This window comes from Tinamus guttatus, unplaced genomic scaffold, assembly GCF_059628265.1.
Source record: "Tinamus guttatus ecotype Peru unplaced genomic scaffold, ASM5962826v1 Tinamus_guttatus_pri_ptg000138l, whole genome shotgun sequence".
Classification (NCBI taxonomy): Eukaryota; Metazoa; Chordata; class Aves; order Tinamiformes; family Tinamidae; genus Tinamus; species Tinamus guttatus.
In genome coordinates, this window is record NW_028288672.1 from 2,756,141 (window position 1) to 2,828,229 (window position 72,089).

Consider the following 72,089-nt stretch of genomic DNA (forward strand, 5'->3'; position numbering starts at 1 on the left):
ACCTACTTTGATCCTATTTTACTCAAATAATACTTAGTAAATAATTCTTGAATCCATATAGAGTGTGCGTACCCTGTTTTGTTCATCACAAATTTTGAATGTGACAAGACATCTAGAGTAAGAAATTGAGCAAAATGGGAATATATGTGGCTGGCAGATATGACACAGGACCCCTAGAAAACCCGCATCCTCCTAGAGCACCAGCTGGAAGCCAGGAAAAATACCTAAAGGCATCTCAGATCATCCTCGAACCTGTCTGTGGGAAAAGGAATGGGGTTCCAGGCGTCTGTTTTAGCATGACCTGAATAGTAACCTCTCTAGGCTCCATTAATTAACTGTCCATAGATGCAGTGAGAGCTCAGATATCCAGCTCACATGTAAGCGGCTTGTAGACTTCTACTTCTTCATATGATCACCCGGAGCATATTGCAACCGTGCCACTTGCATTGACAGAACTGTGAAACACAAAAACCAATACAGCAGTTAGTGACTTCCCCTGATGAGCTCCTAAGGAAGCAGCAGGCACAGATCTGAGCTAGAGCTGGCAAAGGAGAAAAACTCCTTAGTTCCATTTGTCTCTCTTCTCCAGAGATTTGTACAAAAGTGTCTATACCACAAAATTTTAACAGGATTAAATGAGGCTGCAGACTTTTCTCTGGCCCTATATACAGGAGTCTGTTTTGTAATAGCTGAATAATTAATTAGTGCTACTCTGCAATTAACCAAATAATTTCAGATATTACAGTAAAATTAATGGGCTTATTTTACATTTTATTTTATGGCAAATCAGTTAAAATTCTGTTTCTCTGAGTATTAAAATAAAGAAAGATATGTAGGAAAAATGAAGTAATATCAAAAAAGCAACTCCTTCCTAGAATAACTCAGTTTGGCAATTGAATCAGAAGATTTATTTTGATTTGAAAATGTTAATATTCATTTTATACATAAATTTTATTTTATTTTTTTACCAACGTAAATTATTCATAGCATCCATTTTAGGCACTTTCAAGATACGTTTTGGATACATTTCAAGGTTGAAATGTATGTTGGTATGACTAAAAAGTAGACTCCTATGACTCAACTAGTCACCCTCAGCTTGCTATGCAGTCAGAAGATACAAATCTCTTTGGAGATAACTGTACTTCATTGTAAGGTAGGCAGCCTAAAGTAGGCACATGAATCACAGGCACCAATTTGGTTATCTAAATAGCTCTCAGATAATAAAATACAATAATAATACAGTTTGGAAGGGACCTCCAGGTGACTCCATTGCAACCTCCTGCTCAAATCAGGTCAGACCAGGTTGCTCAGAGCTTTGTCCAGTTGGGGTTTGAAAAATTCCAAGTTTAGAGACTGCACCGTCCTTGTGGACAACATGTTCCATTGCCTCACTGTCCTCATGGGGAAAAGTTTCTTCTTATACTCAGACTGAACGTCTCTTTGTTTCAGCTAATGTCTGTTGCCTCTTGCTGGCTCTGTGTCCTCAACTACCTCCTAGGCACTGTGCTTTGGTCACACCAAAACCATCTCCCTTCTCCAGGGCGAACAAATGCAGCTTCCGCAGCATCTCCTTACAAGGCAAGTGCTCCACAAACAACCACAGCAGTGGCCACATTCCAACTGATCATTAGATATCTAGTGCTTTGGAAATAAACACCTATAGGTATCCATAGTGAGATGGCAAACATGACACAACCTGCATCCTTCATAGCAGCAACTGAAGGTTAGGCAGGTATATTAGGTTATCTCAGATGACATCACACACCCATGAACGGAAAATTTTGTAGGAAAAGATATATTTGAGTCCTATATCTCCCTTGACTTAAGTGGAAGTCTAGGCTCTCAACTTTCAGATAGACACATGTAGATGCTTAAAGGCAGTTGACTTTTAACCTGTGGATGGACTCAAACAAATTTTAAAAATCGTAAGATATTGCAACTGCTGTTGCTACTATTGGGCTATTAGGTAGACTATTGAGCATAAAAGTATCAACAGGAATTTTCAGACATTTGATACTGCTTTATATCTACAGATTTCCGTGGATGTTTCATATTCGTTAATGTAGATTTACAACAGTTGTTTGTTAAAGATATTTAAAAAATAAGGTAGCAGAGTCATAGTACACATAAGTCTGAGACAGAGATAGAGTTAGAATTTAGATTGCTTTGGTCTTACTTCTGAACCTTAAAACACCGGAGTATATTCCTTCACAAATCTAGTTGCATAATAAACCTATTAAAAAATAAGTTTGTACATATTGCAGGTAGAATTACTTAAGTCTTAACCTACAGTTTAGACCTGCAAAGTTGATTCTGAGTTTCAAGAAAATTCCAAGTCTAAATTCTAAATGTCACATTTTCACTGACTTTTGATCTCACTCCTCCATTAGCCTCACAATTTTTAACGGGATCAGCTACCTGAAGCATTTTCATTGCTTTTTGTTACATAATGAAATTCATCTAACATGCCCCAAACTGGTCTTAACTCATAAGAAAAAGAGCAGTACAAGGCTAGCATTATCAATGCGGTCTTCTTTCAGTCTGAATATTACCAGAAATGGACAGCTACAAAAGAACTTGCTTTTTTCCCTATGCATTTTTGTTTCAACTAGAAATCATCTTTTGAGGAAGTTGAGGCAGCTTTCAATTCCATTTAATTATCATTTTGAATAATTAATATCTTTACCTAATATCTGGCAATGTTAGCAATGTTAAGAGCTATTCTTAGTTCTTAATTCAGCTCATCCTAGTACAAATAAATATGTGAGTTTAATCTTCCTTCTTAATTGGAGAGTTTGGAACTTCCATCTACAATCTCTAACTGTATATGTCTATTATTGCATCTGAAAACAGATAATACATATCTATATAACTTCATTTAAATACCACATTGATATCTTTGAACATTTTAGGTACATAGAAAGACATGGAATTTATGACATAATATACATGAATTTTTCTGTAACTAGGACTAAAAAGAAACTGGGTGAAGTTTACTTGAAAATAAAACCTTTCAGTTCTAATATGTGAATATTTAGTATATAATGTACATATATTTAAATCCCTTCTTAAAACAGAGGAATTTGTTATATGGTCTTAAGCATGTATGAAGCTTCTAATCTGTAATATCTAAATCCTTAGCCTTTAAAATCATTTTGTTCCTTATAATGCAATTGTATCACAGTAGATCAGTAAATCTAGGAATGCCTTCTTCTTCTAGACATATTCTGGGTACCCAGAATATGCATGGATTTTCAAGGATTTAAACACCTGCTCATCTTCCTGTTTATGCTATCTCAGATTTCAAAGCAATCAGGATGTGTTTGAGGCATGCAACTGGTTCAAGTCAACTAACATCCACCTGTGGGTCTATAAATTATGCTGTTCAAACTTTGGTCATATTCCAAAGCAAAACTTGAAACAAGTTCATACTTTTTTTAAAAAAGAATAAATTCAATTTAACTGAAATGACAACCTGTATTGTAACCTGTAACATGTAGCAAGCACTGCTGAGATTGTCTTCCTTTCTTATATATATCCACTCAATGGTGACTAATGCCTTTTAGCTGGTATCAAGGCTCCAACACACATTGCAGAGCGCTGTGGCACTGCTATGCCATGATGGTTGGCTGGGTGCTGGCAGGACATGTCAGATGTTTATAAAGGTCTGACGTCCCCTGTGTCAGAGCTCCCTATTTTAAGCACTCAAGAAATCAAGATTTCTTGCCATTTTTATCTCAACTCTCATTTTCTTGCAATAATAAAGTTTCTTCTAAATGTTACAGGCTCCTAACAATGTACCTTAAATTTTCCAATATCTATTCTAATATTTAAGCTCATTTTTACAAGTCGTGGCTGGAAATGCAATATACATGTGTGTGTACAAACACATGAAATATCTACACAAGGAGTATGAGAGTATATATTCACTTGTGGTAGATTATGGAAACAATTTCTTTTAAATTAGATTTATATCTGAGGAACAGATTTGGGGTTAATGACATTTCATTTTCATGGTTTCAGCCCAAAATATCAGGTGAATTACAGAACATTCTTCATGGAGTGTGTTATCTTTTTAACTTCTTGCTATTTGCAAAGCATAGAATAGCTTTTGATTGAACACTGCATTAAAGCATTCAAGCAAAAAAATGTCAAGCCAAATATTAAAAATAGCATTTTGTTTCTCCAAATGAATAAAGACATGTTATCAGCAATCTGCTATAGCAGAACCTTACTGACAGTAGTTCATGCTACAGTGAAATTAAAAATATATTTCTAAATTTTGTTTATTCTATAATTGCTCATATTATATAATAATCACCATAAAATTCAGGAGCAAAAAAAAAAAGCCAAAGTTTAGAATTCATAACTCCTTAATTAAAAAATTTTGTGTGCAAAAGATGTTATAATGAAATATTTATCAGACAGTTATAAGCAAGAATAGTTTTTGCCTGAATAAAGCTTCAGCAATCTCTTTAGAACCAAGTTAGGCTAAATGGAGGTCACATTTCACATATGTCATATTAGAAAGTTAAAGTTACAGTGCTTCTTCTCTGTATTATGAATTTTGGTATTTATGTCTTTAATTTCCATCCAATGTTTCAAAATCTTGTTTTTGCTTCAATCTTGAAATTATTAGCCTTTTTAAGCATCTGCTGAGGAGTTGTGTTTTTTCCCCTCTTGAAATTAAGCCATTAAAGGAGTCTGAAAATGGAGACACACAAAATCAAACCCCTGATCTATAACTGTGTTATCTCCTACTCACATTGAGAAACAGGTCATCTAAATCACATTATTTTCATTTAACCCAGTCTGGTGTAGAGGCCTCATACAAATGAAACAAAGGCTCACTGCATTTTCTCCTTTCCTAATTCATTAACAGATTTTTAGAGTGCTGAGGACATCATCAAATTTGATACAGCTGCATTTCAGATACATTTGAAATTTCTAAGTCTGAATTTTGAGCTGGTTAAAGGTAATTAAGTAAAACTGAGAGAGAAAAAAAAAAAGAATGCTTAATAAGGTCTAAAAGGTGCGGGGAAGGGTATCCAAATCTCTTCCTACTAGCCCAAATCTGCATGAGCATTACTAATCATTTCATAACCTAAGTCAAGTTGTAGTAACTGACAGATAAAGAGCAAAAGAAATGCAGGCGCTAGGATATACTACAAAAAGCAAGAGTGATTTGGGAAGGTCTCTAAAGTTTTTAGAAGCAGCAATCCAACAGAAATTCCTGAGCTGTATCTGCCTGGATCCCTTCAAGTTGGTTCTTAAAGTCTACACAGGGTTCCAGTAAACAGACACAAATTTCTATCCACAACTTGTTTTAAACAGTCAAGGTAAAAAATGAATTTGGAGAATGAGGAGAAAGTCATATTAGAAAATGCCATGTTAGTACAACATCCTAAAATAAGATACACATAGAGCTTCGTATATACCAATTATAATGAAGATGGACAAAACAAAATTTATGGTTTTGCATCTGCAAGAATCCTGAATGCCATGCAAGCTCACAAGAACCTTAATCATAATAAATTCTATGGAATTTATGCTCTATCCAATATAGAATATTCTTCTGTATCTCTAGGGACAATCTGCCTTATTCCCTTTCAGTTTTAGATGTGGTCACCTTGATATGGAGATAAATCATATGTTCCATGATCTCTGCAGGGCTTTGGGAAGATAAAGACACATCTACTGCAGCCTGTAGCACAGAGACTTCCAAATTAATCTTCACAAAAGGGAGAACTTTTTTCCTATAAGTTGTGAATAGCTTTCAAGCAGAAGTAGGAACTGAGCTCTGGTCTTAAACCTATCTCAGCTTAATTCAGCTTCAGAGTACATGTTTTTAAATTGCCAAGAAGACAAGTCTGTCCAGGAAAATCACTTCTTTATTCACTAGCTGACTACTACATGTGTATTCCGGTAGTGAATTGTGTTATGAATAGTTTAGGGTTAAAAGTATGGGTTAACAATCTTTCAAGATTGTAACCAGTGAAAAGAAAATAAGGACATTACTATGAGATAAAATAGTAGGAAAACATAATATCTTTTGTACAAAGATTAAACTGACAACCATTAGCGTTATTATCTGTGCCAACCAGGAAATGACTATCATTTTAGATACTGTTTGACAGCTCTGATTTGTTCCTGGAGAACTCTACCATTCTCACCAATTAACACAGCAGATCCATAACCAGCCTCAGACATGCCACATCTATTCACATGGGATTATCTATAAGCCATTTATTCCACATGTCTGTCCATCCAAAGTAGCTGTATTTTCTGCAAGAATACAATCTCTCAACATTATTCTAAAACCAGTCACCAAATATTAAAGCCATTCCCCTCTGCTGAAAACCTTGCAGAAAAGAGGACAACATAATTTATTTATCAAATTTATCTTTTACCAGTTGTAAACATATTTTTGTACAGTAGTCTCAAAACTGTAAGGGGAACCATTTCCCCTCTCTATCTCTTCTACTGTCTCTCTGACTTCCTCACCTCCAGCATATAGCACTATAAGAGCAATACCAAAGGAATTTGTGGACAGCAACAGAAAAACTATAAGAAAATTAGAATCGCTACAACTAACAGCTCTTATTGTATTTATAGCTTCTTTCATCCTTAAGGAGTCTATGGTTAAATCTGTTAAATTATTTCACCTAGCAAAACCTGCTGTGACATGGTTCTTGGCAGAGATTTAAGAAGGCTCAGAGATAGGATCCAACTCTTTATAAAACTGAAATTGGAGAATGTGATATTCCATCTGCTTGAAATTTCATGAGGAATTAGATAGAAAGATCTTATTTACCTTCATCAGAACTTGGCTAGGTCACTCACACAACCATCAGATATTCAGTGCCTACCATATATTTATGTTGCACATTAACCACAAATAGCATTGGCAATGGTTCTGTGCATCTTACCCCTTAAAAATAACTTCAGAGGAAAAGTGGCAACCTGTGACACTACCTGTGCAGCAGATTCTTCATGGCGGTTCTTATAGAGCCTTTTAGCCAAAATTTGATTACCTCACCACAGAGATTTATCGTCCTGCCTTGAAACAATGTTCCTCTCTTGAAGAGTCATAATTTGGCAAAAGGAGTGTCTGGAGCAATTGCACATATCCCCATGGGCCCATGGGATCTGCTGCACAGCCATCCACCTGGCAGTTCTGCTAGTCCCTCTGTTCACTGCATTTGATGAGCAGTTTGGAGACCTAGGGAAATGGCTGGGCTTTAATGTTATCAAAATACATGTGACTGATTGACAGATTACAGTTCTGTTTCAGCCCTGACAAATCAGTATTTCAGATTTTTCCTGCGCCTGGCCAAAGTAGAGAGTGGAGCAAAGAGGACATGCTGCTTACAAATTAGATGTGTGTATCGTGTATTTGTCATTTGTGGTAGCCAAACTGAAAAACTGTGGTGTTCAGAGTTGTCAGGTTGGGTAGCATGGAAGAGGCAAGGCCACCAGAGCTCACTATGCAAATGCCAGCGAGACTAAGTGTGTACAGGTACACACACACACACACACACTACATATATACGTGCACTGGCCACACAGATCAGCACAGACAGAAAACACAGCACTCACACTAACACAGTCAGGGCCAATATTCCCCTCTCTGTCTGCTTCTGTGTGCTTATACAGATATATTGGGGATCCCTCCAGAAGCCATCTGCAGACACTCAGTCGATGCAGTAGTTGTCCTTGAATCACAGATCTCCCCAGTCACAAGCACTTGGACATACACGTCCCCACGCCCTCTCTAGGTGCTGATACTCAGACATACACACACACATACATTATGGATCTCACCAATAGCTGGCCTCAGACATCTAGTCTGCTCAGTAGCTGCCCCCCAGGTCTCGCAGTCATCTCTGTCTGTCTCTCGCTCTTTCACATGCATACACACACAAATGGGTCTCTCCCATAGCTAGTCCAGATTTATGACCTTACTAATAGCCAACCCCCAGGTCTCATGGCCTCTTCAGGAGCTGGCTTGGACCTTCTGGTATCCCTGTCAACTCTTAGACCTGCTGGTCCCTCCAGCACCTATTCCAGACTTAAGGCCACCCTATAACTTGCCTCCCAACCCTATCCATCAGGTCACCTGGCTTGGTGCTCAGTAGCGATTACACACTGACACACACCTGGGCAATACACACATGCTCTGCTCTTACCAGGTGCCAGCACACAAGCCCCTGGACTCGTGGTCCTGTGCCAGCGGTGACACCTTGGCCTCCACATACACATGGACACAGAATAGGGGGTCACTCACTCAGATAGTTAGAAATGGAGTTCAGTAAGAAGACAGGACAAACTGTAGTCATCAAATTCAGGGCATGACCAGAGCAACGTACTGACCACCCACCCGTTTACATGCCACCAGCTGCTTTTCTGTTATTGAGCAACCTGTGTTACTTTTAGTAAATTCAAATGTCATTTTGAAACAGAGAGCACCTACATTAAGAAATCTTTGACACTAGAAAGCTAAATACAATCTAGTGTAATTTTCACATATCTAGCCTCTATGGATCCAAAACTGAAAAACAACAAAGATATTCACAGAGGCCAAGGCGAGGTCAGTGAGGTCTCACCATACATTATTATATAGCCCATGAATTATCTGGCATTTTCTACATATCGCATCATCATTACAAGTCCATTATTTCATTTCTTTCTCACACATTACAGGCACTATACCTACACCAATGGAGACTATATTTTGAGGCAGAAAGCCATTTGGCTCACTTATCAATGGTGTTTGCTGCTAAAATAATTATAAAGACTCCTGACTAAATCAAAATGCCACTCTAATCAAAAGGGTGCATCAGTATATCCTATGAGCAGCTTTATTGACTTAAGTGGAACTATTGAGGCACATGAATCAGACTCGTTTAAGAAAACCTAAATATGTTGCATCTGTATGTTCATTAGCGTTTGATTTACTTTATATTTTATTGATTTATTCTAGCATTTGATAGCACTGGTTCCTCCAAAACTGAAGTATGCTCCTAGTTCATAGATTTTCTTAAGAGTGTTTAAAGCAATCTTTGGCTAATGAATTCCTGTGATCCTAACAGGCATTGCTGAGAGGTGGAAATCACTCTGCAGGCTGAAATAGATTTGCCATTGCATTGGGTACTCACGTATACCTTCCTACATGTCTTCCACAAGCCCTGAACTGCCTCAAAGGGTAGAAATCATTAAAGGCTATGGCTGCCTCAACCTTTCAGCCACTCGCAGGATTTCAAAGAAGGCAGAGAAGTGAGGAGTGCATGTAAATATGCAAGTCCATATCGCAGAATGAATGAAAAACCTGTGTTTCCCTATCAGCACCTGCTGCATTTCTCCACTCATAGTTACCCTGGGAGCAGCAATCTCATAAAGGAAGAGAGTGAGGGCCCTGTGCCAAAAAATAAAGCTTGTAAAGCTGTTTTACCTAATGGAGCATCCAAACTTGAGGCTAAATCAAAGGCGTAACGGTTTGCAAAGTGTGAATGGAACATCAATCGTCAGCTTTTTGGATTCCAAACAATTGGAGCGTGTCAAAGTCGTGCAGGCAATGCTGCTTGAAACCTAGTATGCTGAGATTTCACACCTTCAGATAATATCTAAGAGCTAGCATATACACTGCATAACCCAGTCCTCCTGGGTAGCATGCAAAAATGCAAGCTGTACTTTTCAGAAGATAGTAGAAAGGCTTGTGAAAATGTCTTTCTAAATTTTGATCCAGAACTCTGGTAACATTGAATGTATAAATCTCATATGTATGATCTACATGTGGTTTAGGGAGAAACAAATCTATTACTTCTTGGACTAAGAGGCATGGAGTAAAATTTATATCTTTTTCCACACAGAATGGAATTAAACTTTGGAACTCTGTCACGAGATAGCTGAACGTACAAGGAAGTTCAAAAAAGGAATAAGAAACTAAAAACAGCTATTTCAGCTCCTATTAAAGACAATGCTGCAGAGGCAACTGCAGCACATCAACACCTTGCATTGCCATTGCAAATGTGCCACTGCAGAGGAAGATCTCTACCTATTAGGTTCTTATACAGGGATTGCTGAACATAAAACCATTAAAAAAATTACAGAAATCAAACAGAATATCTTAAAAGTACTTTGATTTTAGGTAAATCTACTGAAAAAAAAATTAAAAGCCTTCAGAAAGAACAAGCAGGAAAAATCAGCAAACAACAACAAAAAAAGATGTTGTAGTAAATGACATATGTACAGCTAGGACTTTTTACAAATCTAATAAAAGGCATTCCTGACTGGACACTGCTTTGCCAATTGAAATACGAAATGGCAATTTAGCTGCGATATGTACTGTTTTTGAAGATAATTATATTTTGGAACTGGGGCATTTAAAAGTGGCATAGTAATCCTTTCTGCTTACAGAAATAATTTCCCATTTCTTCTTGCAATGTTTTTTCCATTTGATTTCTTTCTAGGAGTATTTTTTATACTAAATAAAATAGATTTTAACAGTTTTCTCACTGACACAGTTAATTTAAACTTCACCTCTATACCAACATCCTATGGTGCCGATGACCTTTAAAGGACTATTTTTAAAAAACATGGAATAATCTAATTTTTAGTAATTTCAGTGAAAGTAAGTGCTTGAATGAATCCAAGATCTTTTCCTCCTGACTTATGACAAAAAAAAAGAAAGAAAAGCAGACTTTCCCTGTTTTTGTGCATGCGTATTGAAAATAGCACATCAAAGATAAGTTTATAATAGTGCTTTTATTGGTTTATAATACCTGTATCATTTTAGTACATGAAAACACAGGAGCCTTCCCATGTGATCCAATACTAGAAACAAAAGTTTATAACAATCACAGTTCATAAGAAAGAATATACGAAGGTTCTCTGCTGACGACCATTCTTTATAGTAAAATGATAGGGTCCACAATCATTTGAATTTGCAACCTGAAGCCCAAGGATACCAGGGGAGAATTGTGCTACAGGCAATCTGTGAGTTTAAAGTAAAATGAAGTTTCTTTAGTAAAACTCTGCCACTTTACATTTTTCCAAAACTTCATGTAAACTTAAAAAGGGCAAAGTTTCTCGATTAAAGATGTTGGTGTGGTTGGATTTGGTGCTTAGGTAAAGAAAGTTTATTTGACAGAAGAGGAAAGAAGAATTTCAAATACTTTGAACTATTTCTGTGAAATATTTCTTCCTTAAAATTACTATATTCATAAATGATAAAATTTTGTAATCATTAATATTACTTTCAAACACAAAGTCTTGGGTCAGGGTCAGCTAGTCTAAGCAGGTGTAGCATTGGCTCATCAGTTGGTTATAAATAGAATTAGAATATTGAGATAAATGGAAGATATGTCATAATGGTAAGAAAATTTCCATGGTTGCCTAATCACTGACTTAGAGAGATAATTTAAACATCCTCAAACATCCCCAAATGCAGAAGACCTCCATGAACTAGTATGGTTCTATTCATTCCATCACTGCAATACTTTACTAGAAATCAGTGAAAAAGCAGTAAGAGAATTTCTCCAAGCTAAGCAAGGCAGAACAATTTAATTTATCACAGCAGACTGGAAAGAGTGGTAGAAAAATTCCATAAAGTGCTCTTTTGATCAAATTCTCTATTTATGTTTGCTATATTTATTATCCTACTCTGACATAATAATACATACCCAGGCTGCTTTGTTATGACACTGCTGACCACTATGCTAATAACTGATAGCAAACAATCTGTTCACTCTCATATTGATTCTGAGCAAGTATAATTTAGGGATATAAATCATGTTGCAGTGCTCTGAATGTATAAAACCCAGGCAGTTTACAGTTTAGCTAAGTCACAGCTGATTGACTTAGTTAGTTACAAAATGCAAGGGTGTATCAGGTAGCACTGTCGGTGCATTAGTGCATCTTTTTCTAAGGGAAAGATTCCGAAGCACTGTATCAGTAGAAATAAGGTATATTGCCAAAAGTTGCATCACAAACTCTTCTTTCACAGGAAAAAGGTATTGAAAGCATAGGATGCTTGTGGTTGTCCCCGTGTTGTCCCCTTCGAAAAGCATAGACAGAGCAACTTTCTGCAAACAACCTTCATTGAAAGATTACAGTCATTCATCATCATCAAAAAAAAAAAGTCAGTTTAGGAGAACTATTATTTGAAACTGTTTAAGCTAACCCAGTTCATTTTGCTTGGAAAAGGTTAGGGAGTGCTTACACCAGCAGACTGCAGGCCACTATAAGAGGGCAAGCATCTCTGCCAGCAAAACAAGGAGTTGAGGACAACAACCTTTTCCAGCAGAAAGCCACACTGTATGTCCATAGCACAGGGCTACAGAAACCTTTCTTGCTCTAGGAAAGAAAATCCTCAGTGAGGACTCATTCTGAGCAGTCAGGAGGGAAAAAGAAAAAAAAAAAAACAAATACCACCAATGCTACTGATAAGCAGTGGTCATAATTCATCCTAGCATCAAAAAGGCAGATGGTTCATCTAACAAGAAAAATCAATAGCATTTGTCATACTTAACACTGACATTTTTCAAACTTCTCTGTATTTGCAGGGCAAAGGCCAACTAAGCTATGCATATTTCATCTACTGGAACACATGATGACCTTCCCATTGTGCCCTTTTCCAACCCTGACCTTTTAAGACTACAGTGAAGAGGTAACCATTATGAAAGAAGGAAAAGTTATTCACGTGAGCCAAAAACACATTTTTGTTCTGATTTGTTACATAATTCTTGCCTTTAAAGAATAATAAAAAAAGGCTCAATTTCCATCACCTAAAAAGTAGTTTTATGATTTTTTATGACTTTGCAAATATGTTTACCTAGGCTATATATCTTCAGAGGACTGAAGATATATTCCTGAAAAGTACGGGTATTCCTTAGTGGCAACCCTGGTCACATCAAGTCTGCAAGACTCCATCTGGGAAAACAATATGAGGTGAAGGAGATTCCTAGGTAACTCTTGCTGAGCCAGATATGATATGGTATGAACAATACAAAGTGATTTCCATGCAACACTGATTTTTGCAGTGGTCGAAACAGTATAGGGCTTTGCTAACAAAATAATAGTCTTAAAAAAAAAAAAAGAAAAAAAGAAAAAGAAAAAGAGTCTCAGTTCCCCTTTTAATTTTGTTTCCATTAGCACCTTCCTATGATGAGTTGGGAATGCTTAGTTTCATTTCAGACACAGCATCACAGCAAAGTTGCATCACAGCTGATTTCAGAGATGCAGTTTTTGGCAGCTAGGGACTTCTGGTAGGTGCACATTACTGCATTCTCTCATTAATATCGGAGTGATCTGAAACACTCAACATCCAAAGGCTCAGGTATTGAGCTGCCTCTGAAAAAGGCAAAGATGAAATCTTTTGACCTTTGCCATTTCTTCATTTAAAGTTCACTCAAAACCTTTATTTGCTGAGAAAGTCTCATCTACCACTAAAACTGTAGCATGAAGGCAGAGCATGGCATAAGCAACTGTTGAGTTTTAGATAACCATAGAAATTAAATAATAGATTCAATAAAGAGATACCCACAGAAAATGAGCTACCTCACTATCGATGCTTACTGAAGGCCTTAGTCAATAACCAATTTAGCACACTTATTTTAAGCACACCTTAGCCAGCTAGTTCACATTTTGGTGATTTAAAAAGACAAAGCATAGCACTGAATTGTGATAGGCAGGTAAGAGAAGCATTTTTAAATGCTTTCTGGAAATGAACATTTTACTAGTTGGTACTGGTGTAAGTCATTTTGTCTTACTGATTGGATTCACAATAGATCAAAATTACCTCAATTTATTTTTTGCTATACGGCATATTCTGAAAATGAAGTCATATACGTTATTCTCTAAAAATAAATATTGTCAAATTTATGTCATTCTATTATGAAGGTGATTATTCCTATAATAATTACTGAGACAAAAAAGTAATTGACCATGACTTAAGGTCATTTATAATGCATTCCCTTTGCAAAACATGCATAAATCTGACTCCTTAATGTCACTTGTCTGCTGCCCATTCTCTTCATTTGCCACCACAAAGCAATTTTAAAATAAAGTATTGACCCTGGAAAGTTCATGTAACAATCTATTCACAATGATTTTCCTATTACAAACAAGAACTCACACAAGTGAATATCATTATAGACAACATGAGCTAGTTAATCCAGCCTTAGATTACTCAGGACTGCATATAATAAGAAATGACTCTATCTTTCTGTATGTGGATATCTTGGATTACCAATTTATTCAGTGTTTTACAGTGCACAGTAATAATAAAGTGCATTAGGCATGATTCATTTCTAAGACTGTCATCTACATTTTAATAGGTCTCAAAATTACAAAGAAAAATGACAAAGACTTATGATAGTTAATACCAATTTCAATCTATACACTGAGTTTTAAACAAAATTTCAGACAATTGACTATGAGTAAAAAGGGTTGTAATAATAAACTATCCTTATTTCTGAAAAGAATCCAAACAAAGAAAGACTGGTGCCATGAGATACAGAAATGGTAAAACTGATACAAAGCTATTTTCAATTCACAAAAAAAAAAATGACAGCTAAAACTGATGAAGAACATAAAGCATGCTTCTCCATATAAAATCAAGAAGTTCTTTCTTTGCTTGCTGGAATATCCAAATAAGAAAATATTCTGGGCTTTAGCTAGAACAGCTCGCAGAAATTAAAGGAGCGAATATCTCACCTAATGCCAATAAAAAGGCCTGGGAGAGACTGACTTCTCTGGAGAGCACTTTGCCCCTTCTAGGTCAGGTGTCTCAGGCCAGTGAGATCACCCTGCGGTCCTACCCAGCTCCACCTCCCCTGGCTACGGCAGCCAAGGCAGCAAGCCGAGATGAGACAGCGAATGCTCAGAGAGCACCTGAGGAGAAACCAATCTCCCCGCAAAGGTTTATCTGCATTGCAGATGAAGCTCTATTTGAATGCAAGGAGACAAACCTGCTCCAAGTTTCACCTCACTTGAAAAAGCTAATAGCAATGAGGAGTTGCCAGCATGGACTTCTCTGCAAGAGATACCCTTGCTGATTGCTGGCCAACATTCAAGGCAGGGTACTACAGGACCACTATGCTGGTGAGATTAAAGCTGGAGCAGGGCTTTTTACCTGTCATATAATTATATCTCTGTTTGTTGCAAAGATTTGCCTGAAGCATACAGATGACCTTTTCACCTCAGATTAGCACACGCAAAAAATGTCTTTGCAGACACAAGTAACATGATGGCTGCTTTCTACCTTTCAGACATGAGAAATGTCAACCTATAGGAAATTCTGTATTTAGTTTCACCCCATACAGAGATGGAAAATATCAGAATTAATTAACATTCCCCATTAGCTAGGTGGGATAAGAAAACTCTATACAACATCATCTGGAATAGCTCTAATAGGGAAATAAAATCATTTTATTGCCATAGCCCTGCTTATAATTAGCATAAGGTATAAAATCAGGGGAGCAAAACTGTGTATGTTACTACAACAGCTGAAGTAAATGCATATTTAAACGTAGCTCTTGAAACAATGCAGCTACAATACATCTACCCTTAGCATATATTGTTGCATTTTGGTAGTGTTCCTGTAGATATCACTGGAAGAGGTAAGAAGACAATAACTAAGAGCTACCCAGAGGAATGTGCACCTGGGATCTAGACAAAATTCTTTGCTACATGTTTTTCCTCTGTCCTCAAGATTTAAGAATCATGCTTTCTTGCAGCTTAATGGTTAGAAGTAAACAATCTTGTTTCATGGAAGTGAAGCAGCCCATTTGTATTCACTTATTTTCTATTCTCCTTATTTAAAATCATCCTGAGTTATTCTCTGCTGATTTTTTCTATTCAGTCAGATTTTTTCTCTGTCTAATCTCTGACTGCCGTGTATGTAGGTTAAAGCAATTAAAGTCCTTTGTTAAGCAAGCCAGCTTGAAACAAGGGAAGCCATCTCCCTGTTACATAGCCCCAAGCAAAAATGAGCCATTCAGGCTGAAAAATTTCCTGGAGAGAGACCTAAAAAGCAGAGATGAAGACTCTGATTATGTATGTAACACGCAAAAAGTAACCTTCCCCAAAAAAACAAGAAATGACAGAGAATCATTTCCTACAGTGAGCTTAGGAAAGGAGAGAAATAAAGTACCATGATTCAAAGCCGGGTGTTAGGATTGAGATTCTGAACAAAGCTAATTGCTTTCTGTTGCTTCTGCCTTCACAGAAACAGAACAGAAATAAAACTCTGGGTGTGCTCTTTGTTTAGCAACAGGATTGCGCCAAGAAAGCTGGACTCACCAGATGTGTCTACATCATGCACTGCAAAGAGGGCAGGCTTGGAGGTTGAATCCTTGTGGCTCCAGCTTCTTATGTCTAAATTGTACTTCTGCCAAAAAGCAGTTTATTACAACTGTCGATTCTAAACGCACACCATGCATGGGCAGAGCTATGCTCTAGAGGACCGTACATCCACATCAGAAGTGGGGTGCCATAGGTGGTGCCCTGCTACATGACTTCAGCATGGGTTCCACCAGAAGAGAAACCAGGGTGTGAATATCCTCCAGAAAACACAAAGCATAGACACTCTGATGCTCTAAAACACTGATACATACCCACACTAACTATGAACATTACTTGTGAGTATGAAATTGCCAAGAGGGTATATATCCATCATTTTCATGCCAACCACTTCTAAACTCTGTTCTTCTGCTGAATTGATGCAGGTTAGATAGCTGGCAGAAGCCTCACCCCACCAACTTCATGCCATCAAGCAGTTTCCTGCAAAAGAATTTTTTTTTCTGCTGCAAGTCCCTGCCAGGATTCTGCTTTTTAACACGAACTTGACAAGTGCAAATGGTTGGAAATACAGTGTGGAATTTAGCTGCCTGATTTCAAGAAGCAATTTTTCCTTTTTTCTAAGCTAATTCTTACAATGAACAACAAGTGAAATTGGAAATTAAATTATGGCAACAGGGATGAGAAAGACCCCTGTGACCCCTGTGTTTAGCTGACTAGTCTGAGTAAAGACTGAAGGTCATGAAAGCACCGTGCTGGTCAGATGCCAGGGTGCCAGGATGGAAAGGATGCTTTCATTCAAGAAAATAATCATTTAGAAAGTTAATACAACTATAGCTTCCTGAAAAAGTCAGTGTTGCCCTAATTCTCCTCCTTTTGCATCCTTCTAGAGTCTCCCTCCACTCTGTAACCTTGTATGCAAGCAGTTTAACAGGTTGCAGCAAGGTCATCCAGTTGTGTATGACAGCTGGCCACAGAATAGTAGGAGAACTACAATACGAAAGATTTAAAACCTTTCTCTAAGCAACTTATCCCTATCCGCCACAGCAGACATTAGCTGCAACAGGTTTGTTCTTAAAATACTATTGCAGTTTAGCTCTCTTGTTTTGAGATAGAGTGCCTATAGGAATTGTTCCAGGAGAACGTCTTCCTTCAAAGAAGAAATCAAAGAGGTGAGACAAAACTTAAAGTTTTCAATGAAATTTTCAATAGTCATGAGATGCAAGGCTGCTTGTCTATGAAGGAGGTATGAACTTCTAATCCCTCAAACCAAAAAAAAAAAAAAAAAAAAAAGCTCAAATTCCTTTCTTGGCCTCTTTCAAACAAGACAACAGTCAAAAGTGTGTTGGGTTTCATTTTTTCTCTTTCCTTCATTCAAAGCATTATTATAATGCTGGGAGAAGTGGTTAGCATACCAGATGGTTGTCCCATCATTCAGAGGGACCTTGACAGGATGGAGAAATGGGCAAGGAGGAGTCTCATGAAGTTCAACAAAGGGAAATGCTCATGTGAAGGGAAAGTTCTTCACATAAGGAAGAATAACTTCATGCACCATTATATGCCTGGGGCTTTAAAATGGTTGTAACTGCAGAGGAGGGGAAAGAAGATGGAGCCAGACTCTTCTCTGTGGTACACAGTGATGGGATGAGAGGCAGTGTACACAGTTTGAAGTAAAGGAAATTCCACATAACACATGGAAAAAAAAAAAAAACTTATTTTACTGTGGGATTGCTCAAGAATATTGTGGAGGTTTTTGTGGATATTCAAAACTTGGCTGTAGAAGGTGCTGTAGGTGACCCTGCTTTGAACAGGGGGGTTGGACTAAATGATATCCAGAAGTCTTGTCTGTTCCCTGGTGATTGTAAGTATCTATGGTTATGTTATATATACCTGTGTCCTCACCTTCTTCTCTCTGTGATATATTTGTGCTATTCCTTCTATTACCAGGCAGTTTCTTAAATAAAAACAAATTAAAAAAGCCTCTAGTATATAATTCAAATTATTCATTATGCTTACACATACCTTTCAGTGTCCATCTGTTTCACTTAGAGGTCCCCATTGTTTCAAATGCCTTTTCCATAATTAGCCTTTATAAATTACTAAAAGCCAATGGCTTTTTAGAATTAGCTTAAAACAAAGCTGGTGAAAACTGCACTGTTTTCTAAGGTACTTTTTCTAGTACCTTGACCTTCTATCTTTCTTTATTTAAAGCTTAAAACCAAAATTAGGCAGTAACTACTTCAAATAGCCTTTAGTAATTCTGTAATGCATTTTATAGTTCTAAAAGCTTTTTTCAATAATGCAATTACTCTTTTATCCAATTACTGAAGGCAGAATAACCGGGTAGGCACTTTCAGAGTACAATTCTCACACCAGGGATAGATTCAGCTTCTTAAAAGAACTGTTTTCTTTAAAAATGCAGCTGCTGCAGCAGGGATACTACTTCAGTTCTAAGCTATCCTTGGAGCAGGGCCTAGGATCTATTTCTTTCCTACCCCAGAGGACTATGCTGACAACTAGATTCAGAACCAGGTGCTGTTTTCCACACGCACTCACTTTTCTCTCTTCTCCCCTCCCAGATTCCTTACCCTCTTTTTTTTCCAATAGTTACCTAACTGCAAGAAGAGAGATGGAAACTGCCAGCCCCTACCACAAGTTGTATCCTGCTCTTTACAGTTCATTCCTGAAAGACATGAGAGAAGCGTTTGAACCTTTGAGAGTAAAAAGATCAAGTCTGTGTTTCTTACTTTCTCCTTGGGATTCTGAGGGCAAAGCTCTTGCACGAAAAGTTCTACTACATAGGTCATTGGTGATTTTGCTATAAAACTAAAAAGACTGGATTTTGAACTGCATGATTTTTGAAAGAAATCCTCATTTCCCTGATCAAGATTTATGTCCTGAATAACTACATGGAAAGCAATCACTCCGGGACTTCCTTATAGTTTAGGGAGCAATTCATCCCACCTATTCTAGACTTGTTTCATTAACTACTTTAGCATGAGATGAAGTACTCCCTAAATGTCACTAACCATAACAGCTATGTCTCTACTGACTCTAACAGGAGTCTGAGGTGACTCATTAAGATTTTGATGCCTACATTTGATTAAACTAATCCCACCCCCTTTTATGAATAAAGCCACAGCTGGAGGCACCTGCTTCAACAACGCTAAAGCGCCAGGACACACCTTTAGTCAGCATTGGACATTGACTTACAGGCAAGTGCTTCTTTGTTCAATTTAAATGGGTCTCATCACAACAGGGGTTGGTTCAGATCCTGCTCTGCAGTACCTGACTCTTTCCACACACCATAGGATGAGCCCAAGAGTCTAACACATTTATAGATCCTAGTTTAAAGAGCAGAAGGCTACAAGTTAAATCATGAGGTGCACAGCTTCTAGTTACTCAAATCTGTTTGTTGTTTTTTCAGTCCTACTCCTAATGAACTGCAGTGGAGCAACACAGCTTTTCAGAAATGATAACTTAGAAAAACAGAAATTCTCTCTCGCGTAGCTCTATTATATGCAAAGGTTATATATTATTTCATGATTCCAGTGAGTGCAGATTTGTGCTATGGCAATACAAAATGCCTCAGCGCACATTTCTCTACAAAATTATGGATGTATTGAGAGGCCAGAGAGACCAAGTACTATAAAAGCTACTTTGATCTCTACTGATAGAATATTCACTTCCCCGCTCTACATACCATACGGAAGTGCAAAATAACTAAAGTTACAGTAACGGCACTTAACACTAAAATGAAAAGTGAATTTACAAAAAAAAAAATACAAATTGCATAGCAATGCTGCTACTCCAGACTGCCATATATTATTCTGGAAAAATACATATCCTTTTTGAATGCTATAATTTTGTCATGGAATCAAGGAAGTTCCAAAATTAATCCATCTCTTCGCAAAGAGATGAAGAAGATTAATTTGATGCCTTTTCCAAATTCTGTTCCATAATGTTAATATTTCTAATCTCTTCATAAAAAAAGCAGATGTGTACTGGGCTGGTACTCAATACCCTTCAGAGGGAGAACTCAAGAAATATGTTCTTAGAAGTGAATTTATTACTCTTATGTTTCTTCCAAAGATCAAGACTTTGTATGTGTATCTTGACAGACGAAACAGATGGACGGCTCCACAGAGCAATCATTTTCCAGAGAAATGTTCCTGGCTTTCCAGTTTACTCCCCACTTTCAAAGTAATATTCAGAGATTTAGATAAGTGAATGCCATACAAATAAATTTCTGAACGGTAATACAGATTTTGGAGGGCAAGCATAAGCAGTCGAATTAACTTTAAAATGTCTTCCCAAGTTGAGCAAGGATTAGAATTTGTATTTAATAAGTACAGTTTCATGCTCTGTTTTTTGAGTAAAAAATAGGGCAAACATTATGTTGCTGATTATATTGTACATACAGGCTGCATAATACACTGAGATCCGATGTTTATCGTTTACATGCATTGGCTTGCCTAATTACTCTGCTACATTGATCCAGATGATTCTCCCTGCATCTGTACACAAAGAAGTAGAAAATATGTTTCAATGTTCAGCTAAACTAAAAGCACCAAACGCATATTTTCTTTATTATTCCTATAGCACATACATTGATGGAAAATATTTTAGAGATTTGCATCTAAGAAAAATATCCTTTTTTTTTTTCCAAAATCGTAAGCACTCTTAAAAAGCATGCATCTGAAAATGGGACTAATATTTAAATTCATCTTCAGCTTGAATTGTGTATGATTTTTCTGTAGTAAAATAAAAGCTCTAGCTCTCTGATAGCTAATAAAAACATTCTACTCTGCCAAGTCCCAAAATGCCATTTGTATGAGAGCTTCTATACACAAAACCATACATATAAGCATTCATAAAATGCATTAAAGTTTCGGCCCCCAAATCTATTCTGAACAATGAATGGTATGAGACAATTAATTGTTAATAGCCTGATTTATAGCTAATTATAGTTAGATGCAACTTAAGTGACATATTAACCCTCCGGGAGCAGTTTACATTTTTTTTTTATAGTAAGACATACACAATTTGTTAAAATGATGCGAATTGCTTTGAAAATCAACACACGCAATCTCTGAAAGATTCAATTCAATAATAAAAATGAACAATATATGTTTCCTATGTATATGTCTGTTTTTTCATCATAAAGCAAAGAAGAAACCGTCCGCTAGTCAATCATCTCAGTAAAAAATTGAGTGAAGGGTAAATACCATAAACTAAACTTGGTAAACTTGTACCAAAAGGAGGAAAGCTTCATGAACAAAATTTCAACATTGCATACATTTGTATATTCACATAACTCATTAACAATCTGGGGCCAAAAGGGTGCTTTAGAAATGAACAGAAAATTGCTGTGACTATTTCCAAGATATGTAGTATATGTTAAGCAACATGTTTTTCACACAGCATGTGGAAAGCACAGCCCAAGGAATGAAGCACAAGCCAAACTTTACCACGCTCATCTTCATACGAGTGTACCAGCAACTCAGTGTGTCAAGGAAGATGTGTCCCAGCCCATCTGGGCTCGCACAGAGAAAGACAGACTGACAGATGGCTCACAGATGTTAAAAATGTGCGCGGAAATGACAGAGGAGGGTAAAGCGCTCATATTTATTCTCCCACCCAGTTTAGGGTGTAAGGAATTAGAAGCTCTTCCTCCTGTTTGTACTGTACCATCCTGCAATCCCTAAGAGTAGGGGTTTCTCTTGTTTCAAGTACACGCCTCACGTCTACACTCAGTCCAAAGCCAGGACACCATAGCGGTATCCATAAGAATCTGGAAAGTACTTGTTCTCCCTGAGGAAAACTACTAATTTACACCCAGGTCCAACCTTGACCCTCCCTCACAACCTAAATTTTATCCTCTCTGCCTCTCCAGAACCCAGATGCAGGAGGAAAATGAAGCCAAGATAGGCAGTCCCTCTTGAGTGACTTCTTACTGCAATGCCCTAGGTTGAAATGGTTCGTGCCATTTTGATAGGAAAAATCAAAGGCTTAAGTCCACTCTCATCTTCCCTCCATTTGCCAGGGGTGGCCTCTACACAAGCCCACACCTTTCATCTTGATCAAGATACTTCAGCTGGGTGAGCTGGTTCTGAGTGCTTCCCACCATGCAGCAGCCTATGAACGCGGTCATGGCACACAAATAAACTCAATTGCAAACTCCTGTTTGGGTCTGTTCTGCAAAACAAGAAGCAAATATAGGCAGGTTTCACATGAACACAAAATATTTAATATGCACCCATAAAATCTTAAGTGAAAGGAAATGATCCATCAGCCAGAAACACAGGCTGTGCCACACCGTATATATTTGTTGAGAAAGAAATTAAATAAAACAAATCAAGCTTTTTGAAACAAAAGATTTGAGGGGAGCGAAGGGGGATTTGTCAGGCACCTTTACACTTTAATTTTTGCCTGGTCCCAGTGTGCTGCACTGAGAATGCATAGGTATGGGAGAATTGTACTGCTGCATTCCCTTCCCCCTCCCTTTCCTTTTCATTTTGGTGATAAAATTCTAAAGCTAATAAAATCAGACAGATTATAGCAGCATTGATGAATGGCCATGTCTGGATTTCCTGTCTGGAGACTGGAGCAGGCAGTGTCTGAGAAAGAAGACAAGGCAGTCAGTGCATAGAGAGAAAGGAATATCCAGCAGATGGATTATGTCTGGCTGCTCCCATTATTAATACTGATCTGTATCAGGCAGTGATGAATACATAGAAGCACTCAGAAATACTAATGGTTTCACCCTTTAAGTACTAATTTCTACCCTTCTATCCTATTTAACATTAAAAATGCTCTCTGATCTTGTCATTGATGGAAATGGTTATAATGAAGAGGCAGGACTCTGGGGAAGAAAGAATATACTAGATTTAATGAAAAATATTAAAATCGGCTTTAGAGATAGAGAAGTTGTAAATTGCAATCACAGAATATCCAAGCAAACTCCTCATAAACAATCTCCATTCTTATTTCAAAGTAATTTAGAATATTTCAGTTATCAAGAGTCTGGATTAAATACAATCTGGGATATTAAAAAAAAGAAAAAACAGGATATGTTAGGTTTCATATGGACAATAATATAATCAATTAAACAACATTCACCGTGCACTGAAGTCAGGGTTAGTGTTATAAAACCTCTAAAATTCCATCTCCCCAGGTCTTTAACTCTTTAAGAAGTCTCCCTGAAGAATTGAGATACTGTATATGTCTAACTGCTAAACAGTAGAAGCTTTCTGAATACTAAAACATCTACCGGTGAATTCTTACACTATATATTTTACTAACAGGTCTTTTTTTAAGTCTATATTGTTTAATGATACCTAAGTGTCAGCCAGAGCTAAAATAGACGTAAGGACCTAGAGCATCCCTTTCACTTCGAAGTACCAAAAAGATTAAAATTATTTTGTTCATTAACATGAAAAAGCTCTCCCTAAACTCAGAAATATTCCATATAAGCACTAAGTAAAACTACAGACAGACATAGCTTGCCAGGCTGGAGAGAACAGCCAAAAGAGAATACCAGGCACTCGTACTGACCAACAGCATTTACCCAGTGCGAAACAAGGAAGGTCGTTTGAGTTGCGGAGTTCCAGTGCCGACTCTCAAAACTTGTCGTTCTTGTGTTTCTTGCTTGTCTGCTCTACCAGGATATATTTGGCCCAAACACCGAAATAGTGTTTGGCCAAATGCCCTCTGGTGCCTCCCATAGGGACAAGATCACACAACCACACGTGGCTCCCAGGTCAATTCCCCTGCCCACCAGCTAGTGAGGCCTGATGTTCGCTAGGAATCCCACACCCGTTCGCATCCCTCGCTCGCTCCAGTTGTTGGCACTGCAGACACACGGGCCTTGTGATCTGCAATTGCTCTGGCTCAGCCATCCACACGTTCACACACATACAGGATAGCGAGGCTCTCGGGGAAGAGAGCCTACTGCAGCCCCAAAATACAGATGCGCAATCCCAGTTTTTTCTAAAGTGTTACATGTCATTCTCTGAATAAAGAGATAACATGAATTTTCCTTCATTCCGTCTGCTACTCACCACTCACACACTTCAGTCTTGCTCACCTCAAACTGCAATCACAGTAGGAAAGTCTGGTTCCAACCCTAAAAAACAAGGACAAGAAATGAATAATTTTTTGGTTATTTTCATTACTGTGCAAGTAACTTTGTGTAAAAAAAATTGGTGCCTGCCTCTACTACTCTCTGCTTTTTCTGCAAAGTACAGGTACGTCCTTGTTTTTAGATGCGTGGTTGCAAGCTTTTGTAAAGTGCTTTGACATTTTGAAGTAAAGATCGAAGTTTGTGAACATCATCTTCATACATATAGATATTCACAGTTAAATCATGTATATGTTTTCTTTTTCCCCTATGAATAGTTTTATACTATTTTTGTTACCAAAAATTCAGTTTAAAGTCAAGTCTTTATAATTTCATATATGAATTCTTGAAGTTTAGAAACCGATTTTATAAAGTTTCTCTCCTTCTCTATTACCCACATAAATACTATTTTTTAATTATTCTTTAAGGGAAAAAAAGTGAGTATTGTACAAGCTTTCAGAAAATATTCGGGATACACAGAGCTCTGCAGTTTCCTCAAGAAATTAAACACTGCAAGGCTTTCTGTCATGTGAACAGTTTTATTCATGGAGTATATTCTATGCAATTATTGGAGAAAAAGCCTTTATTAATGCTGAGCAGTAATTAATGAATTGTTTTTGAGTTAAAGTGTTATTCCATATAAGATTCCAGACAATTATTAAAGCACGAACTTCTTATGTAATCTTTCCATGAGATTTATCTAAAATTGTTTTTTAAATATTGACACGAATGAAATAAAAAGGTGAACACTGTTAATTCCAGGGAAAAAAATAACCATAAAGACTGGGGGAGGAAGGTCCAACCTCTGTTTTACTGCCTTTTCAATAATGTCACAGTGTCATTGCATGCAAAGGTTTTATCTTCAGCATTTCAGATTTTAAAAGCATTACACTTCATGTATCAATAAATATAGCACCACCATATAAGAGAATTGTGGGTTGCTTTATAGGTTTGAGAATGGAATTAAGTTATTTCAGTTCATGTGAATAACTTGGGAAAGGAGATTATATTTTTTAAAACATAACACAAGCCATTAGCTAGCACAAGTATTTTAAAAACAGCTCTACAGATGTGAGTGGAATTTGTTTTAATAACCTTGAAAAGTCCATGATTTATGATCTCTGTCAAAAGGCATTATGCCTTTTTACAGTTCCTATTCAGATCAGTATATTTCTAATCTCATAATGTGGTATGGAAATTAACTGCCTGAATTTCTCCATTTTGTATTTCTATTTGCAGTCCAATATGTTCTTTTAAGAACACTAAGTTCGCTATGTCTCTCTGCATTAAGTCAACAGTAAAGCAAAATGTGCTTCTCTAAAGTCTCTATAGTATTCTTCTATATCCAGTTGTTATTGTAATATTGAGTATTACATAGGCTCTTGAGAAAAAGGTCTGTAAACAGTTATTTCAGATATGTATGCTATTAAAACCAGTAACTATTCTAAATATTCAGCAAGGTTACAGCACAAGCTACATGAACTTCAGAAGGGTTCAAGAATTTTGGTTATAAACCAATAGCAAATTCTTAAGGCTACTATCTTAAATATGATCTTAATATATCATTAATACCCTCTTGTAGAGAAAACCGGACTTGAAGTTCCAGTTCTTCTTAGGTGAAGAGAAAACCTCCCATTAGCTCTGCACAAAGCTACAACCAGCAGAATCGCTAAGCCCAACAGCTCAGGGAGGTCTGATACGCAAACAGGCCCAGAGTCAGCAAGCCCAATACACCCACCCATAACTATCAGGGAAGAACCAATCTAATCAGGGGAAGGAGTTTTACAAAGGCTTTCTGGGGCTCCCTCAGACTGCTCATTTTTTCATGGTTATTTGACAGCTTATCTGTCTCCAGCTTTCACACGGATAGACTTGCAGGCACTTGGTTTCTGAATCCGGAGCTTCTTTCAGTCTTAGCTTCATTTCTCTGCACCAAGGGAAGATTTGGAGAGCTATTCCATTGCAAATACCTTCTGCATGATCCAGTTTCCCTGGGCTGTTCAAAGGCTGTTTCACTTGCACAAGCAGATCCCATCCGTGTTCTGTCTGCAGGACCCTGACATTTGTTTCCCTGCTGTCAGGTAGCTCATCAGTTTAGTGGTTGCTGCAGGTTTTGACTGCAGCCAGTCTCATATGTCCAGAGCATGATAAAAGGAACAAGCCCATCAAAGGCAAGGGAAGAAAGCAAGTATTTTTAAATGATATGTCCTGAAATTTTCTTTGAACTTCTGCAAGCTGTTTTGGATTTTTTTTTTTTCTTTTTTTAGATCTCAAACAGGAATGCTTTGTCCAAGGCTGGAATGCCTCTGTGATATTCATCTCCGGAAGGCAACCACCCGTGCAGTATGTCAGGCACCCTGGTTTGGCTTTGACAAGGTTAAAGAGGGGCAGGAATCCAACTAGAATGAAAGCTGAAATCAGACTTGGCTGAAGTTGCCTGCTGTGAAGAATTCTATGGGTAGAGAAGGACCATGCTCCCAAGATGACAAACACAGAACAGCATCAGCTAAATGCAAGAGCTGGGCTGGGCGACAGAGCTGCTGCCATCTTAACAGTGGCAAATCCAATTACTTCTATGGAGCTCTCCATAGGATTTAAGATAATAGAAGCAAGTGTATTCTTTTAGTACCCTTTTACAGAGTGCAGTTTAAGACAGTTCTTCATCCTAAGTAATTTGGATCTTCACTGCAGTCAGCGATGTACTTGAATCTTTTCTGAATAATCTTCCACTGTGTAAACCCTATTCTCCAGTAAAACACTTTCCATCCTCACTTCTTTTCTCAACCTCATGAACCTCTTCCTCCACCTTGAAACTCAGTGAAACTTGAGGATACCTATTTAATTAACAATGCTGATCTTAAATGTATCAAGAGCAACAAAAGGGCAGATAAGAATCAAGATAAAAGCACCAGGAGGGCCCTTAAAGCAATATTTGCACCTTGGATTCAGCCTCTTCTCATCCGTGCTGTTATCCACAGAAGCCAGCAGCCTTCCACTGCCTGGGATTTCCAGCATTGCAAACTTGTACCTCACAGAAGTGACATAATAAATCAAATAAAATATAAGCATAGTTTTCAGGGCAACTTCCTAAGTGATTATAAGTCAGGAAATGATAACACAGGACCTTGTGAGGATAGTCAAAGAAGCAAGTGGAGAGTTGCAAGGGAAGTGATAGATAAATTAGCTGGATTTCTGCATCATTAGAATTTTCTCCATCATCTCAGTAAAATGACATATTCTATCTATCATAATCCACAGAGATCCAGAATGCACGGATAGTGAAAACACGAGGGAAAACATTGATTTATCAAGAGGTCAAATCAATTGGCCATGAGAATGCAAGATTTCCTGCCTTTTGTCATCCACAAAGGAGAAGCTGTAATTATGGGAGTGCAATATGCTTCCCACCCCACCCCATATGAGGTTAGAGGACTTTTTAGTTTTCTATGATCCATGCAAAGACATAAGGGCTCCTATGCTATGGGGCACTCTTGTCCCTAAAGATAAAGGACAATAAGGCAGAGGTAAGTCAGAAAGAAAATTCTCCGATTATAGCTTGTTGCTGAGCTATATGTGGAAAACTCCTGCAAAGAGAATAAAGCTAAAGCAGCAAGGGACAAGTGGTCCCAGCTGCAGAACCTGCTGGTCTCTGACTGGGGGATTTTTTTCACTGAAAGACAACTTGCAAGGGAAACGGATTGCACCACTGCGGCACAAGGAGGAGAGAGCACAATGGAAATGAAATGAAATGGAAATGAAAAACACTTTTCAAAATAAATACATTTGCTGTAGATGCAAAAGGGAAAAAAAAAAAAAAGAGAGAGAGAGAGAAATTTAATCATACAATGAAAGTGATCCATGCTATTCCTCCTCCCCCCCCAGTACAAGGTTTCTAATTAATAAGGTCAAAGCTGGAAAAATGAGCTATATAAAATCTTAAGAATGATATAAGAATTATAACAAACAATGTTTCCACCATTCCTTCTTTCCTTGCACAGCTTTGAGGAAATACAGAACATGCACATAAACAGCTGTGCTTACAAGCTGTTACATTTCCTTTGTGCTGCCTCTATTCACTGGGTCCTTGCTTACAAGATAGAATTGGACAGGTTTATTCTGTTAGAATTTTATAGGCAAAATAAATTTCAAGTCTTGCCTGCACTGTAAGTCCTGTCTTGAAAATGCAATCTGCATTAACGGGATTTTTTAGGGAGGAACATCTAAATCAATAAGGTGAACCCAAAACATTCCAGGTTTTGCACATTCATTTTTGGATAAGTAATTGGAGAGCATGGCAAAGCTTTCCTTGAATGCCAGCCTCTTTTATCTTCAAACAGATCCACAAATGGATTATTTATAGATGTGAAAGCAGCCCTCTGAGTAAAGCATAAAGGGCAGAGCTTACAAAAGATTGATTTCCACAGCTCGTTACTGCCATAAACCTATAACCCAAACAGATGCACAGGGGAGAATTCTCTTCGTTAGGTCAGCTGTTTATTTCTGGCACGTGCTTACAAATCTCTGAGGAGCAATAAAAGGACATCTATATACTACACTTTGAAAGGGCCAGGGAAGAACTCTTGTTGTGGAACTTTCCTCCACTGCTCACCTCCATTTCATGAGTCACTGATTAACTCAAAAAAGACATCCATTTCCACGTGTGGACTGGGCATAGGCCATATGTGTTCTTGTATGTGAGAACACCACTACAAGCCTTATATGCAATGTCTCCTGCATATAGTAAGCAAATGTTCTTTTCAAAATCATCAGAATCAATTTGAATATGGATGTTATTACTCAGTTCAATTCATGAACAAAACACAGAAAAGGATTTTCCCCTCTTAACTTCCATGACCTTTTCATATATAGCATAAAATAGCCTTAAACCTAAAATACTGTAGGCTTGGACATCATTTCTTTGTTTGTCTAAAAACATTATACAAATGTTTTTATGAAAATATGACAGTGAATAGAGAGGCTAAGATCAACTGAACGACAGTCAGAAATGCCGGGTTCACTTCTAATAATATTGGTAGTTAAAGATCCTTATGATTGTACTAATTCAAGTCTACATTTTTACATTTTTAAGTATTTCTCATCTTTCCATTTTAAAGAGCTATCTACCCACTTTTGAGAAGACCAGTATCCATGCTAGTAATCAAATTGATTTAGCTTTTTAAACACATTCAGTTCTTCCTTTTGCCTGTTTGTCTCTTAGAAGTCAACAAAGCCAAAAGTAGTCAACACCAAACTAAGCTCATAACATAAATCTACAGAATCAAAACTAATATCATTAAGTGTTCAGACACTTTGTTCTGGTGAGGAAAAAAAAAAAAAGGTATTTCAATTCCTTTTTTGAAATGAATCCTTGGTCCTTGGCAGACTGCTTTGTTCTTCCATTTGTAACAGTTTTCTCCTGTCTGTTCAATTCAGGCATAGGTCACGGAATGTATAAGGTATATATTTTATTCATTGTACCCTAAATATAGGAAGAAATCAATACTGCACTCTCCTGGGTAAAGAAGCAGTGCCTAATTGGCACAAGGGATCTTCTCTCACTCTCCTGCGGAACCATAATTCTGCAATTCTACAAACATCTCCATCATATCCCCACTCAGTAACATAAGCAGATGTGTAAAGCCAGTAGATATTTTTCTATCCCAACTCTGAATACAAATCATAGCTGTTAATTTAGCAATTAGCCTTCTGAGACAAGAAAAAAAAAAGCATCTGTAACGGCTGCTGGTTTTGTGGCCAGAACTCTGCAGCTCACATTCCTATGGAGAGCATCAATATCAGCAGGCTCTTTTACTTCACGCAGGGACCAATTCCTAGTTAGAAGTGTTTTTGAAACAGAAATAGCCCCAGCACTTTTCTAAAAATAATGACCAAGGCCTTAGTGGATTTGGGGCCATATTTCCTGTGTTAGAATAGTTTCTCATCATTACTTCCATTTTCTAAATATAAACAGTTTGCAGTTTGGGGATGGAGGAGTAAAAAGAGGAAAAATGAAAAGAGACTGTAGTGTCATGCTGATGTTTCCCTATGTTAGAGCTATGAATTTAACTCTCATATCTTAATCTAGCAAGCAACCATCTGGCAGCTGTGGACAGTCACAGCCACATTCTTGGCCTAAAAAGTCATGGCAGGTGCTACAATTAAGCAAGGTACCTTCAGTAGTGATGCTTAATGTTAATCCATTTAGGTGGCTTTGAACACAGATATTTCTGGTTTATTTGAATAAATGTACTCAGTGTTAAGAAAAGTATTACCATGTTGACTTCCATGGACAGGAACCTTAATACTCATTAATAATTTCATAGTAGGTGAAATTAACTCCTGGTCCTCCCTAAAATTCAGCAAACAGTTAACTTGTACTAATGTACCAAGGTATTTGTGGCCTAGATATTTATAGGCTGGCTAATATTTCCTACCCTCCTCTTCTACCTCATCTGCATCTGAACATAAAGCTGATAAAGTCATCTCAGAAAGATAAAAGGAAAAAAATTACCCCGAGAAAAAGCAAAAAAATTACTCAGGGCTAAATTATAACCAAGTTTGGAAATTCAAGGTCCAAGCCAATGATTTGTAGGAAATCTGGAAACGTATCACATTAAATGAATGAACAGTGAGGCATTGTTCACAAGATTTACAACAATATTTTTTATAAACACAGTGTTTAAGAAGTAACTTCAAATTTTAAGAATTCTTTGAGTTAAACTGAATTGATCAGAAACCCTTTGACTTGCTTTAAAAAAATATTACATTGTATTATCGCTACACTACTTCAAAATTAGAGGCAAATCTGTTGTTAATTCTGAACACTCAAATTAATCCAATGGAAACCTTTTCAAGATTACTATAAGCATAAAACTATGGTAAGTCAAATCACTCACAGTCTTCCTAACTAAGCTCTTGGACAAAGATACAGTGAATTTTAATTGCATGCAGAAAATGTCTGAATTCCAAGCACAGGTATAACATGCTGTGCCAGCTATTTCAGACCTGCTTTTTTGTCCCTTGCATTTCACTTTGATCACCCTGTTAAGAATAAGCTCATATGCACAAAGGGAATCATTTTTCTTTTAAATTATTAATTAAAAGATTAATGCACACCTTCAGATCTCCCATAAGAGCAATGTTCCAATATCTGTACAGCTTTTAATGAGGTGAGCAAGTGAGATATAAAAAATTTTATTTTCAGAGATCATATTTTCATTGTCAATAAGAAAATTGAGACTCCAGTGAAGCACAACCTTCAAAAACAGCCCCATAATGTCACACGGACTAAGCTTAGACATGGCCATAGCCCATTACAGAAAGGTAGAGAAATGGCTACAAACCGTAACTGTCCTGCTGGACATCCCGTGACTCGGAATACCCAGAATAACTGGGTATTTATTGGCTATTCAGATCAGGAAGAGGCTGCTATACTGCTGCCACTGCACATGAGCCCCATCTTCTACCATGGGCACTGTGATTCTGTGGGGAAAATTAAAGCAATCTGCACTGTTTTCTTTGAACTGATATGCAAAATTTCTTCTAATTTCTTTCTCAAGAAGTATTAGGGAAACCTTCCAGGCCAAAAATCTCAACTCATGGCATGGGTAGCTCCAGATGCCCACCTTCAAAATGCCTAAGCAGCTCAGCTCTGCCAAGCCTGCTATGACAACTGAAGCTGTGCATTTTTTTTTCTTTTTCTTTTATTTCTGGTTTCTCTCTTGACACACATACTCACTTAACATCTCTGGTGCCATCTGCTATCAGGTTGCCTGTATAGATGTATCTATGCATCCCCATAGTATTACCTGGCTTGAGCTCAGAGGTTAGGAAAACTGACAGGAACAGAAAGGCAAAACAGATGTGAGCCAAAAGACAGAGACATTAATTATTGTGTTAGAGCTCTTATTCTAAGTTCGTGACCAAGTACTTTTCTTCTCATTTCTCTACGCAAAATGTTTTTTTGTATTTTATAAGACAACTTTTAATTTGCAACAAAAATGAAGAGGTTATTGAAGGCTCATTTTTTTCTTTATATTTTACAATTATAGGAGGAAATATAATTCAGTTTTGGGTCAATCTTCTGCAGAAATCCACGGAGTATTAAATAGCCTTAGTTTCAATATGCAATATTTTTAAATTGCATAAGCAACTGATGTGGACAAAGGGCCTTTTTATTCGTTCTCGAATGTGTGCTTTTTAAGTGTTTTATTTCTAGTTGCAGGACCTCTAAAATAAAGGCTTTATGTAAGAAATTATATAAAACAGCAGATAGTTTAATTCACCACAGGAAAGGAAGGCAAAGAGAAATAAATATGATAATAGAATGATTTAAAACAGCATGATCTCCTGATTGCAGTCTAAATATTAATGTCTCTGTGTTTACTGTCCTAGTGCATGGTGAGAAGGGGAGGAATCGAGCTGACAGACTGCAGCACTCCCAGGGCTCGGCGCCTGGGGAAGAGGACCCTTATTCATGAGCACAGGGCAGGATTTGATTTGCCCATCTCTGCCATGCAGAAAGGGGGAGGACTTAGTTAATGAAAAATTATCAGTTATCTGATAATGTGCATGGCTCTTTGCCATAGACTGAAAAATACTTTCATAGTGTTAAGTCACTCTTATTGTTTTGAAAGGCCAAAGTGCCGCTTTTAAACTTAATCCATAAGAGACAGAAAAATAAAAAGAAAAGCTGTTTTAGCAGGGAGGTTTTGGGCCGAATTTATATTTCTGTTTGATTTAAGCCACAGAGACTCCCTTCTTTAGGTTGCATGAGATTCCTATTTTGCCATTATAGCAGTCTGGTAAACTACTAATTAGAGCTATTAGCCTTAAATGTCCTTGGAATTTTGTACATTCAGCCCACACCCACCCCGCATTGTGCTTTGATCTTTGATGCAAATAGGAGAATCATCCTAACCTCCTCCCTTGAGGAACATAGTCCTGTCACTTTAGCTTTATGGTTGATGCTGCCTGGGGATAATATGGTATTGCTCTCAGATGCAATAAAGGAAGAGATCATGTTTTGTCAAGAAAAAGAATTAGGCTCTCAGTCCCTAAAAAAATCTTGGTTTCCAAATGTCTTATTTAATATTTCAAATATTTTATTTTGCACTTTGCTCTAGGAGGAAAGTGATTTGAGTAATTTTATTGTCTGCAGGTAAAAGGCAATGCTTCATTCTGCCACTGAGTGCCTTTAAGAACAGCTGTATGGATGACTTAGTTTGAAAAGACCCCTCAGAGAACATTTTGTAAGACAACAATTGTAAATTAAAGGACAATTATAATTTATATTGAGTCCTTCTGGTCTTTTATGGCCTGACACTTTATTAGAACTACTATTAGCAACTCCCTGCAGAGCGTCTTTTTGTAATCAACATGACAACTCATATCATCAGTGGTAAACATTGTTTGAAATGTAGCATAATAATTCTCTAACAGAGACACTGTCAATTTTAAAATTACAGCCTGAGCTTGTAACTATCAAAGCCAATGGAAAAGCTCATCAGCTTCAGAGGGCTTCTGATCAGGATGAGAAACAAGTAAATGAGTAAAGAAATGCTTCAAGTTGCAGTTTTATACTCATATGAAAATCAAACCACTGCTTGTGGGTTTGTGGTTCTGAGGTCAGATCCTGCTTTCCAGTGCTGATGATACTGCCTTTCCACTGAATCCTTTACGCAGCCTCAGCAGCCCCAGGAAACCACCTTCTCTTGGAGCAACGTCTAAAGCAGCATCCACACTTAGCTTCCCACCCACTTTCCTGTGATGGCTCTTGCCTTCCTGGGCTCCTACAGCCAGGTGGTCCTGGCACTCTTGAAGTGGATTCTGCATTCCTTGTGGATTCCCTTTGACAAAATCCACTAATTGAAACCTCCAAGTGCTGTGATCACTGGTCTCACTGATAAGAGATGGTTAGTATGGCTTTTCTATACAAGCTGCATTCTCAGTGTGTAACACATGCTTAACAAAGGACTTATGCACAGTTTGCACACTCCTCTGCTTGCCTCTGAGATTACACAGAGTTTGGTGGGGGTTTAATATTTGAGTAGTGATGTGCAAACAAATGCACAGTCCTCAGGGCAATCTTAGATTTTAGGCACTTGAGGGTCTAAGACCCTGTGCGCCTGCTCTCCTCTCACTCCCTATTGCATATTAGCGCTGTCCCTCTTTCTCTACACGTGCCTCTGTTTCTGTCATACAAGTGTGAAAGCAATTAGTCCAAATATATTGTACATTTGATTTTTAATGCAAATGCATGCGACTACCAAGACATTATCAATTCTTCTTTCTTTAACTAAATAGCTAGATCACAAGCATCTACAAAAATGTCAATTCCTCCCCAGTGAACTGAAGAAATTAGTTTCATAGCTCAGTAAAACACATTGAAGTGTGTATTCAAAGTCAAAAAGAAAAAAACAAAAAGGACCACTGCTCTGAAATCTGTAGAGGATTTTCTTTTTTTCTTCTTTTGGAAGTCAATGCTCAGTGCTTGCTGTTCAAAATTATCTTGTTCCTTGCAAGCAAGGATTTGCAATAAATGAAATTATATTTTCCCAGAAGGTAGTGATTCAGGTCTAATGATGGCAATTGTATGTATTTTTATTTAGAGAATAATTTGAATGGTGGGACTGCTTTTTTTAATACAGAAATGTAATGCACACAATGAAATGACAGTATTTTCCTATATGGTGTTAAAAAAAAGAATTTACTGAAAATCTTTTATCCATTTTCTCTCACAATTACATAATTCTTATACTAATCCTGTTGCCTACATCTTCACATTTTCAAGAGGTGTGAATTTGACAGATCAGATGTCAATTCAGAAAAAGTACACTAAAACTGCAAAAGGTTGGATCCCATTCTGGCTACATGGATTAAAAAGCTGACACATATTTGGAACATGCCAGTTCAAGACTGAAGATGACAACAAAGGAACGTATGAAGACTTGCAAGCTGTGATTGATGGCTGAAATACTCTTCTAAACTAATACTTAAATTGGGAGCTTGCAAAATGGAGCAAACCAGAAAATGATGCATTTTATCTGATATGCTGCCTTCCACAGCCCTTCAGCGTGCCCTGAAAGTTCAGAGAGAAATACTTTGTAGTGTTTTTATAGCAAATATATAAAATATCTTTTTAACCCCATCTGCAGACCAGCTCATATCACAAATCATAAAAAAAACACAATCTCCATTTTTATAGTTGATTATATATTCTCATTTAACCTGTCATGAGCGGACTTTATGAATCTGGCAGTTTTAGTATCTCTGCAACCATGGCCCAGCTACCCGCGGCTCAGAGATCGCTACATTTCAAAGGCAAGGTGACACGACAGGTTGGGCAATCTGCAAAGCAAAGCAAAGAGAACAAAATGACTAGTTTTGTTATTTTTATTACTTTTAAAATACCCTTTTTCCACTGATAAAGAATCTCTGTTTCATCTTTTAAATTCCACACCTTTTCTCTAATTTCATAGCCCTAAAAGTATGAGGAAATAAATGGACATGAAAAATATATCTGTTTGGTCCTACTTGTGCAAGAGCTGATCAAAAAAGTAATATGTATTTTTTTTGTATGTGTTTCTGTGCTAATGCAACATAACTTTAATACAATCGGTGTGAAAGTTACCTGTTTTCCAGGGGAATAGTTATTATTTAAAAAGTTGGAGCAACAAATTCTTTTTACAAGGCAGAAGCTGTGAAATTCTCAAACTCACAAGTCGTATTCCCATCACTCATGAGAAATAGAAAATGAGCATGAACCAGTGATGAAATACACTTCCAAAATGGATAGAAAATTTGATAGCCACTTTTATGTAGTTTGGTAAGATCTATTTTAATATTCCATTTTTATTATCTAAGGTAAGATATCTTATTAGGGGAGTAAAAAAGCAGCTACACTGCAATGAAGTGCAATGTAGATGCATCCAGCTTTACATGCAGTTTTGAATATTAGCCCAAGTGTAGCCATAGCCTTGGGGAGAAACAGGTAAACTATTTCTTTCTCTGCAGAGCACATCAGCCTTCAGTGAATTAAAAAAAAAATGCAAAGTGAAGCTGCTATCAAAAAGTGTAGCCGTGTTCTTTACCTGTCCTAACAGGATATTCCCCCTCCTCTTTGCATCGATACTTGTATCCATGGAACCATTCGGCTTCTTGATCCAGCTACCTAATGCTCTTGGTATGTGTGTACACACTATGGCCAGTTTTCAGGTAGATCAGCAATTTGATTCAAACAGTCACCAGACTTCAAAGGCAAAAGGGACGTGGAGCTTCTAAAGGGGGTCCAGTGTAGAGCCACGAAGATGATTAAGGGACTGGAGCATCTATCTTATGAGGAAAGACTAAGCAAGCTGGGCCTGTTTAGCCTAGGGAAGAGAAGACTGAGAGGAGATCTGATCAACGTATATTAGTACCTGAGGGTAGAATGTAGGTAGGACGAGTCCAAACTCTTCTCAGTGGTGGCCAGTGATTGGATGAGGGGTGATGGTTACAAGTTGAAACACAGGAAGTTCCACCTCCATATGAGGAAGAACTTCTTTTGTATGAGGGTGACAGAGCCCTGGAACAGGCTGCCCAGAGAGGTTGTGGAGTCTCCTTCTTTGGAGATCATCAAAACCCCCCTGGATGCCACCCTGTGCCACGTGCTCTGGGTGTGCCTGCTGGAGCAGGCGGGTTGGACTAGGTGATGGCTAGAGGTCCCTTCCAAAATTAACCATTCTGTGATTCTGTGAAGGCAAATCCAATACAGAAGAGAGGTGAAAATACATAATCAGGGACAGAGGGAATCCCTTTGGGCAGCATCATGTTTAAGCATCAGATTAAACTCATGATACTACAGGGTAGCCACAGACACACCGGATGCCACAAAGGAAATTCCAGGGAGCAGCGTTCTGTCTGCTGGAAAACCCCCCTAGTTTTAGAAGCCGAGCTATCGCCTACAGAAAATCATTCAAGAGGGAGCATCCCAGTCTAGCCAAGATCATCACCGCAAGCCTGTACTTTGAGCACTGGGAAATGAAAGGGTTTCCTCCGCTTGCAAATTCTTTCTTCTACAAGGGGATAGACTTAAATCAGCTCTTCAGCAATATTACATTCACCACTATCACAGTTTCTATCTATTCTCTATCAACCATAATTTCAGTAAAACCACTATATGTAAGACAAAGACTTTTACAGCTCCTTAACTAAAGTCATCTCCTGCAATCTAATTCTTTCAAGACTGTTTTTTTCATTCTGTAAGTGACATTTACTGCATAATACTTCATAACCCCTGAGAATTGGATTCCTCGCTCCTAGAATCAAATAAAATATGTGCACAGCCTGTCAGCAGGTCACATGTATCCTGCCAACCTATATCTAATAGATTTTTCACTTTTCATCAGTGGATTTCAAGACAGTATGTAGTCTGCCAAATTTACTAAAAAGCTTGCTACAGTATCGCACTTTCAAAATGTGCAATCTGTCAAAGCCACAGCTCAAAATGTCTGCTACGATGAGAGTCTTTGAAAAGTCTGCTATGGTGCTGGCATTCATTCAGAAAATAATAAGTATATCAATAGAGGAGGGGAAAGGAAAAAAGTTATGGGGGAGGTGACAAGGAGAAGGGGAGAGGAAAAAAGAGGAAACCTAATAGCAATTTGTTAGAATCTGAAGAAACTACAGGAATTCTTTAAGTAATCATGATCCAATTTCATACAAATTTCTTCAGGATGGCAGCCTCTTAATAGTCAGACAGTCTATGGGCACTATATTTAATAACGCTGATGAAAAGTTAATTTATCATAGATTTGATCACAGCTGTGCATAGCAAATCTCAATATTGATTCAACCACTGAATGCATTCAGCAAACATTAAAACACAGCAAAATGATTTGCATTGCTATTGAATGTTACAAGAAGATAACATTTTTATATCCCTTCTTTTTGGAGATAATCGTAAGAGGTGATTCCAGGAGATGCTATTACTGAAGCCAAACTCCAGCCTAAAAATAGACAATACCACTAGCAACGAAATAGTGAAGGATTGTGGAAAGACAAATTCCCTTGCCGGAACTGTTTTCCTTTATCCTGTATTTTAGGACATAAATAGTCACATTGAAAGAATATAAAAAGATGTAAAAGGCTGTGAGGTAAGACAATTTAGAAAGCCAGAAAACACTTGTGTAGTTAAAGCATTTTTATGTACCCTCTAGAATAACTGACAGCGCAGGCAAGATGTGCTTACTAAGCTAGTGAACAGGCTGCAGCAGAATTTTGAATCCGAAGCATCCAAGAAGCGCTTCACTCCACTTTATGTATCTCCAAAAAACAGTAAATTATAGAAGCTCCCTTGAATATAACAGGCAAACACACTCTCAAAACCACAGCATTAAAATGGATGAATTTGATCATTCAAGAAGCAAGCAAAGAAACAGTTAAGAATGTTGAACAAAAGAAAAAGCTTGTGAGCAACCTGTGCAAAGTCAGCTATAAACCAGAAAACCACTGAGCTGATTGAAACCAAGCAAACAAGAATGCAAAGGGCATAAGATAACAGAAATAAACAGGGTTCAAAAACTTGTATTGCCAAATTTAGGGTCTTTTTTTTCTATTAAAATGTTAAACATTAAATTATAATCCAATAAATAAATTATTAAATTATAATCCAATAAATTATAATCCAATAAAGTATTAAATTATAATCCAATAAAGTATGTATTTATTGTTTCTTTTAAGATCCCTAGGTCTTCTTTGGGGATCTCACTGAAAGGAAAATCTCTAGAAATATCCAGCTCTTAGTTCTCACTAACTCACACTTCAGCCTTACCCGAGATACAGCAAACAGTCTTTACCAATTCTTCAAAGACATCTTTTCTGAATTCATGATTACGTTTCAATGACTGCTAATTTAAGAACAAAAGTACTTAAGTTCCCATATTTTATGCAAAAGGACAAAAATTGTTTGAATTACCGAGATTATTTTTGCATTTCATTCTCATGTCTCCAAAAGTACTGCAAGAAGACCTAGGTGACTTGGGCAAGGAAGCCATATTCCTCAGTTGTCTTCAAAAGAGAAGGTTCATAAGTGGCCTCCTATTTTTTAAGACTAAAAAAAATACTATGAAGATTACATTTTTTACGATCTAATCGTTTGAAACATCTTTCTGTAATTATTCCCTCTTTCTTCTCTCTTGTCTCCCTTTCAATGTCTTGAGTGGGAGGGTTCACATCCTTTACTTTTGTTCTCATAAGCAAATCCTGTTGGGAAACAACCCAGTAGAGACAGTGTACCTGCCCGGGTACTTCGTAATTTAGCTGTACTGCCATAAATTGAGATTCTGTTCCGTAGGCTTCAGAATAATGCTTCCTTTCCAAATATAAATCTGGCAACTTAAAGTAGATATACTGGAGAATTATTCCCATAGTCTGTAAATCAAACACAATTAGAATATATTAAAAAATAGATAATATCAGTATAGTAAGCATCATGGAACAACACCACAGCTCCTGCAATCACCCTTATTTTCCAGTAGAGACTTCCTGAAAGGTCTGTTTCCCTCCCTCTTCTCCCTGCACAGGAAATTAGGGTGGGCTCCAGTTCTTTTACATGCGTCAGTTTTGTCTCAGCAATCTTGGAAATCCTATTTAAATATTTACAGGTTCTGCTTTGTGGAATCTTCGGAAAGCACCTCTGAATTTTGTTAAAAGGTGCCTCAGCATAAACACTGCAAATTGTTTCAGTACATGGAGAGAGGGAGAGCAAATTCATTAGCTTTACCAGGTTTAGAATTCCATTTCTCCCTCTCTGTAGGAGATCATCAAGAAGAGCAGCCTTGAAGACCCAGTCTGCGTCCTGCTTCCAGGCTGACAAATTGCTTTGTGTTGCCGTTCAGTAACCGGCTGCCTCCTGCATCTGAATGTAGCAACCTTGGCCTTGAATGTTCTTCCTGCAAGTGTCAGAAGTTACAACAGTTCACTTGCGAGCAGAACTGCAAAGACTGCCCACTTACTTACCCAAAAAAGCTTGCCTTACTGCCCATGAAATTATGAAAGACATATGTAAGACATAAGCAATACGTACACTTACCTTATTACCTACCAATGTAGACAGAAACCAGTCTTAACAACCACTCCGACTGCATAACTCTTTCCACCAGGTCTGCTTTTAGATGGGACTAGCTTCCAGCAGTTTCATCGTCTGTATTTTTCCATTTCTTATTTCTACAAACATTTTCATGTGCAAAATTTGAGCACAAGCTGACAAGATTTTTTTTTAAGTAGGAGGTAGTAAAAATGTGCAATTTTCTCCATTTCTTCCTCTTTTATATAAATAAATATGGATGTGGAGCAGTCTTATCTTTCTCTTTGCAATTATTCCTCTGCTATGTGGCTGAAGTCTGAAACAGGAAATAGGGATAAATTTCTCTAAAGAGAAATGACCTTCAGGAAAAACATCTCCATTTTCCTTAGCCAAGTTTCTATTCCAGGAAATTATAAGTTTTTTTCTGCAAAATAAAGGTTTTGCCTGGAATGCTTTTTAAGATCTCACAAAATTCCATACTTATGTGAGCTCTGTGTTACACTACTGTGTTCTTACACTGTGAAATGTGTTCACCAGAGTTACACAACTTAGCTAAAGAGAGGATTGTTGATGCATCATAAGATGCCTATAGGCCTACAGATGTTCTTTGCAAAACAATCTCTCTCTGTTGTACCTTTAAAACTGGGGAGGAGAAGGGGTGATTTGATAATTAACTTGGAGAGTGGATGATGAAAAGAGAAAATAAAAATAAGAAAAAAAAATAAAGAATGAGGGTGTATTCTTTGGAAGACAAAGCCCACACTAAGTCCCAAGAGATTCTGGGCTTGCCAGAATACTGCAGACTGGCTCTGTTCTTTTCCTGCATCTCAGATGAGGAATCCTATCCAAATTAGCTTTTGACAGCAAGCAAGAGTAGGAAGGGAAATATACCTAGGACACTTCTAATTATGAAATCACTTCTCTAAAGTGATCTTTTGTTCTCACTGCTAACTAACCCCCTACTTTCAACAAAACTATGTGGTTGCATGTCCTGGAAAGAGAGAAATGTAGCTGAGCTGGCCCAGCTCCATAATAAGCAGTTAACAGAGGGAGGATTGTATCTGGGTCCCAGTCTGGGAGGGACAGAGGTGCTTTTGTTTTATTGCAGCAAAATCCTGCAGGAAGGTTAAATAGCAGACGGAGAATACAACGGGCAAAGAAGTGATAATACTGCATAGGCTACAACCTGTGCAACACACACAGGCACAGAGGAATGATTTATTCATAATGAGATGGAGATAACTTGACTCTTTGGTCAGGGCCCATGAACATACTAATTGTCTTCATGTTGGCTAAGGATTCAAACAGAAAGTGGTTACAAAATGTGATATGATGAGGAAAAAAAGTACTGAAATGTTCAAATATTTGTGGAAATTCTTTTACAATACTTACTCTGCTCTCATGGAAAACTCACTTCAGAACTTATCAGAAGTTGTATTTCAGTGCATATGGTAACTGTAGGTAAAATAGAATGGAGCACACTAGAAATTTTCAATAATCTCCAATTCAACCACTGCATCGAAAAGACTTTCAAAAATTCAACCTATAATTTCACAAGCCTAAACATATAGTTATGCTAACAACTGCAACAACTCCAAAAAGACTGAATGAAGCATCTAACAGAAGTGTGGGCTCATATAACCTAGCAAGATGTTTGCTTAAAAAAAGCTCTTTAAATTGATTACATGTACAGCAAGAAATGACCTTGTTGTACATGTTCACACAGCAGACTAGAAGACATTCTAAGTTACTATTATGGCCTATTAAGTGACAATTGGTGACTATTATGGTGACAATTGGTGACTATTAGGTGACAATTAGGTGACTATTATGGCCTATTAGGTGACAAACCACTGATGAAATTTAGTTAATTATCTATATCTGACAGTTATTTAGTTAATTATCTATATCTGACAAATGATTAACCTGTTGTTTCAGCCCAAACTGTGCAGTAGGTGGCAATGGGATAAGCATGGCTATAGAGAAAGCCCATTTCTAATTAACAGTTTTATTTCTTCAAAGCAGACAAGTTTCTCAGAAGAGCATCAGGGAGACCGTGAGATGCATGGCAATAGCCATAAGGATCCAGGCTCTCCTCCCTGGACTGTCCAAGTATGGAGCGGGACTATCAAGCTGTAAATCCAGCACATTCTGCCACAGTTGTGCTTTCCCAAAAACATTGCGAGGTGTCATTTTCACTGAAAGGTCTCAGACAAACACAAGCAGAATCCTGGTTGCTGATTATGTACCTACAAAATTAAGATGTTACATAAATGTGCCTTTAATGTTAACTATTCAGCAGTGGTTATTAGAGAGATCTAAAGAGGTTTTGTTCAGTTTTATGGAAAATGTTGGAAGAAAAACTGTGCATGGCACATCCACACACACATAATGTAATCATTATGTACGTAATCTTACAGTATGCATTGTCAGGTCTCAAACGATAACATCGTTATTACAAAACTGACAGGTACATTTGAGAGTGGAGCAAGTCAGCATTCAGCACCTTTTTTAATCTAGTTGGTTATGTCCCTTGTTAAACATAGGCTGAGATGTTCTTGTTGCTTCTGCAATATCATGCACAAAATATATAGGAACAGTGATTGAATGACTTTATAATGGATCTTTTGAGGAAGGATAAGGGAATTTGTACTGCCCAAATAAGGGGGTTCAAAGGGTTATGCAAAAATTTTAAAGGCATCATTTGATCTGGTGCATTTACCAGGTACCTGGTGTATTATATTTATTATTGCATTGTATTACATTGCCTTTTCACTTGGCCTGAATGTATTCCCTAACAGAAGAAATAGTGTAACATAACCTCAAAGGACAAAATAATGGCATATGTAGCAGCTTAGCGAATTTACTACCTTGATGAGCATATGGTCAGTTTAGCCTTAGTTACGCCACTATTCATTAAGATAGCTAGAAAATACTAGGTACTAAAAGATTCAGAAACCAAAATGATCTGGAGCTTTCCAAAGACAGAATTCCCAGCCAGAGAACAGCACAACAAATACACTAGCGTTATTAATAGATACATGTATTTACCTTGTATGGGCAAATATAAATCAATATTAATTACATGCAATAGCCTTAATAGATGAAGTTATCATTTTATTTATTGAATAAAATGATCCCCGGTTCCCGCAGCGGCCCCTGCTTCCCTGTCCATGCCAGGCCCAGCGGTCGCAGCGGCCGTGCCCCCCACAGAGCCATAGGGCGGCAGTGCCATAGGGCCGCCCTCCGGCTCGGGAAGCCTCTCCCGGCCCCCCACGGGCGCTACGAGGAGCCCGGGCCACCGCGCGCACTGCTAGCACTACCAGCCACATCTGCAATATTTTCCCTTGAGGGAACTTTTAACATTAGGAGTGCCAGGAATTTCATTAAAACGCAACATTGACTTAACAGTTCGAATCTCTGGCAGTTTTCCCTGGGAAAAAAAAAAAAAAAAAACGGCAGGATTGGTTTCAGGCTGCTCTTTCCTTTACACAAAACCACTTTGCTTCCTACACACACTAGTGACTTACAGGGGTGCTTTTAAACCTGCATTAATCTTCCCACTAGAACAGGGTGTAGGTTTTAATGGCTGCTAATAATAGACAGTATTTTGCTGATCTAGAGTGTCACCGCTGATTCTCAGCTAACCTTTCATTATTAAATTCAATGCAAATTGCTAGAGAGGAAAAACATCTTGCAAATATGAATTGGAAGAAAATTGGAAGAAAAGAACTTACCAAAAGTGCAGAGTGGTGCATCATGACTTTTCTAAATTTAGAAACAGGCTGAAACAATAGATCAAGGAATGATATAAATGTCTAGTACAACAACTACATTCTTACAATGTTTAACACTGAGGCTTTGTCTCTTCCCGGGGGACATCCAGCTACTAAACTGTTTATCAGTAGTTGATAGAACCAGTAGCTTATCAGTGCTGGATCCAGAAAAGCATTTGGTTGCCATCAGTGTTAGCAAATGTACAGATTTGCTCCTGGGGAAAGGGGGAAAACGTAGACTCAGCCTTCAAGACTACAAAACAACTCAGCTGCTTTAAGAGAGTATACCCAAAATTGCTCTCAGTCTCATTTATCTGAAAGCCCAGAGTCTCGGGTGTATAAATGTCAGATAACAGCAACTATGGATTTTCAGAATAAAGGATTACAACACATAATACTTTGATAGAAAGCATTATGTAATAACCTGAATTTTGCATAGAAAAAATATCTACATTGGGGGTTATATTATATGACACATAACTGATTCAACAAACCTTGTTTTTAAATAGACACAGATTTTGTATGCAGTGTTGATCTTTGTTCTCCCAGAAAGCAGTCCTCAGAAAGCAGTCCACTTCCTTGAATAAAGTTATCTCCTGATGGAAAACAGTTCTTTTTTTTCTATTATTGTTATTTTCCTCTCCTTTTAAGCTATATAATGAGTTAGTGAGTGGTTCAGAGCACAGATTTGTAAACTGGAATAGTCTTTCATTATTTCTTGCTCCAAAAGACATTTATCAAACCCCGTTAAACCTAAAACTTAAACTTGAGACTCAATATAAGGTTTGTTGCTTCATTAAGATTTTGTCTTCTCCCTGCTTATGTCCAGTGCAATTACTATCATCTCACAAAATCTGCTTAAATGGGAAAGGGTTTCTCTTCTCCTCCTCAGCACTAGTTTCTTTTTCAAACCTCACATCTCTCTTCAGGTTCCCACAGTTGCGGCCCTGCACATGGTCCCCCTGCACTTCCCCAACCTGAGCCTGGTGCTGCCGTTCCTCAGCTTTTCCCACTGTTTCTGCTTGGAGGGATAAACAAGAACAAGGAAGTTCTTCATTCTCCCTTTTCAAATCTACAACCATAAAAAAAGGAGGAAGAGGAAAGAGGGAAGTAACAACAGGTTATTTAAATTTATATTTGCGAGAGGATGCAGAAGCAGGTTTTCCCCTAAGTCTGTACTCCTTATAATCACCTAACTGTTGTTGGAGAAAAAACACTTCTCTGTACATCTTTCCTGTCTGAAAGGTTTCTACTTTTAAGGGGCGGGAGAGAGCTGAAGCTCCCTGTTAAATGAACTGTTTCTCCCATGAAGGCAAGGAAGTGCAGAAAGCAGCGATTTTCCCTGGACTTCGCACTCCAAAAACACTCCAAAATGTAGGTTTTCAGCATCCTCAGGAGCTTGAATAGAGTAGGGGTCAAAAGCTCACTGTAATCAGGATATGCCAGAGAGCAGCTCTGCTTATTTTCTATGAAGTGTGCACCATAGTGAGGCCTCTGAACTTCTGGACACAGAGAAGCAAAACTAATAAAATCTGACAAATGCACTGGTAGAAAACTTAAATCACTAATTGAAGCCTAAGTATTGTCTTTGGAGATTTATACTTAGTCTTGTTGAATAACAAATAGTATCCAGTGATTAAAGCTGCATTTGAAAGAGCACTATCCATCTACGAAACAAACTTTATGAACTTTCAGAAACATTTTTCCAAGTCTTGTAGTTTTCCCAAGTCTGTAGTTTTGCCTTCAACCTTCAGGATAAAACAAAACAAAACAAACAAAAAAGGTTTTGAATGGCAATACATCAGCAACACTGTACCGTATACATTTGTTCTGTAGCAAGAGTGTCCCTGTTTCCAATTACTAAAATATTGAAGGAGTTGTCCAGAATTAGCTTTTTCTAATGCACTGGAAACCCTGCTGTGATGGAAGACGATGTTTCCTCAGCTAAGACACGTGTTTTGTGGTCTCCAAGCTCTGAGTCCTCGCTCTCTGTCCTTGACAAACCCCAAGTGACGAGAGGAAAATTGAACTCTGCCATCAATTAGCATTTAAAATAGACAGGCATGTGCTCTGGTAAATATTATTAATAAGAAGAAAAATCATAAAAATAACTACTGGCACTCACAGAGAAAATGCAAGTATCAATCTGTTTGTTTAGTCATTGAAAGTAAGTAAGTCCAGATTAAAAATCTGAGACTCATTTTAAGAAAAACAAAATGTTTGGTATTTGGAAGGGTCAATTTAAAATTATAATACTTTTTACTTATCTAAGCATGTAACAAACAATTTGAGAGACCTTAAAATGCAGTAAGTAAGTAAGTGCCTTGTTTTCTTTACCTAAAATAGAACTACAGAGGAGAGGAAAACACTGACATCTATAGAAAATACATGAAATATATATAAAATGCAAATTATAAAATAAAAAATAAGAAACAGATGAAAATGGACCAACCTAATATAAAAAAGTGATGACCCATGGTTAAGTTGAATATAATATGTGATTCACAAAAGTGGATACAGTTAGGGGAAAAAATAAAGCTCTGATTTCAGTTTACCTAGTTGTAAAATTGGGGCATAATTTTTACATTTAAGATCCATATTTCTAGCTTCCTCCTCTAGCAAAACCTATACATATCCCAAAACAACACATTCCAAGATGCAGAAAGGGATTCTGAAATTCCTTTTTCTCTAGCAATGCTTTTGAAACAAATAGTAGGTTTGTTCGCTCTATTTTTTTTTCCACATTTCTTAGGCAGTCACAATCTTTCTTAAAATTATGCAGGTTTTTCACTGGCCTAATCAAGCATTTTAAGCATTGCTAGCTAGCAGGAGATGGGTCTGGACAACATATAGAACATATATTTGAATTTCTGCCACTCCCACAGAAAAAAAAGAAAAAGAAACAATGACAGTGTCACATTGCTCTGCAAAAACCCTACTATTCATTACTGTAGAAAATTTTTGGACAAATACATCTCCAGATTTTTTTTTTAGATCAGCTAAACAGTATTTTCACAACAGTATGAACAAAATGCAGTAACTTCTGTTTTAAGAAATAATTATTTCTACTGCTTAAATCCCAAAAGGAAATATCCATGAAGAACACATGCCTTTAGACAAAAAAAATGTAGCAACTTATAAGTTATCAAATTCAATAATTTTCTCTCAGTATATAAAAATCATTCTCTTCAGTCTAGAGACTATCATCTCAAGCCCAGAAAGTTCCAATAAATACAACTATTTCTGATAGAAACAGACACACAACTTCTCTTTCAGCAGCATCTATTTACACTACAACTGAATCAATGCAGAAGACTAAACCCACAGTTCATCTCATAAGTATTTAGACAAACCATTACCAACTTATTCCACAGAAAAGTGTGTTTTGGTCACATTTATTTTACTTGGTTCTTCTAGGCTGAATAGATGTGAATTAACCCATACTCTTCCATTTTTAGTGGCCACTGGAATGGCATCACAGAATATCATCATTTTAAAGCATGTGGAATAAAAGACTAAGAATGTATCAATGCTGTATTAAAGGAGCAAAGAGTACACTTCCAAACATTTCTACTTTGATGTGTTAGCCCACCAACCATCTAGACTACAAATAAATGCATTTACTCTGTGGACTCCATTCTCTCCTTTAAAAATTGACTGATTCATCATTATTATTGTCAAAAAGGTTATGTTTATTGGCTATGTCTTCCTGTAGGGACTCATCAACTAAAAAGAAAGCCAGGCAAGCAGACCATTAAAATCCAAAAATCAGATATAAAAGTATAACCATAATTTTAGTTAAACCATAGTTGTTTTCAGCTTTTTGATTGTCCCTTAATCCATTATGGAATTCTGGAGTTGTAAATAGTATTTTTCTGAAAATATTTTATGTCCTCACACAAACTTTCCAACAGAACTTGAAAACTTGGAAGACAAAAATTCACAACGACCTAAGGTAGTTTATGCATTAGGAGGATCCATTAATCAATAACACCTCTTTCAGTTATGCAAAATCTGTATGTTTAAATCTGACCTGTTGTTGTATAACGCTCAGCTACTGTGGTTGAGATGTTAAATATTTGTAAAGGAAACCAGTGTTGCTACCTACCGCTTGTTTAAGATTTTTTTTTAAATTATCTCTGGTTTTGACAACATTAAAGGCACAGCAGATAGACCAGCAGGTGATCCATACTGTTTAAATATACTGCATACACACACAGAGGTGATTTATGCAGCTGCCTACATAAATATTTTGTATTCCCAAATTGATTACAAGAGATTTGTACAGTGATCTAAGGTTTCTTTTAGTTTTAGTGATTGCTTCCTCATTAAATTTGAAATATTTTAAAAAACCAATAGGCCAAAAGACTCCTTTCAGCAATTTGGCCATCCTTTTCCTAAGAACTGATGAGTAGGCAATAGGCTTAATTTGAAATAGGTACAGCAGTAGTAATAAAGATCCAGGCAAAGTGATATACACAGGAGCTAAAAATTAGCCTTTTGCATGGAACTAGGAGGTTTGTAGATCTAAGAAGAAATGTTTGTAGCACCACTATATTCAAGCAAATGGCACCGATTTAGTAGTGACCCACAGAACTGTGGTAAGAAAAAATACTTTGAATCTTGAACTTACATCTGATTTATCTTTGAAATCATCTATTCTTAACAATAATTCCTCTATGCAAAAGCAAACTTTTCTGCTGTGATAAACAACAAGTCACTGTTTCTTTCTCTATATATAAACACCTTGTGCATACAGCACTTCAGATGATCAAGGCTTTCAGTGTGAGATTTACAATAGGAAATTAGGCCACGGGAACCCCTGCATATTGTAATATTGTTATGGAAAACAAAGTTGAACAGTAAGTTACAGTAGCATGCAGCTGGAATGCGACTGTGCATTTAAAAGCATATTCTTACCAAGACTATTCCCTTGAAATTTCAGCGGAGAAGCCATATCCATTTACTTTGGCTTCACGTTTCAGGACAGAATTCTTGTTCAAAATGCAGTTAGTTCAACAGAGGTGTGCTGCTCAGATAATTCACAGCAAATGTAATAGGTTTGCTTAGAGGATTTCTTGTGCACAGAGGCCACTGGTAGGAAAACAAAAGCCCAAAGCATTAGCCAATCTCAAAGGATGCTAAAGCAGAAGGAGCTACTGCAGATTGGCTTTGCATCTCTATTCCCCACACACAAACTTTTCCGTAAACAAGTCTGCTTCTAAATGAGGCATTATGTTTTCTTTGTCTTTGGGGGGTAAAAGGAAAGATATGAACTAATAATAAGCTGGGTGAACAGCTAAGGCACTGCAAGAAATCATAATATTTTTAGCATTTACAGAGACGAGCTAGCTTGTTTAAAACGTGTAAAGGTTGTTTTTCAGATGGCCAGTTCTCAAATCCTTTGTGTATATATGTAACATTAAATTTTCAGTTAGCAGTATCAAAATCTCTGAAAATTGTAACTCACTGAAAGATAAATTGTGCTACATTTTTAACTGCTGTTACAGGTTTCAAAGCCTTTCAGATGCCTCTTCAGTTTCTATCAGTCACTGAATACAGGTCTGAAAAGTAAAATCACCTAGTGAGCATCAGGAAACCTTTCTAAAGACAAACTCCCATGTTTGTGAAAAGGGAATAGGGAAAAGAATAAAGGAAAATGGGCATTATAGTATTCAATTCTCACCACAGTGAAGAAGAAAATATGATTGCCTGGATTTCAGGCTCTCCAGAAATTACAGATGAGACACATGGTATCAGCTATAGCTAAAAGCTCCACTTTGTCCATCATAGTCTGAAAAATGTTGCAAAATGAGTTATGCTTTTATGTTCGGTGAAAATAGCAACAAGTTACTGACTGAGATACTGAGGAATGGTTAAAGCTCCACAGGGCAATAAGAGTGCAAGAGTAGGAACAAAAATGTGAACAGAACCTCCTCTATTTTCACTGTTCCCTGATGTTCTGTTTACACTGGAGGATGGGAGATTTTTGATCGTTGTAACACAGAAGAGCTAGTGCAGTTTTTAAGACAAAGAATTAGAAATAATAAAATTGATTAAAAAAGCTAAAAACAAAAATTGCAGCTGATTTCTAGGGATTGTATCAGTGAGATCAGTCTTTGAGCCATTAACTCAAATCCTGAGAAGCGTTGAGATTTTAAAAAATTATATGCATTCAGCTTACTGCAGAATTTGGCTACTGGCAACAACCTTAGAGGTTTAAAAATACAAATTCAATTAACAAGTACAAATTAAATACAATTAAAAAGGAGACAGAAGTCAGATTTCTCCTTACTGACAGTAACTTGACTTGCTGCTTTCTGAATCACTCACTGATGATTCAGAAGTCAAACTCCCCACTGAGTGCGTGTGCTCAGTCACCCTGATGGAGCGTTCCCAAATCTCTGCTTGCAGCTACTGGTCCAAGTCCTTCTGGCCAGATTATGAGCAGTGGCCAGACGCCTGTGCTCATAAAGCTGCTGCACACACTTTTAAGTGATTACTGCATGCTGTTGCTCCTTCCCCATGACCACCTCAGTGCTTCATCTTCTTCCTCCTGGAATATTCTATCACACAGCAAATCCTCCTACACTGCAATCATGATGCTCTTACTGCTTGGTAGGCAGAGAACTCCCTTTGCCTTAAGTAACTATGGCTTAAATTCCTTGTCTGTACAGTGAATTTCCCAGCACACATGCTGTTGCTGTAAAAAATATATATATAAAAAAATGGTGAGCTCCTATTCACTCTAAATGTAGTAGAGAATTACTACAGTCATCGGTGCTTCACTGGTGAAGCTGCATAATTTCAACAAAGCTGGCTGAGGATGGCAGTGTCAGGGGAAAAACTGATTGCATGGTTGTGTTTCCCTGGCAATTTAAAGACAAAAGTGAATCCACTTGTTACTTTCAACACTCCTCAAAATTCTACCAACTGTGCAAACAATATGTCTAATGGCACTAGACTAGCAGAGCCTGCTTGAAATTAGATATGTGCTCTGAATAAGAATGTCACTGGGATGCCTGTAACAAAAATCCCCCTTAAACTACACAGCAAAGTGAAGTGCGAGGTATCCCCTGCTATCACAGCGGAATCAGAGCGACAGCGAGCCCAGGTCCACACAGTGCCGAACTCCAAGGAACCTGAGCCTGGGTTTGTGCTTTGCAAGAGTCACAATCTCTGAGCTAAATCAAAACTGAATATCCACACAGACCCACTCTGACCTTATGATACATACTATTTCTTGAGAGGTAATAGGTCATGTAATTAGAGTCTGTGTGCATGGATTAAGACACAAGGCTGGAAAACAACATTTACCTTCAGCTAGACTATGACTTGGATTATATGTCTCTGCAAAGAAGCAGCATCCTGACTTTACTGAAAGTGGAATATTTAGGGCATAAAGATAGCATCCATTTACTCTGATTAAATATATGTCGGGACACCTGCATCCCCAAGGCAAGGAAATAGTTGAATCCTGCTGAATCTCAGACTGTCTGCATATTGTATACATCTCCCACTACAGAAAAATGAGAAAGAGAAATAATATGGAATATATCTACATTATTGTGCAGAAAATGTTAGTAAGTGTTAATCATGTTAACAAATCCCACCTCTCCCAAAATTAAAGATAATATCCCTGCAGCAAAACACGCACACTGTGTGAAACTGCATGGACAGTTCGACACTTTTGCTTGAACCTGTATCATTCCTGTAACCAAAAAGAAAAGAGCAAGTTATCAAAACCAAAGCAAGCTATCCATACAAATGAGGTATGACATTGCAACAGCCTAAGGACTAAAATTCAGTCTTCTCCAATTACAGAAGTGATGGTTACCTGAAGCCCAGCACCTCCAAGAATTCCTAATGAGATGGCACATGCTGCCAACTGTAGCCGAGAAATCCACTTTAATTCCCATAGTCTGAGAAATGTTTCAAAGTGCACCGTGGTTTTACTGGACTTCCGCCCCACATAGGAAAACTGGGTCAGGCATTTCTCAGGCCCCTTTGCTTTCTCCAAAGAGTGTCCTCAGAGCCAAGCCAGAAGCTACAACGAAGGGAGTAGCACTCCAGCACTGCTAATGAAACTGTAAAGCACTGCTAGACCTGCCTGAGCTTCTGCCATTCCTTCACAGCATCGTTGCTTCTGCATTACACAGTTCCTGGGTAAAACCCAGGCAGTTCCAACAGAAGGGGCCACACCAACAGTTCTGCTGGAGAGGAATGATTTAACCACCTTTGAGCAGTAAGTGGGCAAACAAGCTAAACACAATCCATCAGAAAGCAGCCAGGAAAAGAGCAACTCAACACACGTAACAAATGTAGTGCTATGAAGGGAAAACAAGCCACTGTGATGCTGACGGCAGATACATTGGGCAAGATGTGTCTCTTGGAGCATAGCATAGCCCCTTCCAAGTGAAAGAAGAGATGGAAACATCAGCAAGCTGTATCATCATCCCACTTCCCATGGGAGCTCCCAGGTCATTTGACAAAGGTCCCAGGGGAATAAATCACGGTTAGGGTTATCCCAGGTTGATCAGAAAGAGGCACTGCCAGGAAATGCTGTTCTCACCACCAGGTGACTATTGACCTCTAAACATGTGCTTTATTTGAAGAGAATCCATGGGGATTTAAGAAATACAGATCAGAGATATATGGTTCAAAATTTACACAAAAATTCCCAAGCAATCTCGAGTGGGCATATACTAGTCAGTCATAGAGCAAAAAAGCCAGGATTCACACTGCCCTACACATACATATGTAGCCAGGTGCTGTCATTAGTGTACAAACTGAGAAAAATGTCATTTTCATTAAAGATCCCAAGTTTCCCTACAAAGAGTTATCTCTGGAGAAAGCACAACGCTGAATCTAGCGGTGAATCAAAACCTGTCTTCCCAAAGTAAAACACAAACCATTAGCTTTTATCTTTGGTTTAAAATACCATATGCTTCTGATGATATGCTCCTGAAAGAAATGAAAACAACTGCGATCATCTACAGTGAAAAGCTTTAGTAGGTTAATTATAGCATTTCTTTTAACTGAGGAATATATTTGATGGTATTTGGGCTGAATTTTGAAATGCTTATCATGTTTCTCCAAATAGAGATTCACATTTGTTCATGCTGTGCATTGGATCTCTGTTTGAAAGAGAGAGACAAGAAATATTTATCAGAGTGAATTCATAATATGGATGTGTTGCTCCAAAACCTGCAAGTAGAACAAATACATTATTCTGAAATGAAGCTCACTTCTCTAATCAACAAGCAACTTCAAAATAAATCTAAGAGTGAATTGTACTTGCAGTCCTCTCTGTCTTTTACATTTATAAAAAACAAGTAAGTCTTATCTTTTATGATGTATGCATTTTTAAACTTAAATTGAGTTTTAAATATTTAAACAACAGCTAAATAACATGGATATGAGCTGATGTGGAAAAAAAAACAGCATTTAGGAACTGCCATCATCGTGTCAATAATAGTTTTTAACACGAGAGAACTTGTATTGCAAGACATAAATCTTTAATTAACTTATGAACAGTTTATTATACATTAATTCATATTTTAAAATGTCATTCCCACAGCAGAATCATCGAAAGACGGAATCATCACCACATGGGAACCATCTGCAGATAATCCAAGTTACTATTGTTTAACAACTGACTGATAAGCTATAAGTCTACTAAAACGTGTATAAGACCAATTTCTTTTCATCACATCCTAGTTCTGTCAGACTGACTTTACGACATGAAAAAAAACGTAACAAGATTATGCAGCACAGCTGGACAGCTCTTCCAAGCTTTCAAACAAAACACGGTGTAAAAGTTATTGTCAAACACACCTGTCCATTCCATTTGCTTATATGTCACTGCACAATCAGTGTCTACAAAGCTCCTGCTTTGTAGAGCACCTTGAGATATATGGCTGTTTTAGAAAGCCAGGCTCCTTCTCTCAAGAAGTTGTAATGATAAAAGCAAAAACATCTTTCCTTTAAGGAGGTTTGTAGCTATTAAAGCAGAGAACAAAGACAGTACTTGGTCTGAATTTGCTCAAGATCACATACCAGGAAATAAAGAATTGCAAGTTGCATTCATGTGCAAATGTCCACATTAGTCTTTGTAATTTTACACATTGCTCTTGCTTCCATTTACTTTTCCCTGCTATAATTACTTATCATTCAAAGCAGTAAGTATTCCTGCCAATTTTACTTGATTTTTCAGCATGAGATGCGGAGCTGATGCTGATAAGCCTGCAGGAGGTATTAAAGCTGAGCAGGATTAATTTACAACAGTTTGTTCACTCCTGTTTGGTTGCTACAAGATGGTAGTAACCAGTACTTGTTTCTGTTCCCTAAATGATTCCGTGAGTGAGGCCTCACATCATTCACTCTAATTCCCTCCCTGGTGAGCATGCTTGAAGGAACCTGACCAAGCAAAGTGTTTTGATATTTGAACTTATACCAGAAGAGGAGGCAGATTTGAGGAACTAAATAATGAGCACCCTCTCCCCAAATCACACGCATACTAAGACTGCAGAGTATTTGAAGGATGTGAGATATTTGGTGTATTTGTAGTATTTGTAGGATACAGCATCCCTCCACTTCCTAGGGGCATTTCAATTCCTGTTCCTGGGAAGGAAGAGCTATAACCACTCCAAGGTGTTGCTCTTAATCTCTCCTATTAAAGCAGGTCCACTTCATGTAAAACACTAGGATGTCCACCAGGCCAAAGAGAGGAAAATCAGGTAACTCAGTTTCTGGCCCTTTTCCACTGAGGGGTTGAGGATCCTGTGCAGTACTGAACATTATTAACTACAATACTTGTGTGAAACTCACTCTGGAGAGACATACGCAATAGCGGGCAATAAAATTCTGGTGTGAGATATGGGCTCAAATCCCTTGGACGGCAAGGAATTGAGTCCAGGTCTCTGGCAGCTTGAACAAACACTGTAGTCTGCAGTGGTTGGGTCGGAGAAAGTAAGAAGACAGACACTTTTCTGTCTATCTGTTTAATTAATGATGCATGTCATTTCTTCATGCTTTTACCAGAAATGTGTAAAGATACAATTGTCAAAGCCTGTCTTTTTGTTTTGGACACAATCATTTGGTGAATATGATATTAAATGTGTTGATAGTTTTGACTATATCAGAACTAAATTTTTAACAGATGAAATACACCCCCCCCCAAATATTATTCCTGATTCCACTTGTTTAAAAAAAAAGGAGCATGCAGGGACTAAACATCTCAAGTTCTCCTTGTGCAAAAATATGTATGAAGGCAAGGACATTGGAACATAGGCACTATAACTGACAAGTTAATATTCTCGAACTATTTTTGACAGTTTCAGTGGTACCTCACGGGTAATGAATACATGTGCTTACTGACTGGATTTTAAACACTCTTGGTGCCTGTTATTAAAGCTAACTCAGTGCTTTTGAAAATTGCAGACAAAACCTGAACTTGCCGTCCTTCATAGCCCTAAGGTAAGGGATAAGATTTCATCTTCATCTTAAAAGGGAAAATGCAATTTTGCAGCCATGGCAGAGAACAGGAAGGATGAGAATCTCTCTCTCTCTCTCTCACTACCCTTGTCAACCATTTACTCCAACTAATCCGGTCTACCTGGGCACAAGGAGGCAGTACTCATTTTTAAGAGTCTTGCCAACAAAAAATAGCATTGGCTCAGGCCCATAATGGACAGGGCAGAGGAGCCCTACTGGCTAAAAGGACAGAAGATCCTTCACCTAATCTAAGAATTTTTGTGCTTTCTCTGAGGCCCAGTGACCTAGGCTGTTCTTGTCTTGGTTCCTGCTCAGCTCTCCTTATATCTATGAAGCGGCAAGGCCTCTTCTTCCTATATGTACCTCACATTTTGGAACCCACTTCACCATCCATCTTTTCCAGAAAGACCTAGTGACATCCCTCTAACACTCAACTGTATATTTATCCTGGCCCAAATCTGCTTTGCTTCTAAGAGAGAGCTGAAAGAAAAGGTTTCCAGTCTGTCATGGCACTGGATGCAGAGGAAGCAGAAGCTGGGCTTGGTGCATCTCCTGTACTCATAGTTCATCTTGAGATGAGTCTAACACAGAGAAAAGAGGCTCTAGAGATCCCATTCTTTTACCACCCCTAACTAGAGCCTGCCCCACTGTTCTCAGTTGAAAGAGATTTTGCAAGACAAAACTGGTTGCTGTGCAGTATGCATCAGCTAAGAGTATATGCAAGGAAGATTTCTGGAGTAAGGTTTCTTCATATGTGAAGATTTCTTCAATTTGTCTTTTCTTTGCAGAGCGCAACCAGTAAGACAGCAAGGAGAAGGCTCTTCCTGTGTTGTTGGAATTCAACATTAGTACAGTGGGAGACAACAGTGTTTGTCACCATGTTGATCCAGAAGAAATCTTTCCAACATCCCTTCAGACAGCAGAGTATAGTAATGTTGAGCCTAACGCTATCAAATGAGCTAGCAAACAGCCCAAGCAACGCTGGTGCAGTAAGTTGCAGACAGACTTGTATCAGCAATGAAGCACTCGGAAGTGCCTGTTTAATTTGGTTGGATTTCTCCCGCCTATTCTAGATTAAGAAAACATGCTGAAATGCCCCTGAGAGCATCCCTGCTCCTGGAGGTTTGTCTGCCGGAGCTCAGGAGCAGCACAGATAGCACAGGTGAGAGCTGGCCCCTTTTCTTGCTGGGCGGAGCACTCCCAGGCAGTGACATCCGTGTCCTGCCAGTTCTGCTACCTTCCTCAGCTGCTGGCTCCCTGACCTGCAGGAAACAGCCTCACTGCACCCTGAAAAACACATAGCAGAAGCACTCATGACATCCCTGGTTGAATATCAGCCAAACAATTCGGTTGAATATGAGAAAGCAGCTAAGGCAAGTTTATTCTTGCAAGCTTGGGAAAAAGCTTTCAAAGTAGCAAGGAAAATGACTTTTGCAAACCTCAAGAAAAGCTGGCATAGAGTGCAGCTGGCTGAAGCCAGTAGGAGAAGAGGAATGCAGACTGCCCATCTTCAACAAGCACTTTACAGCCCTCAGCAAGTACAGCCTCTGAGGAGGGCATGTTTGCAGACAAAAATCTGGAGCTGAGTTTGAATCCGCTTGAATCAACGGACCCAGGAGGATGGACAGCCCTTTCAAGATTTCCAGTTCTTATTTCCCAGCCAATCTCTTTCTCCTTCTCCCACCAGTTTCTCTGTAACTCCCTCCTTACCAAGTGCTGCTTCCTTCCTCCCTTGCAAAGGCTACGCTTTGCCAGGCCAAATGGAGGCCACATGTGCTGACAGAGCGTCCTGGCCAGCTGACAAGGAGGACACAGTGACCGGCTGGTTACTGCTGCTTCTTGGCGCTTAGGAAAACTACGGAGGCAGCTTCAGGAACTTATCTCTCCTCTTACATCTCCTCCTGCTTTGTAAGTGATGCAGGGACCATCCCCAGAGACTCACTGAAAACACTACAGTCAGGAAATACAGGGGTGCAGTCAGACAATTTCTTTATTGGCTATTTTTCACCAGAGTGAAGACAGGCACTGTAGTGAGAATAAAAGCCCTCCTCTGTCTTATTCTTGTCTCCTGATTGCTGGCAACCAGACAACACTAAGGAGGAAATCACTACATTTAAATATTTTGCAGCTTCAGTAGTATTTTACCTTGCTGTGTCTATAACTGTCTAGGATTATGAACAAACAAAATGAAAAATTTCATAGTTTTATCAGACCTCAGAAATGTTGGTCTTTATGTTTTTAAGTGTGCATTATCTTAATACCAATTTACTGGTAATTATCATCTGGTTCTGTATATGGGGGGGGGGGGGCGGTTCAGAGGCATCTGCACCTTTTGTTGTTCCAAATGCAAGAATACCTCCAAAATCCATTTTCTCATCCAACACCTCTTTTGTCCAGAACAGTAATGAGCAGACTACAAGAAGATGTAGTATTTACCATGTGTTAAGTACATTATAAGAAAGGAACACGTCTAGCTTGGATCTGTGACTTCCATAATTTTATTTTGCTGTTCGTGTCTTTGCCAAGTCCCCAAAACATAATTCAATATCATTCAAATGACTACCAATATTACATGATTAATATACACTGCTAGTATCTGAGAGTTAAAAAAAAAAAAAAAAGAGCAGATGAACATAAACACCAGGGGATGATTCATTCTTGGTGTAATTTCAGTGTCAATGGAAAATACACGAGGGATAAATTTGGCCCCATGACGCAGAATTTCCAGGAAACATGAAGCTATTGTAACGAGAGATCTCTGCTGACGTATGAATTGAAAAGCAAAATAGAAATGAGGCAAATGCAGCATGGGCATAAAAGGAGCAAAGCCAGCTCTGTTAATTACCCAACTGAAAGAAAATAAAAGCCTGGATCAAAATAACCTAATGTACAGAAAGCAAAGGATGAAAACATGAGGCAAGAACAACAGCATGATGAGAGATTTGCGAAGCCGCACATAGTAAATAAGATGACTAAAATGGAAAAAGAAAGTGTTTTCCGTGACATTCAGCACAAATGACAAATCTTTGACTTCTTAGAAACAAGATTCAGAGGGCATTCAGTGAACTATATCTTTCAATAAACATCCTTTATGCACATTAAAACCAAAGTAGAGCAGCATTTGCCAACACCACGCTCACGCACAGTTTTGAAGAGACGGCTCCCAATCTGATGAAATCAGGGTAATCTCTTCCTGCATAATTGGTGCGGTCATTTCCACCACTTCAGAGGGCACGACTGCCAGCTTGTCTCAGGAGACACTCGCACACCCACTCTGAACTCACATTAGGATAAAATACTGCACGTGGAGAAGGCTGCAGATGGGCAAAGGACAATATGCATTTTATTTCAGCTAAACCCATCTTCCTAACAACTCTGACTTCAGAATTTTATAAGGAATTTATCGATAGCCTCACTTTCCACACTGAAACTTAGGGGCACATGTCAGAGCTCCCTCCCTACCTGCCTGAGTGTCCTGTCAGTGGTGGATGGGAGAAGTTGGCCACACACATTTTACCCCAGTGTAGGCTTAGACACAGTCAGGACAGGTACCTGTTGCCCAAAACTGCCTGTAGTGCTTATTCATTAGCATATATTATATTCTGTTGTGAAAGGGAGATAATTCAGATCACAGGAGAATAGCAGTGGAATTTTGTTTGCCGTTATTTTTAATAAATTGAGGAGTTTTGTTACAACATCTAAGGCTGACTGCTGCTGCTAAACCAAGTAACTTACCAGTTCTGACTATAATAAAAGCCTGTTACATTCCGTGCAAGCTGTGACAAGTCAGACTGCAGGGGGGAGGGTTCTACCTGATAGTTCATTAAAGGCAAGAAGTGGTATAATTAGAAACTAATGCAAATTTTCCTCACATACAAGTCAGGGTGATAAGTTCTCTGAGAGACGCAGTGAGAAGAAGTCTAGGCTCAGTTCCAGTCATTTATTTATTCCCTAGAGAATTAACAATCAAACAATAAAAAGTGTGGGAGAGCAAAGAAGGGAACCCAGATTTAAGCTATGAGTTAAGAGTTTGCCCTTTTTGAAGAAAGAGCTTTTTCATGGTGAGGTAAAGTGCACACAAATGATCTCACTAAGTTGTTTCCCTGAAGAACTAAGCAAAAACTCCATTTCCACAGAAGACAACCCTGAAGACACAGCCCAGATGCAATCCAATCTCCACCAGTAAGCTCTAACACCCTTACCATCCCTGCCAAGTGCTTTTTATTTTTTTTAATGTGTTCTTTAAAATGATGGTATAAGAGGGAAGTAGCAATTTGTGATCACCTTGTATCAGACTAATGTTTACTAGATTGCAACTCTGGAGTCAGAAATCGTTAACAGCCTACGCATGACTATCTTCTGGCCTGAAAGAGAAATTTTACAAATAAACATATGTAGGAGTTATCTGGCAGCTATGACCCTATATCTTTCAAAGCACTCAAATTTCGATTTCTGTTGAGTTGACTCAACAGAACTGACTTCTCAAATAACAGACATTCTAAAAGATAAAGAAAACAAACAGTTGTACAGAGAAGACTGTTACTGCAATTTCGATGATGGAAATATTTCCATCTAAAGCCGTTAATAATGTTCTTACTTAGCTTTACTATCATGAATTATCTATCTGCTATGCGTGTCTGAACTGTACAAGAGATTTCAGACACTGTATTTAATGATGTTTATCTCTTCATTTTACATTATATCATCAATACTTCCCAATTTCTAAAATATTAATAAAGAGGGGAAAAAGGGATGTTATTCTTGTTTGTCCATCCAAAATGGGACATTTCTCCCCAAAAGGATAAAAAATCATATATATGTTATTAGCTCACTTGATTTGTTTTTTGTCTTATATTTTGCAGTGAAAACATGAGGTATAACAGGCAAGGACTTAATAAGAGCCATTTTCTAAATAAATAAAAGTGAACTACTTGCCCTATTGCAACCACCCTGAAGAACATTGCACAAAGAATCTTACATATTTTGAAGCTCCTTTGTACATGATGAATGATGACCATCTGTCCAGGCAAGCATGAGTACTGTGGCTTCTCTTGCAAACTACAGCAAGGTCACAAGTTCATGCATCCATCTCTATGTGCCTGAGATGGCAAACAGCACCCTCAGTGCATCACAAGTGCCTCAACATGAATCCCTGACCCAGAGTGAAAAACCTGGTGCAAATTGTGCTATTTACTACTTGACTTCTATAGCAATGGCCTTATTCTGAAATCTATCTCGTAGAATCTCAACAATACCAATGAGAAACTTGTAAAATGATTAATTACTAAACTCAGCAGCAAAGAATGTAAGGGGCTAATTGCTAGACACAGTGTTCAGCAGACACGGGAACTGGTGGGACAGGAAAGCAGGGTCAGGTGGTAGCATAAGACACAGGATAAGGTGACACGTTTACGACTAGAAGAAGTTATAGAAGTTGTAAAGGCAACTATTTTTTCATTCAAAAGGGGAGATATGAAAGAAATTTCTCCCCAGCTTCTATAGTCTTACCTCCCTCATCTGAAAGAGAAGAAAATGAGAAAAAGGGTGAGCAGAAGAGGAGAAAAATGGTTGCCATTTTTTTCTCCTGCTCCTCCCTGTCAGCGACAGGCAGCAGCCCAGGAACATCTGCAGGTTCAAGGGATCAAAGCTGGTGAGAAACCCAATACAGAGGCAGCATAAGTCACTGGATTCTTACTACTGCTTGGCCTGAGAAACCTCCCATTCCTCACAGAAACAGAGACTTCAACACACTCAGAAAGGTTTGGGTGGGTCTCTGGCACTGCTAAACACTTATTCTCTTTGTACTATATCTGTATTCGATATTCAACCCCATTCCAATCCTTTGTAATACATTTACACAGACCCTTGCACTGCTGAGACCTGGCTTCCAAATTCCCAATCCAGGATGGTGTCACTAGCTTCCCCACTTCTGCTTACACCAGCAAGCCCTAAAAGTGCAGGGAGAACTTCTCTGATTGGCTATTCTAATTTTCCCTTCCTTTTTTTTTTGTACATATGACCAAGAATAATTTTCTCCCAGTGAATTAACTTGCATTATTCTAAATTTCCTGTGTGCCTGTGGTCAGGGAAAAATGTCTTATGTGATTTGTGTCAAATTCTAGGCAGAGAAAAACAGAATAAACAATTTAATCTTTGATTTTAACACAGATGCAGTGTTACCACCCTCTATTTTAGATAGGACTTAGTCTATTCTGTTGATAAGGGCATGAATTAGTGCACTTTTCTGCAAAGCTGTTTCATAGTCCAGGGGTCTGATTTATTAATTAAGTCAGCACAGCACCCTTGCTGCCTCTTTGTATAGTTTCTTTTCGCCCATCCTCACCTATTAATCATTGCTAGGTTATTGAAGGCCTTTGTCATCTCTGCTAAGAAAATAATTAACATCCCATGTCTCAGATGCATCTTCAACTCAGCAATCTTGCATTTACTACCAGGCTTTGCCAATTCCTGCTGGAGCAGGAGCATCCTGGAGGACTCCAGGAACATTTGCTTTGGTTATAACACTGCACTTTCCTTTTCAATCTGAATTATCAGTTTTTGTTGTCTGGTGCCTCTTGGTTCTCTTGGTGCCTCTTGGTTCATAACCAAGCATCTCTCTTCTCTGTGACTATAGCGTAAACCTACACCAAGCAATAAAAAACCAGGAGTCTGCTCTACTCTTTTTACATGCCTGACACCCAACAGGGCTTTCATGGAGCACCCATTAACTTTCTGTTAACTCTGTATTTGGATACTCCTGCTATGTCACTGCATGGGGGGTGTGCTCTGGGGGACCAGGGATGCACAGCAAGCAGAAGACAGCAAATAGTCACATTGAATTTAACAACGTGACCTCCTGATTATAAAGCAATATCCTTATTATCCCTACTGATTTATCTGATCCATGTGATCGTTATATGAGTAGGTGTAGGGCTATTTTTTGGTATCCTAAATTTATTTTGCCTATGTCTAATGTTCTTAATATATTACCTAGCTAATATAAATATGAACACACTGTTCCATACACATCTTGTTGATGTAGGAAGCTATGTATGAATTGGTGGCCTTGTTGAGAAGTTAGCTGCATCTCCCCTAGTTTTGTCATCCAAGGAAATTTATGTCAAACTAGTCACCTCACCAACAAAAACATGACATTGAGAAATTGAAGAAGGAAATTCAAGGAAGAAGTGATGGAAAGAGTAGGAGTATAGGCAGAAAACAATAAAAAGAAAAAAAAAAAAAAGAGGATTATTTTCCCGAGGAAAAAAAAGGTAAATAAGCGTCATGATTATTAAAGAAGTACAGAAGAGTAAGACTGGGAGATTCTGCTCCTCTGTATTAAAGCACAAAAGCAAGGGGATATTCAATCAAAATAGAATATCCTCTCACATGACATGACTCAAACTCTGGAACTACATTTCCAGATGTCACAAAAATCAGGAGCATAGCAAGATGGAAAGAGAGATTAAGTGTTCAAAGGTAATACAAGAAAATACGGAACAGAGCACACAGCATATCAGAGGAGATTAAATTTCATGTTTCAAGGTGTCGTGAAAAATAACTTAACTGAAAAAGGATATTTCTTCCCTGAAGACCTGTGCTGGCCACTGTCATAGTAAGAGTGAATGTCTTCAGGCCACCTGACTAGACTGATTTGGTAGCTTAACATCTTACCTAGTCTTCATCGTAAGGATAGAAACTCAATGAAATTAAGCATGAAATAGCTAACTTAATTTTCCTGCTGTAAAAAGTCAGGCAAAACCTACAACTACATTCACTTTTCCAATCCAACACTATTTTCTTACTACTATCTATACAGTAAGAGATTGCACTATCTTTCCCTTTGAAATGGTGCAAAAAAATCCAATACAAAGCAAAGCAACAAGGACAAAAATATTTTTGAAGATCAAAAATACATGTGTTCACATGTGGAGGGAAGAAGCCTACTTTCATCTGCTAAAACCAGACTTAGTTTGAACTCCTAACTCCTGCAGGAACCTGGGAATAGCTATAAATGCAAGGTGCAGGCCATAAAATGCACTGCTCTTCAACGGGGATCCCTTTGGTGTTTGTAAACCAGCCATGGGCTGTCTCTGCGAAGAGCTGGAGGGACATCTAGTGGACTTGATTACAAGTAGGAAGGCCTCGTGTTACCGTCCTATTGCACTGTTCCGCATTACAGAAATTTTGTTTATAACCATCTTTCCACTAAATATGCATATCAAATGCAAGAATAGTCTTAAAATCTATGCCATGCAATACAGACAGTCAGCTAGAAAACATGCTCCCACCAACTCTGGATCTGTAGCTCCATTCTCATATCCAAAACCAAGCAACAGTTTAAAGCCAATCTACAGTTTACTGAAATTATAAAATCAGAACTACATGTTTTAAATACAGACCTTGGGCATTTTAACTATAAATATGTATAGTGTATATTGTGCCAGGCTTCCAAAAGGTGTTTATGGTTTAACACCTGAGAAAATTCCTTTACAACCTGCAGGTAAAGAGATAATTCTATTTTAAATACCTTCTTTAGGAGTAAGAAATAAACTTCTGATTCTACCCTAATCCTATTGGCTTCAAGAGGAGTAATGCATTTGAGAAGGCAGAACGAGCCATTCTGCAGCACCTTACTCTCACCCACGCTGTGAATATACCCTTCCACTGGCCTTGCTCAAGGATGTGCCTGAACATTTTCAAGCTTCTTAGGAATATAGTGATGAGCAGACCTGTGCATTTGGGGAGCAGATACGAGTGGAAAACCAAGCGTCCCTATATCCAGGGGCATCAGATGTGAATAACATCTCATGAATGTGAATAAACATTTTTGGAGTCTAAATCGAATAGATGTATTCAAAGATAGACAAAAGTCTGCAACTAAATATCTGCATCTTTAACAATATAATGTTTTGCTAATCTGCTTTCTAACTCCCACTAATTTTAATTTTGTTGTCTTGACCTGCAAATGTTTTCAGCACAAAATTGTAAGCAGAAAAGTCTTTCAAACAATGAATTTCAACAACATTTTCAGCTTTTGAATTATAAGAGTAATTTCATTCTACAGTCTGTTGTGACTAACAGGAAACAGACTAATGTCAAATTAGGCCAATTAAAAAAAAATAGAATGAAAACAATTTCTGCTGAAGAAGGTGATTGCCGAGAGGAAACTTCTGTTAGACGCGAACTTATTATTTCAGTGAGACCCTCCCAATCTGCAAAGTCATACTAAAACTATAGTTCTTGAGAAAGATGAAAGTCTCATGGCAGTTGAAACAAAGGCTAAGAATGAAACCAGAAAACAAAAATGAAAAATCTTTTTTTAAAAACATCTACCCCAGGTATCTTTTAAATGTTTTCGTTGAAACTTAACAGATGGTTCTTCAGTTCCTGACAATGAAGGCCCACAGGCATAAGGTGAAAGCTGCATGCTGATCCAGCCTATCACCATTTGAGCTCTTGGATCTGTCCTCCTTCTGGAAGTTTCGTCCAGGCAGGCCTGTGAGGACTTCAGGAACCTGAGTCAAGCAGGTGGTCAATCACCTGTGTGGTAACACAACAGCAGACATCCAGACCCAGATGGGATTTAGTGGATCCTATTTTGCTCATGCACTTCATGGCAAACTGCGTGCTTCAGATGAGCTGTAAGAAACACAGCTACTCTACCCTGAATAAAACGCTCAGTAAATATGTGCTTAACTACACAACTGCACGCCCCAGCAGGAATCTCTTTTTTTCTCCAGTCCTCACAGGCCTGGTTTTCATGTCTCCCAGGTATTCATGCTGCTGCCCAAAAAAGCAAGGACTGCATGTGGTGAGCAAAGCAATCCCTTTGCAAAATCCCTATCATGTATTTCTGACCCTGCTTCCCACCACGGGCTGCTTGCAAACTGGCTGACCCAACACTGTGCTGGCAGCCAAAAGAAGGAGACTCAAAATGCTCTGATTAAAGGACTAAACCTTGCAACAGAGGGTGACTGGAACCAAAGAACCAAAGAGAAAGTCTGTGACACACATTAAAAGAAAGTTCAGGAGCGTTTTATCTGAATAAGACTATTTTTATCACTTTAGTGAAAATACAATAAAGAAAGCTACTTTTAGAAAAGAGTTACTGTTTTAGACTCCGGAATTCCTCTCTTCACCCTGTCACCCAGGTTTCTTGGTGCTGAGTTTGTAAAAGAAATCTCTAAGATTTCTCTCACGAGTTTTTGATGTTACAGGCGATTTTCTCTTTTTTTCTAGAATTGCGAACCTCGGCTACATAATGATCAGTAAATAGAAGTGTGACAGAAGGCAGACATGAAAACAAGACAGTCACACTGGGAAATTTTACTGCATTGTTGGTTGTTTCATACTGACTAGATACCTGGCACCACAGCAATAACGTGCTATGCGAATACAAACCCTGTATGCATTATTCATTAGGGGGAGGCTAGGAGGAATCTAATCTTCAGGTAACTGTGAACTCATATTTCAAAGAAGATACCTGTCTTTAACAAAGTGAAATCTTTGTTTGAATCTGTTCCTTACGAAAAATGCTCATTTCAGATTATTTTGTTTTGCCTGAATAACATGGATATCCGTAATCGAAGCACATTTTCTCCACATCTTCATGCACTTAATCCTCTAACCCTTGCATTAAGTGAAGCTCTACCATGTCAAGTTTTAGGAGCCAAAACACAGGTCTATGCACCTGAAAATCTCCTGATTACCAATACTTTTCAAAGCTAATCAATAGTGACCTCTCAGGGTCAAAAGTCAGCTCCCTGGGCACTTGTGGGCACATCTCACCACATCCCACTCATTACATCCAGTTTGCTTAAATGTTCCCTAACCTGATCTTCCTCCACAGAGGATAAATTTTCCTTCTTCCAAATTTTCCCATATGTCTCAAGGGTCTAGGATTCCCCCAAGGCAAGTCTTAGCAGTAAATACAGACGCAAAGAAGGCAGTGGGTACCTTGGCTTTTTCCACATCTTTTGTCACCACATTCCCTGATGCATTCAGCAGCAGGCCCACATTTTCCCTAGTCTTCCTTTTGTTGCTGATACACCTTGTATAGAACCATGGAATCACATAATCGTTAAAGATCACCAAGTCCAGCTGTAAACCCACCACCCCTACACCTGCTACAGAAAGCTCTGTGGAAGCCCTTGCTGCCCTTCACATCACTCATCAGAGTCAACTCCAGATGGGCTTTGGCTTTCCTAATCCCACCTCTGCATGCTTGGACAGTGTCTGTGTTGTCCTTCTGATTCCATCTCTTGTAGGCTTCCTTTCCATGTCTGCATTTAGTCAGGAGATCTCTGTTGCAGACTTCCTGCCACAATTTGGTTGATTTCCTGCATGTGGGGATCAACCATTCTCAAGCTTGCAGAAAGTGACCTTTGAAAAACAAGCAGCTCTTCTTTATCTGCTTTCTTCCAGGGCCATGGCCGTAAGCAGATTCCCGAGCAGGCCAAAGTCTTTCTTGAAGTCCTTGGTTTTGATCATACTATTATTTGCCTTGTTCTCATCTCTCAGGATTCTGAATTCTATCATCTTATAGCCACCACGGCCAAGGCTGCTTTCAACCTTCACATTCCCAAACAATCCTTCCCTGTTTGTAAATCTCAGATCCAGCAGGAATTTGTCATCAGTGTACTCCAGAAACCTCCTGGACTGCTTGTGCCCCACTGCATTGTTCCTCCAGCAGATACCAGGATGGTTGAAGTTCCCCATGAGAGGAGAGCTTGTAAAGAGGTTTCTTCCAGCTGTCTGAAGAAGGCCTCACCTGCTTCATCCTAAACAGGTGGTTTTTGGTAGATTCTCTTCACCCATGTTAATCTGCTCAAAAAAAACCTGACATATAAGGTCTCAACTAGTTCATCAACCATCCATAGGCAAGCAAGGTTCATCTACACTGTGCAAATTCCATATGGGAGCAAAGAAAACAAATTCATTAGAAGACTCGCTTTCTAAAACAGAAACCTACACAAGCAATAAACAAAATACATATCTTCTGTCACAACAACATTGTAACTTAAAGCAAAAAAACTGTGGACCCATGTTTATACCAAATATAAGACACCATTTTACGGTCTGTTGTTTATAGTTTGTAAAAGTATAGAAAGTATGGTCATACAGGCAGGCAACAATTCTCCACAGCAATCTCAGAAACAAAAATACAGATTAATAAACAAGACATCTGCTTTCACCAACATTTTGAATAAACTCCCTTTTAGATTTTTAGATTTGCTGAATCAAAACATGGAAGCAAAACACTTGAAAGCATGACATTACGGAATGGCTGAGATTCTGCTGGGCCCCATGTCTCCCTTGTATTGGGAGCCGAGAAGTGGACACCAGGACCAAATATAAGGGGAGGATCACCATGCTCATCGTGCTGGCAACACTCTTCCTAATGCACCCCAGGGTACTACTGGCCTTCTTGGCCACAAGGGCACATTGCTGGCTCATGGCCAAGTTGTCCAGCTTGATCCCCAAGACCTTCTCCTCACAGTTGCTTTCTAGCAAGTCAGACTAGAGCCTGTCCTGGTGTATGGGGTTATTCCTCCCAAGGTGAAGGACCATGCACTTGCCTTTGTAGAACTTCATGAGGTTCTTATCTGCCAAAATAAATTTACATGCATATATACGTATCAGATCTGCTATGAGTGACCCATTTCAGTCTAGAAGACCAAAAAGAAATTCAGCAGCTCCACTTCAAGTTGAGTATACAAAAAAATGAAAAGAATCTTATAAAAAAAGTCTGAGAAAAGTCTGAACAGATTTCTATAGCTCAATTACCTAGTTTGTTTACTCGTTTCTTAACATTGTGCACAAAACACTCAATGGATTAATAATTTTAGTCATCTCACACTATTTTCGTCGATAGAAGGTGAAATGGGGAATAGGAGCACTTGGGCCAACTGGATCATATAAAGGGCACTCCTTGAAAGCTAGGCAGTATCAAAAGGCAACTCCTGCATAGGTATTAGCAATGTAGTACTTACAGAAAAGTGATTAAGAGGATTAAGAGTTACCCAAAGCTGAAGCTGCATTTTTCCTTGAATAAGAATAATGCAACAAGCAATTTAACACAGAGAAGCTGACTACTGTGTTCCAGTAAATTTCTGAGAGCCTCCATCTGGACTGCAGGAGTATACTGCTGTAATCTGTATTGCCTGATGTTCTAAAACCAAGTCCAGATCTTCACCTTAAAAGCCAATTTTCATTTTTGTGGCATTTAAAACACAGAGTTAAAATTAATTTCTAAAAAGTTGCCATGAACAAGCCCATGCAAAATATCCAAATGGCAAAGGTGCCTTAGACCAACCTGTAGAAGACAAAGAAACCTATTTATTGCTAATCTGAAGGAGGCAGCCAGCCAAAACACAAGGTTATTCCCAACAGATTCCGACGCTAGCAAAAAGTCCCCGTCTCAGGCTTACAATCCTTTTGACTGAGTAATAATAGAAGCACTATGTCTACCCACGCCCTTCCCCCTTTTATTTATATTGCCATCACATTAAGCTCAACAACAAAAGAAGAAGATAAATCTATTCAGCCTTTAGGATTCAGAGAGGAAGGAAAATCTTCTCCTCTCCTACTACATTTTTCTTCTTAACATTTTGCTTGAGGGTATGATTTTTGCTTTAAAAGCTCCTTCCTAGAATCGCAGAAGCTTGGAAGTAACCTCTGGAGACTGTCTAATCCAACCCCCCTGCTCATAGCAGGTTTCATGTCCAAATGAGTTTTGAGTATCTTCAAGGACAGGGCTTCCCATACCTCCCTGGGCAACCTGTTCCAGTGTTTGACTCAATCCCACAGCAAAAATGCATTTTCCTATGCCCAAGCGGTATTTCTTGTGTTTCAATTTGTGTCCCTTGTCTTTTGTTCTTTCACTGGATACCACTGAAAAGAACCTAGTCCCTATTGTTTACTCCCTGCCTTTAGGTATTTATATGCAGTGCTAAAATCTCTCCTGAGCTTTTTCTTCTTCAGACTAAATAATCGCAATTCTCTCAAACGCTCCTCATTTATCTGGATTGACTCTAATCCTCTGGCCATGTCAATCGCCTTTCACTGCCATCACCCCAGGCTGTCTGTGTCCCATGTGCTGGGGAGCCCAGGACCAGACTCAGCACTCAGGTGCAGCTTCACCAGCAAATGAGCAGAGGGGCAGCATCACCTCCCTCAACCTCCCTAATGCAGCAGGACACCATTGGCCATCTTTGCCTCCAGGACACTTGCCTCGTGACCAACTTGCTGCCCACCAGGACTCCCAGCTTCTGAAAAGCTGCTCTCCAGGTGGTCGGCTCCAGCCTGTGCTTATGCAGGGCATTCCTGGGCCATCTTCTGGGAGAGGTGGGAATTCCAACACTGATCTTCCACTCTAGGAAGAGGTCTGTCTAGGACCTCACAAAGGCTTTCATGTTGCTCTCCATTATCACATCACTAGAACAGAAAGATGTAGCTAGTAATCATTTGAAAGCCCTGCAGGTAAGCTTTTTGCATTATGATCTTTTTATTTGGTAAGAAATATACCTGGCAGAAAAGGAAACCTTTATCTGATCTCTAAGACTATTAATACTGTAATTCCAAGTGCTCTAGGCTGGAGCAGGGGGGTTGGACTAGACGATCTCTAGAGGTCCCTTCCAACCTTGAGCATTCTTTGATTCTGTGATTCTGTAATACAGACTTGTGAAAGACTCATGTGGAAGAAGACTTGGAGACCTCCTTTCTCATGTGAATGCAGGCAAACAGCACTGTGTGTAAGTTCAGCGAACACGATTTTTCTCCATCCCAGCTGAAGAGTTTTGTTATTCTTATAGAAATCTAAAGTCTAGTCTCCTATTTGCAGATGGCAATGAGACTAGCACCTAAAAGCAAACTGGACAGAAAACTACTTCTTTGTGACTCCCCAGGGGCCTCTGGTAGAATCGCAGAATCGCAAAATCATTATGGTTGGAAAAGACCTTTCAGATCGAGTCCAACCACAAGCCTCCCAATGCTATACCTGTAAAACCATGTCCTTAATGTGGGGCATGGACACAGGAGCCCCCCACACCCCACCAGATGCTCAGTTTGGCCCATGGCAGTGCCACATGGCCCCGGGATAGGGCTGCCCAGGTTCGCCTGGGGTCCTGCTCCCTTGGAGCAGGGCAACGGGCCCTCGCATCCGGGCCTGGCCCTGCTCCACCAGCAGCTCCCACCACATGGGCCCCAGGGAGCTGTCAGCTCCTGGATGCACAGCGACAACGTGAGAACACGCAGGAAAGATGCCATATCCCTGCTACACAACTCTGTAAGAAAATTCATAGGTAACAGAATTCCCTACTGCACCAGTGAGGTTTTAGGCAGCTTTCTATTGGATCTCCTCAGTCAATTCATGGTAAGCTTGCAAGGGATGGCACAAACTCTGAGGACCACGTTTTGCAACATGCTTCCACCAGCACTGCAGAGCAACGACGGAGCGACCCCGATCAGCAGCGGGACCTCGGGGCGCGCGGCTCGAAACCAGCCGCTCGCAGCAGACTCCAAACCACCCGTCCTCCATGTTCCCACCCGGGCACCGGGCGCGCCGGGCCCGGCCCCGGCCCCGGCCCCGTGGCCGTGGGCGGCTGCGGGCCCGGCGCCCGCCAGGTGGCGCCCGCGGGCTGCGGCAGCGCGGCCCGGCCCCGCGCGACATGGCGGGGCGGGGGCGGGCGAAATGGCGGCGGGCTGGCCGGGGTGGGTAAGGTAGGGAGGCCTCTAAAGGTTTGGGCATGTTCTGACTTTCTGTTTATTTTTCTGGGAAAGAGAGGTGAAATCCCAGAAATACCAATTCGTGCTGTTGCCAAATGATCCTGCCTGAATCCAAGTGTGGTAATGGGTTGCAACAGTTGGGGATTGTGTGGGGGACAAAGCTCCGCAGGAGTCTCTATGTTTTGGCAAGCAGAGTATGTGTGGTTTGAAGAAAGGGGTTGGGTTTGGGTAGAGCATGTAGCTTGCAAAGAGCTGCATTTCTATTTACAAAACAATCCCCAGGATTCACCTGTGGCGCAAAAGTATAAACTTAAAATTTATGTAAGGTTTTCTTCCCTCGATGAGAAAGCAGAGAGTGAATATCGACTTGGAGTCATCTGCACATGAGGAAAAATAAATCACAGAGGGATGAAAAGGCTCATTTTAGGTGCCAAGCTAACCAAGGTCCTGCAGAGCAGTGGCTCTGATGCTGCACTCGCGCGCGCTTCCATGCGTTTCAGTGTGCCACATTTCCCTTGCACAGCTTCAGGCTCCTACAGCAACTGCCTCCAGCAAGATAGCAGCCCTGGAAACGGTTCTGTGTTGGCAGGAAGGAGCCATC